Source organism: Erigeron canadensis, chromosome 4 (genome assembly GCF_010389155.1).
Source record: "Erigeron canadensis isolate Cc75 chromosome 4, C_canadensis_v1, whole genome shotgun sequence".
NCBI classification, from domain to species: domain Eukaryota; kingdom Viridiplantae; phylum Streptophyta; class Magnoliopsida; order Asterales; family Asteraceae; genus Erigeron; species Erigeron canadensis.
Window position 1 is genome coordinate 3,718,988 of NC_057764.1, and position 51,891 is coordinate 3,770,878.

The 51,891-nt window shown below is 32.7% G+C and overlaps 4 protein-coding genes and 1 long non-coding RNA gene across 5 annotated transcripts; 1 reads left to right on the forward strand and 4 right to left on the reverse strand.

The window, feature by feature from the left end:
• Nucleotides 1-9,955: 9,955 nt before the first annotated feature.
• Nucleotides 9,956-15,387, reverse strand: LOC122596016 (probable protein disulfide-isomerase A6). The gene is made up of 11 exons (XM_043768512.1): nucleotides 15,185-15,387; nucleotides 14,528-14,612; nucleotides 14,003-14,100; nucleotides 13,758-13,813; nucleotides 12,744-12,861; nucleotides 12,533-12,560; nucleotides 12,011-12,102; nucleotides 11,706-11,862; nucleotides 11,504-11,628; nucleotides 10,721-10,820; nucleotides 9,956-10,277 (listed from the first exon to the last, which is right to left on the reverse strand). Exons 1-11 carry the CDS (start codon nucleotides 15,334-15,336, stop codon nucleotides 10,212-10,214), a joined length of 1,077 nt encoding a protein of 358 aa, XP_043624447.1. The 5' UTR covers nucleotides 15,337-15,387; the 3' UTR covers nucleotides 9,956-10,211.
• A 9,232-nt stretch (nucleotides 15,388-24,619) lies between these two features.
• On the forward strand, nucleotides 24,620-31,043 carry LOC122596603 (zinc finger matrin-type protein 2). Its single transcript, XM_043769215.1, has 10 exons — nucleotides 24,620-24,829; nucleotides 24,942-25,028; nucleotides 25,142-25,169; nucleotides 25,301-25,383; nucleotides 26,427-26,459; nucleotides 28,027-28,105; nucleotides 28,194-28,246; nucleotides 29,995-30,055; nucleotides 30,565-30,647; nucleotides 30,808-31,043. The coding sequence occupies exons 1-10, from the start codon at nucleotides 24,812-24,814 to the stop codon at nucleotides 30,895-30,897; spliced, it is 615 nt and encodes a 204-aa protein (XP_043625150.1). The 5' UTR covers nucleotides 24,620-24,811; the 3' UTR covers nucleotides 30,898-31,043.
• Nucleotides 31,044-31,652: 609 nt separating this feature from the next.
• On the reverse strand, nucleotides 31,653-32,108 carry LOC122594847. Its single transcript, XM_043767153.1, has one exon. The coding sequence runs from the start codon at nucleotides 32,003-32,005 to the stop codon at nucleotides 31,739-31,741; it is 267 nt and encodes an 88-aa protein (XP_043623088.1). The 5' UTR covers nucleotides 32,006-32,108; the 3' UTR covers nucleotides 31,653-31,738.
• Nucleotides 32,109-36,879: 4,771 nt separating this feature from the next.
• On the reverse strand, nucleotides 36,880-38,978 carry LOC122596153 (peptide deformylase 1A, chloroplastic-like). Its single transcript, XM_043768683.1, has 4 exons — nucleotides 38,610-38,978; nucleotides 38,356-38,445; nucleotides 38,207-38,274; nucleotides 36,880-37,445 (listed from the first exon to the last, which is right to left on the reverse strand). Exons 1-4 carry the CDS (start codon nucleotides 38,961-38,963, stop codon nucleotides 37,205-37,207), a joined length of 753 nt encoding a protein of 250 aa, XP_043624618.1. The 5' UTR covers nucleotides 38,964-38,978; the 3' UTR covers nucleotides 36,880-37,204.
• A 9,969-nt stretch (nucleotides 38,979-48,947) lies between these two features.
• Nucleotides 48,948-49,720, reverse strand: LOC122598690. The gene is made up of 2 exons (XR_006323694.1): nucleotides 49,662-49,720; nucleotides 48,948-49,149 (listed from the first exon to the last, which is right to left on the reverse strand). It is a non-coding gene; the product is annotated as an uncharacterized LOC122598690 (long non-coding RNA).
• Nucleotides 49,721-51,891: the final 2,171 nt, after the last annotated feature.

Consider the following 51,891-nt stretch of genomic DNA (forward strand, 5'->3'; position numbering starts at 1 on the left):
CTTTAAGGGGTAATACATAAGGGGTTGTGAGTTCATGATCAGGTACTAGTATACATGCATACGTAGTGGTGTCACGTGTGCAATCGTAGACGTGTTTGACTTTAAACCCTAACAATAATAATTATCATTATTATTTGATTATTAGAAGCTAAGTTAAAAGGTACACATTCACTTTACTTTGTTAATTACGAGATGGGTCCCCGCGCAATGCGGCGGCGATGGCGGCAACGAGTGGTATTAATGGCCGTGGTGGTAACGATGTGGTTATTAATCTAAAAGTAATTGATGTAAATGATAGTGTAGTTATTTTATGGTTAAGAGATGTATATATATTTTGTATATAACTTTATTAAGAATATTATAGAAATATTAAGTGAAAATATTTAAATTTAAATTAATTAATAAAGAAGATAGATAGTGATAAATATGAGTGTAAAATTATATTGGGTATATTTAGTGAGTGGGTTAGAAATGTGATGAAAATTTAGGGTATTTTGGATATTTTAAAGGTAGAGAGTTAAAAGGGGAAAAGTAGTTTATTTATTAATATAGTACTAGCATTGTACCCGCGCGATGCGGCGGCGGTTTGGTGGTGACGACGATTGGCCGTGGTGGTGTTGTTTATGGTGGGTGCAACTGTGTAAGTAATTTGTGTAAATGTAATTGATGTAAAGTGATAGTAGATATAATTTAAAAGATAAATGATTAATGATGTAAATTAATTTATAAAAAATAAAATGGTACTTTTCCATTTAACACTTTTATGAGAAAAAAAATGATAATTATTTATAAGATAATATAAATAGATATAAATTATATTACTTATAATTTATTCCACTAGGTACTCGTATAAATTGTTTATGATAATAGTTATAAATCTTAATAAAAGGGTGTGTCACAACTAGTGTCATATCAATACCACACTTAGGTGTTGATGTGTCACTAATGTAATACATCACGACGCCACATAACTTTCGTAGTTAACTTCAAACAAATATACCTCACAATTAGTATTCAATCAAAAAAATCAAAATACAAAAATAAAATCGAACGATCACAACCTCAAGCCGGTATCGTGCAAAAGGGTTGGCCCAAAATGGCTTGGCCCTTTGTAGTGAAAAGACACACGACACCGATGTCGAAAGCCAACCAAGCCGTCATCACTGCTATCATGACCATAGCTCTAAGTTATACATTGGAAGTTAACCAATATTTGTGGAAGATATACAACTTCGTTGAAAAAAGGAACAAGGAAAACTTGAGAAAAAAAAACATAGTCACATGGAAAATTCAGAGTGGCAGCCTTAGTGAAAAATGATAAACTGAAAATTATTTTAAGGTGGTGTGATCCATGTGAAAGAATCCTGACAATCCCACGTTCCGTTTTCACTTCTCATTGTCTTTTTCACTTTTTCATTAGCGTATAACTAGTAAGGGAAATGATTAATCTCCAAACTAAATAGCCTAAATATCCTTTTAATTATGAGATGGTGATATGTGAAAAAATTAAAGAGCAGGATTAAAAAAGAGAATTTGTGGATAATACATGTCACATACTTATGGTTTTAGTAGGATTTTTAAGCTATTCTTTAGAAAGATTTATCATTTTCCAACTAGTAATGTACTCAGTTGCCGCGAAATACATTTTCTACACAACAAAATTTTGAATCTAAACTATATGGTAGTATTAGAATTATATAAATATATTTATTTCAAATCTTCGAACTTAATTTTAAAGAAGGTAGATATAAGTAAAATAACGTATAAAAACAATAAAAATAATAGAACATATGAAAACAAAAAACAAATCAATAACTATATTAATGCATATAATGACACTTTTAACAATGGTGATATAATATGATGTTTACTTTAAATGTTACATGAATGTAAGACGTAATGATGATTAAAATTATTATTTACTAATATATATATATATAACTGAACAAAAGAAAATAATCAAAACTAAATGTTTAAAGATAAAACCGTAAATCTGTGAAGCTTGTTTTAAAAAACCACGAGAAACCGAAAGTTTGGCGTAAAAAAACTAAAGTTATAAACTTTAATGGGAGACAAAAGTTAAAAGATAAAAATTTAAGAGGTTAAAAATGAAAAAAAGTCATGTTAAAAATTTAAAAGTTAAAAATTTAGGTAAACTAAAAATTAATAAAGATGAAAGAAAGTAATGTAATTCTTAAAAACTTGTATTGCTAATATTGCGTAAGAATATTTTTATGCATTAGGGAGTTGTAAATTTCATATTACTTTTCAATATATATATATATATATATATATATATATATATCTTAATCTTAATATATACTAATGACTTATTAATCAATCAAATCGTTCGATTTCATCAAATTGACTCTCGCTTATGTCATCATTTAGATTAACTATAAATTAAAAATCCTAATAATCATTATCCAAATATATTATTTTATTAATATTTATATTAATTTGTAAAAAAAGTCTCATTAATTTACACTTTTTTGTTTTCCATCAATAATTTACACTTTTTAACCCTAAATACTTAATTTATATTTATTTTTAGCCATCAATTTGAGAATTTTTTTTCTTAAATTTTTTAAAAACGTTACAAAAAGTATTTATATTTAATTTTGAAGTTACAATTGTCACTCAAATCAAAAGTCCAAATTGTTATCAAATAATATGAAAACAATCTTAATTGTTATCTAATTATCATAGGAGAGTGATTGAAAATAAACATATTCATGTTATGGGTCGTATCATGATCAAACACATATACTTAAATATCAAGTACAGGATCACAAGTATGTTTATATTTTAATTCTTAATAATCTTTCATGATAATATCACATTAGGAGTACAATTGGTTTTAAAAAATTATATAATAGAGAAATTATTGTAGCATGTGCCATGTGGATTGACAACGACAAACAATCCCATCAATATGTATCAGCTAATAATGATAGTGACGAACATGTGGTTATTGTACTACAACTTGTAAAGTATAACACTTAGACCGTATATTTTCAAAATTATAAGTTTTTATGAATTAAATGTATGAAGATCTAATATTGATAATATCGTAAACCTCGTGTCCAGTGTCGGACACGGGTCTAAAATCTAGTATCTATCTATATATCTATTAAAAAAGTAGGAATCCTAGCCTTTTCAAGCATTTTTCAAATCTAAGGTTATGCTAAAAAATTGTCAAGATTTATCCTATGTGTCATCTCCAAACTTTTTTATATATATTTATTTAAATTTAGATAGATTTGAATTAATTAGGTAAACATTATATCAAATCAAACATTATAATTATAATTATTTATTTGAGACATTAATTCCATCCGTTATTTTTTTTTATATTATATTCAATATATTTTTTTTAACAAATCTAAGTTTTGATAAGATATTCAAGCATATTTAACATTAATATTATGCTAACTAAACCAAATTTTAATTATCAATATCATATTAAAACCTTTGATAATTTAATTAAATAACCGCACATCGTGCGGGTAAAAAGCCTATATATATATATATATATATATAATATCACAAGGAAAATGATAAATTTAGTCAAAAGTCTTTTAAAACTATAAAATAATAAAAAGCGGACATATGTTATATATTAATTTTTTTTCTTAATTTTGTTTCCTAAGTTTTTTACATGTTATCATCTTAAACTATTAATTTAGAAGAATTAATCATTTCTCATGTCACGATATCACACCCTCACTTAATATCATACCAACTTAATATCATTACCAGTAAGGCAGTAACAAGTTAGTAAATTATTTATGAGTAACCTTATTTCAACGTAAAGTAAGTAAGCAACACATTAAACTTATTTCTCTTCAATCTAGCAAAACTTATGTTACTTCCAACCAAATAAATTAAAATCCAATTTACTCATGTCACTTCATTATACATAATAAACTTTTAAATAATATTATATTTATATATACATATAGATTTTAAGTAAAATAAAACAACTATTAAAGTAAAACAAATAAAACAATAAGTTTTTCTTCATAGAAAATCACCGTGCATCATGAAAATCACGGTGTATCAATTGTTTCGTGAATCTTCGTGCATCGGTTTAACAATGATCCAATGATCAAGATCATGTCATATTTATTTTACTTTAATAAATGTTTTATAGTACCCAACCCCCACATATACAATATACATATGTTCTTTAAAAAATTGGTTTCGTGAAAATCAATATGCTTCTCCAAACATTTTGATGGAATATAACGATAAACATTTCAAAGCGTACCACAATGAAATGCTTCGGCATATTTGATAGAACATATTGATAGACATACCGTTATAACGATCGTCTTAGTATCATCGCTAGTCACACCACATCTTGTTAACAAATGATGATCTATTTTCAGCTTTCATTCCTCGAATATATACATTTCTCAAATATACTTTTCAAAATAACATCAAGACACACACACACAAACCTTAATTACAAACAGCAAAAGGAAAAAAGAAAGCAATTCTTTAATATAAATATTTTCTACCAAAATATAAAGTTAATGTATGTATTTTGTTGTATCGTTGATTTATCAAAACGATGAGTTGTTTTTTTCTTTTATCTTGGTGTGAAGTGTGAGTTTCAAGTTTAAACTCCTTGTTTTTATTTATCTGTCGTGTGTATAAGAAAGTTGCGGGAATTAAGATGAGTGGAGTATGGATCGATAGAGTGTGTATAACAAGGCCCACGTTTCTCGAGTCATTTTCCTTTTTGCAGTAACTAACTTTTCCCGCAAAATCTTAAGTTTGTTTTACAATATTTGTATTGAAAAGAAGAAGTAAATAAATAGATATCTTCAACACATTTCTATAAACAACACAAGATTTTATTTACTTTTTACATTTAGAGATACAAAAGAAAATATTGAGTCGTCTAGCCAATTACTAATAATATCAAATGGTCTAAATTGTCGATGTTTTTTCAACATTGCCATTAAAACTTTATTAAAATTGTTAGCAGGAAACTAGCCGAGACAAGAAGCATACAATCTAATCCTAAACAAAATACAAGAACAGGACTCTAAGGAAACTATTACTAAGAAGAACACATAAATTAACCACAACTACTAAAAATTAGGAATGAAATTAATCCCAATGACACGGGAAAAGAACGACCTCTCATGATAGCAGTTACTCAGGTTCAAAATTATATTGTGGTAACGTCTTGGAATATTTAGAATAGAGATTCGAAATGGCAACAAAAATATAAATCCATCTTCGTTACCAATTTTAAATTGACAATTTGTTGAGTCAAGCATTCAACACTAACACAGTTTAAATTAACAACACTCCTAAAAGATTTGTTGAGTCAATGGATTATTTCGGTTTGGTGGTGGAGTATTTGAAAATCGGGACTAAAAATAATCATTTCAATGGAATGTGATAGCAGCACGACCATTTTTCAATCCAAAGGTCATAATTTTATGGTTATGTCACTGTAATAACCAAAAGGAAACTATTACTAAGAAGAACACATAAATTAACCACAACTACTAAAAATTAGGAATGAAATTAATCCCAATGACACGGGAAAAGAACGACCTCTCATGATAGCAGTTACTCAGGTTCAAAATTATATTGTGGTAACGTCTTGGAATATTTAGAATAGAGATTCGAAATGGCAACAAAAATATAAATCCATCTTCGTTACCAATTTTAAATTGACAATTTGTTGAGTCAAGCATTCAACACTAACACAGTTTAAATTAACAACACTCCTAAAAGATTTGTTGAGTCAATGGATTATTTCGGTTTGGTGGTGGAGTATTTGAAAATCGGGACTAAAAATAATCATTTCAATGGAATGTGATAGCAGCACGACCATTTTTCAATCCAAAGGTCATAATTTTATGGTTATGTCACTGTAATAAACTTAGTTTTTGTTGGTCGTTGTGACATGTCAACCCCTATGATTTGATCTTACGCTTCTTTCTTCGGTATCTTGTAAAAGACATATATTTAACAAATTTTATGCAGTTCAACATAAAGAAAATTTTACAAGATATTCAAGGTTTTATTTTTTTTTTAAAAAAAATTCAAGACACAAAATATCTAATATACTCTTCATAGTTTAATCATTAATTAATTTATTTCTTTATTTTATATTAATAAAATTATTTTACTTTTCTTATAAAACATCTAGTTATACTGTCAATCAACTTAATTTTAAGTTAAGTTCATATAGAATTTTTGTTAGCTAGATTATAACTTTTGTAATTTAAAAAAGAAGAAGATGGTTTTCCGAGTATTACATTGTAAAAGAAGACTACTTTAAGCTTTAGCTCGTGTGATCGATAAGCTTGATGACTGATTAACTTATTGGTTGTGAGTTCAAGTTCTATGATGAACACTTTGTAAATCCGTGTGAAATTTGTGTGAATCTATTTATTAGTTCTTGAAAATATTATAAATGATGCCATATTACACATTACGATATCTTCGACTCTCTTATATCAAACTTGAAATCCGCTTTAAAAGTATAAAAATATCATAGAAATAAATGAAGTCACGAAGATATATAAAGTATATTTGTATTTGTATTGTCATATTGTTACCCGCGTTATAGAGCGGTGGTTGTGGCGACGACGATGTAGTGGTGGAGGCGACTGTTGGTGGTAGATGAGGTGTTGAGTGGTGTTGATAATTGATATAAACGTAATTAATATAAATGGTTAATGGAGATATTAAAAAAGATAAATGATTAAAGTGTAATTTTAGCATTAATGTTAAGGGTAGTGTAAGTGAAAATATTTTAAGGGGTGCTATGTGAAAATATTACATATTTTTCAACACAAAATAAAGTGTTATTTTCTTATAAATATAAATATAAATATATTTATATTTATATTTATATTAATTACGGATATTATGCTACTATATAGAGTGCTACTATAGATACACCGTCAACGGTTCATAAAAACACATATGAAACGCCCCGTTTTATGTAAAATGAAGCGTTTATCATCCCGTTTTATATAAAACGCCGCGTTTAGCTAGTCTATAGATAGTAAAAGCTATAAGGAGAATTACACGTGGTCTGACGCACATGTCAGTCATTCCCCCGTTTTATGTACCGTTTTACATAAAACGCTACGTATTAGGTTAAACGATACCTAAAACGGGGGAATGACTGACATGTGTGTGAGACCACGTGTAATTTTTCTTATAGCTTTTATTATCTACACACCGGTCAAACGCAACGTTTTATATAAAACGGGGCGATAAACGCGCCGTTTTGCATAAAACGGGGCATTTCGGATGTGTTTCTGAAACAGGTGATGTGTATAGATAGCCGTTTCCACTATATAACTATTTTCGTTTATTAAGTTAAAATTAAATGCACGTCGTTTTTTTCGTATGTAAACAACAAATGTAGGACAAACTTCCAAAGGGTGAAAAGGAACAAAAAGATGCCTCTAAATTATTATAGTTATAATAATTGATGATTCAGGTAAGTGACCAAATAGCATAAGGTTAAAGGAAAATCTGAACATGAAACTGGCAAACAAAATGGGTTGGTGAATAGGGTATGGGAAAAATAGAAACAATTCTGAATCATGTAAAAACTTTCGCAATAAAGTATTTCAGCTCAGTATATATGTCACCTTCTTAAGAGTTACACAAAATCTTTAAATGGAATAAGTCAAAAGTGATCACTTTAATATAGGCAATTAAATTTAGAATAAAAACAGAGAGTATATGCATAAAACATTACACATATCTTTGAGACAAGAATCATGTTATATAATACATGAAAGGTCATACTTTTTATAATATGAAATTTAACACTTTTTGGCAAATAGGTGCAAATAGATGGATGCATACTTGCATCCCCATACTTGCATCCCCTCTGCAAATGGAACCGATAATCATACCACATAAGTTTATTAATTTACCTAAGTATTATAACATATTATACAAACAGTTAATGTAAAGTTGTGGTAGCTTAATCAACTTATGTGGTACGATTATCATTTTCCTTTGAAATAGGTGTGTCTCTGTGAAAGGTTGGTAAATCTAGATAGTTTATACGAGTATTGACCTCTCACTCTCGTAACTCATATTTAAGTTTAGGAAAATGCTAAATGCAGCCTTTAAGGCTTGCATAAAAAACTTGTACATTTTATATCAAAAATTCACCATTTAAATTTTATGCTAAGTGTACAATTATTTAACGCACCTTAATTGCAACCTTAATGGATGCGTGCAACAAAACTCTTAAGTTTAACCTGAAATCCGTTTGTCTCAAGTAAACCACAATTATACAAAACAGCTGATAACATTAAAATCACCAACAAACTATTTGACTAATAACATAATAAGAACAAGATGAATAGCTATTCGTTAATTTTTTATAAGTACAATCTAACATATTATTCTTAAATAATTTGTGATTTTGTGTAGTGTATCTTGATTTCATGTCAACTTTCATCACATATAGATGTCATGCATCTGACATTCGAAACCGGCTATATATAAAACAAGATTAGTAATTCTCAAACCACATTATCTTCTTCTTCTTTGAAACATAGAATTAATGTCGTTAGAAATATCACATCTTAAACTACTCCTGATTCTTTTATTTGTTGTGCTCACAAGAAGCAAGATAATCATGGTTCTCCTATATTGTCACTATCTTTTGAACGAGGAGCGTAAGCCCACCAAGCTAAAAAAATCAAACCCTGACCAGGAAGTATTAGCGGCGACGTCACCGCTAATACTGCGGGCCCCCATATCCGTAATGGTTAATCTGGCAGAGAAAATAGCGGCCCCCTGTCAGTGTCAGAGTATTAGCGGCGACGTTGCCGCAAATGCCTTGGTCGGGTTGACTTTTGTCTGATGGTGTTACCCTGTGCCCTTTTGAAATAGTTCAAGCTTTGATCATGTGATGTGACTGACTCTTTGGGAAACTATTGGTATAGCGTCATTATTATCTTGTGATTAAGGTAGATTAACCATGTCATTTTTTATGTTTGGAATTTGCTTAGCTCATATGTGGCTTTCGTACCTTATAAATTTGACTGAAATCCCTATTACGACTTTTAAAAGCATAGAAAACGACAACAAATTATACATATTTCTGCCTTTTAAAAACAATGATGTGTTAATTGTAAATGTTGGTTGATATTGTTGGTTTAAAGCAAGTGAAGAAAAGAAAAAAAAAACTAGGTTGTTGGACAACTGGATATGTCGTGCATAAAATCATATGGACTTATTGAAATATGGTATACCATTTAGCATTAACTTTCCAGTCCGTTGCTAAATATATAGTTAGGTAATTATTTATAACTTATATATAAATTAAAGACTTAATAGTTATCAGACATCACCCCGTTACATAATATCGTTATAGTGTAAAGTGAAATTAAATTAAATTTGAAATGATTTTCTCACTATCTTTTATGCCATATTGTAATATACTCGGACTCGGCGAAAATAATAGAAGGGCTTATAAGAGACGGAAATAATAGAGGCTTATTAGAGAAGAACTGACTCAAACTCGTATCATCTTGTTAGAACAATATGTACTAAGCATGGAAGGTAGGATTCTTGCCGATATTGGTGCATAATTATGGTCCCTTGATGAAGTTTAACGAGCATCATGGTATTCTGCCATCATGGTTTTAGCACATGCACACGTACTAACACCACAACCACTACCGCCTATATTACTCTCAACACGCATCTAACATTTTCACTAGAGTAGCATGTATCATTGTTGTCTTGATCATTCAAAAAGGTGATTACCATTGATGTGACCAACAGCAGAAACATGTTCGTGAATACACGTTACACACCCAGATATGATCATATCAGCATTACTGCACTGGTAGTAACCATTTCGATTACTTCACTGTGTATAAGTAAAAAATTGCGACAAATTTAAACGGCACAATACAATGAACACTCCTCAAAATAGCAACAAAAGTATGTTTTCTGTAAGATCCAAAAGTAATAGATGTAACTATGAAAGTTTAAATCTAATGTTACTGGCGCTACTACAGAATAGACATTCCCTCCCCAAAGTTAGCATGTTTCACATGTGAAAAAGAAAGTAAACTCAGCATGCAAAGATGGTGCATATCCAAGCTGTGTCGGAGCTTGGAAGACTACAACAAGAGGAAATCAAACATCACTGTAAACACGTAGTTACCCCTGGTTTCTATCAGTTATCAGGCAAAAGCAGACAAGATGTTTTTCTTGAGGGTGAACTCATCGGCCTTCAAAGGACTTATAGACTGCAAAGTAGACACAAAACACACAATCAGATTTTTATTCCCATTTGAAGTTAAGTTGGAGTTACGCTGTAAAGCTGATGTTGGAAGTCCTAGATTTAAAATAGGTATCAACACATTTGCTCTAAAAACAATGATGGTGGAAATACGATTTTTACAACTGTTACAGTTGCAGCTACTGATTGCTATGACAAGATGCATTACTTATGAATTCCACAGATTTTTCAACTTAGAATCGCAACATATTATGTCGTCAACGACAGGTCGACAGGGAGCGCTACTTTATAGATGACAACAAGGTAAATTCCAGTAAAAGCTAGAATTTTTTATAATGAAGTGTTTTTGGATTACCCTGAGCAAGTTTACCAATTTCCTAACCCACACTCCCTGAATAAAATGTATAAATAACAAAGTGAATAATTGACCAGTGATTAATTGACTTGTACCTTGGCAAGAATACGCTCTAGACGTTGAATCTCATTCTTCGCATAATCATTGCCTTTGCTCAGACTACTCTTGGCAATTTTCACATATATCTTGCCGTATCTGAGATGCATAATGAAACCCAAGTGTCAAATGTGATGGCATATTACCAAAAAATACGCATAATATTACACAATTATGTTTAAGAAACTACTTAAGGGGGTGCTTGGTTGGGGGTATTTAGGGGTAAGGAATGAGTAATATAATGAATAATTGTGCTTGGTTAGAAAAAAAGTGGTTAATGAATACTATAAGTGGGTAATGGATCATTATAGACTAACTTGGGGGTAATAACTATCATTACCCAGGAAACAATGTTACTCCCACTTTGCCGTGATTTTCATTCTCAAACTAGTAACTACACCTAATATGGTTTTAAAAAAACAATATTATCCATGTGCCATAATTTGTAATATATATACATTGTATATATCATTCCAGCACGTAAACAAATGCATAACAGTAAATAAATCTGTGTACTAGTTATATTAATTTATATATTATTATAATTATAAATATACTATGTATAATTGATAAATCGATATATAAATATAATTAGAACTTCTAATAAATAGTTATTTTTACACTTATTTAATAAAATTCTATATATTTTATATGTTTGTAAAATAAACTAATTTAACCAACGAACATTAATAGTAATGGAATACTCATTACATTTCTTAGCATTCCCTAATATATACATAATAATCAAAACAATGTATACGAGAAGCTGGATAAAAAGATACCTTGCAGCAGAACCCGTGAGCTTTCCAACTTCCTCCTCAATCTTAGCATATACTGCTTTCTTTTCATCACTACCAGCAGTAACAAACTCTTTCACTAAGCCCTCCAACTCTGCAATTAGACCAGCCTACATTGAAAGAAAAAGTTGTTAGATGGATAATGCATAAATCGCTACAAAACTCAACTACTAGATTAGGCACTGACATTGGAGGTAAGCTGCCCTTTTCCATCTCGGCTAGTACCACACTTTTCGTTAATGAAGGTCACAAAACTATCTAGATCACGTCCTCCATCGTAGTCTTCTCCATCTTTGTTGTTCTTGGGGAAGAACTTAATAGTTGGATAACCACTGACACCATACCTACAGAAGCCAATCTTATAAATAAATAAAAGATAATTTTATGGAAATACCGAAACCACAATTAATCATCATCCTTTCGCTTTTAGTTCTTGCTCATAGAGCATAAATTTTCTTTCTACCAAAAACCATGTTTATCTTTGTTCCTTACTTTTCGGCAAAATTCTTGTAATTGTCAGCATCAAGATTGGCAATAACTACATCTTCCTCATTTTTGAATGCTGATGCAAGAGTTTCATAAGTCTGCGATGAAAAAGAGAAAATTAGCATATTGCATTTGTACCATTAGGGTCCAGACAGCACTAAAGGTAGCAATTTCAACGCATATACTTAGGATTGACTTCAGTTATATTTTATTTCAAAGTAATTAATTACAATTGTTACAAAGAGAAAGTCAAATGGGGATCCAAATTCGTCTGAAAGTATTATTTTGTATATATTTATTGCAGGTTAACTTACTTAAAAACAAAAACTCTGATAGCTATTGCAGTATCTTATTTGGTGAATACAATTAGTACATTATAATATAATATAAGTTTATGAAAAAATTAAACAAGTACAAGAATTGTTTGTCAGTAAACCCAACCCGTTGTAACACCATATATTCAACCCACTATTTTGCCACCTCTTGTCGGCACAAATAAAGTAAGAGCTTAGATACTTAGATACATACAGGAGCAAGGCTCTTGCAATGACCACACCTGCAATAGGAGAAAAGATCATATAAGATGCAAAAAACATCGAACATTGAATTAATTGCCAGGATGACACTGAAGGCCTTTTACACCTTGGCTGATGGTCGAGCTTTTATCTCATTATTTTATTGAGGAATAAAAGAGAATTATGAGAATGTGAAAGCTATAACAAAATCAAACATGACTAACCATGGTGCATAAAACTCGACCAATACATCCTTTTTGCTATTCAATACAATTTCCTCGAAGTTGTCAGAATTTAGCACCACAACACTTGAGGGAACTGAAGCTATCTTTACATTGGTACCTGAAAATGAAACAAAATAGGAAATATTAAACACAACAAATAACCCTCATTTGTAGTATTAAGACAAAAAAAAAGGTATAAATGAGAATCTCACAGGTTTATTTTAACATACTAAAAAGGATAAGGTGTAGAGAGACGCATAAATGAGCAATTTTATTATATAGTTTAAGCTCTAAGCCATGTCCGTCTACTATAGTAGCTACTTTTTCTCTTACCATTCCCCTAAGGTCTATGCCAAGATTTTTCTGTATACTCTCCAAATTCACCTATTTATAACTTATGTTAGTGTATATCTGAGTTACAATCTCTTTTCCTTTTCTTTCTATAGTTCCTTTCTTTTTATTCCCTCATGAAATGCTATAAAATGATGTTTCTTCCACCAGAAAGAACTAAAGGGTTTTCCTTGAGACGTATCCTGCTGTAAAGAACTAAAGGGTTTTCCTTGAGACGTATCCTGCTGTCATGAAGAAACACTGACTAGCAAAGAGCATGCATGTCAAGAAACTCCAGCTCACGTTCTTTATCATGCTCAACTAAACACAGGATCGTCCTGAGTTGAGACTACTTGCTCCCATACATGCGAACGTTAAGATCACTATGTGGTCCCTTACACTCTTGGTATGACATTCTTGACCCACTGTTCATATCCTTTAGTATGATAATATTTTCAATAACATTTATAAGTCTGTATATGTGATTACATTCATTGCATGAAAATGACACTTATGGATCTCCTTGTGGAACAGTTATTAGTCTTTCTTGCATTAGAAAGAAAGATCATAAAGAAATGGCAACCTTAATTAATAATCTGAGAAGGTTCAGTAGTAAGGTGTACAATGTACATATAATAGAAACATGAAAATAATCAATAAAGAAATAGTGATGTTGACAATTACCTCCTTCTTGATTTACAAACTCGATAAGTGCTTCAGCAGTGCGAGCGCCTTCATACCTAAAGGAAGAGTTAACAAATGGATGCTTGCTTTAGCAACAACAAATGATAATAGAAGAATTGAAGGAGAAAAGACCTCAATATAATAACTAATGCATAAAGTAAATGAAGAATACAATGCTAAATGAGATATTTCTGAAGAATATAGACGGATATCGACAAGAAAATAGAAGATAGCATTACACCTACTTTTTAGGTTCCAAAGATCCCTTGGGAAACCATTGGATGGTGGGGTAACCAGAAACCCCGTATTTGCTACAAACACTCTTATGGTCATCACAGTCAACCTGCCAACAGCAAAGACAGTAAAGATACATAAATTTCTCAAAAACATAAGGAGGAAAGAGGATATTAATTAACAAACAACAAAAACCATCTCTTCCCAGTTGCCACTGAAATCGTAAATTTAACTAAGCGTACCATGTATCACATTACAAACACAAGTTTCATAACAATAATTACAACAGGCTAGCTCAGGAAGACGAACATCAAAATATTTTCATAATAAGGATCAACTTAGCAGACCCAGTTTGATCATTTTGGCATGTCACTATAACCCATACGCATAACACCCATCCAAGTTTGGAAATATAAATACAACAATGAGTGGTTCAAATATATTATACCGACATACCGTGACGACTAAATTAAAGATCCTACGAGTTCTCCATTCAAAACTGGATTAAAGAAAAAGGATCAAACAAATTGTCATACCTTTGCGATCACAACAGATTTGGACTTTTTAAAGCTTGCGCCAAGTTTTTCATATTCAGGAGCTAGCTTCTTACAGTGTCCACACCTGTGCCACAATAATAATTATACACATAGCTCCCCAAACACTTTACGGAAACATATTTATTCAACATCGTTCGTTCACACACTATTCGTAAAGGAATCTTCTTACGCCTAATTCCGATTACTTTTTGGCTGGTTTGTTCCTAACTACATGTTTAGCTTCACTTCAACATTCATCGATTATACAGCACATAATCCATATCTATCTACAATATATGTATATTTTAAGGGAAAAGTGAATACAAGGCTGTCCGGCACCCAAGCTTAGGTGTGGAGCCCCTCACATACAAATTGTTTTACATTTTTTCATTAACGAATAAATGTTTGGGCCCCATGAATTTTATGGACTAAAAAAACATTACGTGAGTGTTCCACAATCCACACTAAGCTTAGGTACCTAACCACCTCTATTTAGCATATATGTAGCTCAAACTTAAAACACTTAAAACCAACCGACCAACAATATCTCAACCTAACAACTCAGATCTACATCAAATCAGCTATAACAACAAAACAAATATATACATGATAATATAATCGATTAAATAAATGAAAAAAATAAAATCAGATCGTTACCAAGGAGCGTAGAACTCAACGAGAGCGCCGCGATCTTGACCGACTTCTTTCTCAAAATTATCTTCTGTTAATACAGTGACGTCAGCGACGGCGTAAGTTAAGAAAAACACTGCTAAGGTTGCTAACGTTAAACAGATCGTTAATCTCGACATTTTTTGTTATTGTGTTTTTTTTGGTTGGATGATTGTATGTAGAGAAAGAAAGAAAGAGGGGTTTTATAAAATGAGAGTGGGTTAAAGAACAAGTCTTGTACGTGAAGGTTTTGGGTCCGTTTGTTGACTTTTCTTTACTAGTCAATCAATACCTCAATATCCTTTTCTTTTCTTTCTTTCTAAATAATACTAAAATACAGGGATTGTGCATGGTCCAGATCGGATGGTTTTAACTAAGAATTTCGTCCAAACTAATAATAACGGTTTAATGTTTTTTCAAACCAAACCGTCCAAATTAGTGTCTTAAACCAAACCAACCAAAACTAATTAAACCAATTTGGTTTTGGTCGGTTTATTTTTTATAAATATATAAATAAAATCATGTGCTTATAGCTAACTAACAAACTAAGATATAGTAAAATTATTATTGATAGTTTTTGGCGATGGTTATCAAATTGATATAAAAGTTTTGAAAAGATAATTATGTATAACATGTTAAAAACTTTATATATATTCAGAGGAACAAACTAAAATGTTTTTTATAATACAATTATAAATGAATTAACAAAATCTAGTAAATAAAAGTTAAAGTTAATTTTTATCAATTAAAATTAGTAGTTAAATGCCTTACGATGAAATAAATAGATTTTTATTAAGAATAGGAAAATATATAAATATAAAATTATATATAAATTATAAAGTGTAAACTAATCATTTTGCATCTTGAATATCTAAGTAATTCAATAAGGACTTGAACTGTTTATTAGATGTTATAAATAAAGTTGTAACACTATTCATATGTTAATACAGAAAACATATAAAAATAAATAAACCAAGATAGTTTACATTGTCTAGAATAAGAATCGGTCAAATTGTTTAATTTTAAAATAATTGTTTACTTTGAGTTTTGTCAAAGTTATAGTTAGCATACATCTAGAATAAAGATCTGTCAAATTGTTTATTTGCAATGTAGTTGTTTACTTTGAGTTTTGTCAAAGTTACATGTATTATAACAAAACCAAAGAGCCCAAATTTTTGACCAATTGAAATGTAAACGTAAGTTTGAGGAGTTTTATCTTGTAAATCATATAACTTTTTAATGTACTCTTTCTAGAGAAAGTTCTTATTTTTGTAGATGATGACATGTATAGATTTTGTTATGCAAAATGACATTTTGTAAGTACTAACATTTAGGATTTGATCAAAAATTAAGTTTTTAACTGAAGTAAAAAAATGAAACTCAAGATATTGTATATATGTCGAATGGAATAAGCAAAAACGTTAATGATCAATAAATGAAATGAATCGAAGACTCAAACTGTGACTCGTATGTGACAACCGCGTCAAATTGTCATTCCTTTGTAGGTAAGTATATCAAGTATATATATATACATTATACCATTCGCCAATGCCAATAAGTGATTTCAGTGTACAATTTCCTATATAACTAATTCTTTTCAAAAGAAAATTTTCTCTACAAATCTTTATTGTTTCTTTAATTCTTTTGTATTAGTATTTGTGTATGTGTATATATATTTCAATTATTATTATGATCGAGGGCTTAAATCCAGTTCGTTAGACGGCGAGGTGAAGAGAAGTTGTTTTCATGATTGAATTCGTTGATTTTATTAAAGAGTTAAATTATAAATAGTAGATGATTACTTTGTCTACTAAATAGGAACATCAATGACACACATTAAAAGAGGATATAATTGACAACAAAAACGAGAATGACCCACGGGGAATAAAATAATTTTTTTTTATGGTTTAAGATTTCTACCAAATTTGTATCTACATAACAGATGACTAAAACTATGAGCAATGATTGTGTGGCGATACAATGTATATATTGACCTCGATTCGACACTTTAACAAACAAATTAGAAAACTAAATCACTACATACCCATTTTCATTTCTCAGTCTTCTCACTTTGATTCTCAGAAGTTGTAGCTCAATTTGTTCTTGCCTCTATAGTCATAGATGAAATCATCAATGGATAATGGAAATATATATTATAAAATTATTTGATAATAAAACTATAAGAGGGTTGGCATTAGATGCAATATGGATGTGTGGTGGGTGCAGCACCACCACTCCACACCGCCGCCAACAGTCCACCACGCGTGGTGGTGTGAAAATTCGTGTTCACACCACGTGGTCGACCACCCACTTGTGCGTTTGTCGAGGTGCCCATAACGGCTAGAAAACAATATTTTGACTACATTTTTTTTTTTCACAGCCCCCTTTTCCTTCTCCTATAAACCAAACCTCCTTTCATTATCTTTCATCTCCTACTTCAAACTCACATACATATATTTACATACAACTCAACAAATGGATCCAATAAATCCTAAAGTCAGTGTAAGATCAACCCGTGGTGGCCACGGTCGAGTCCAACATCAACCCCAACCAGTCAATCGTGGTCGAGTCCAACATGCATCCCAACCCGTTTATCGGCAACAAACACCACCTCAAACCTCCCGCCGACAATTGATCGAATCCTAACCCGTTCATCGTCCTCGAATGATTCCCGATTCTCCAAACATTTATCACTCACCCGGGCCCCCAAAATCGTACGAAATGGGCAATGTGAAAATCGACCCATTTTGGAATGCACGCGACCCACAGGCCGCCGCCGATGCTGAGGAAGGTGAAGAATTTGTAGGACTTGATGTCGTTCCTAAAACACAAGATGATTGGGAAGAGGAAAAGGAAGAAAGGGAAGTGGAAGAAGTGGCTAAGGTGCGCCCTACGGGAGGAAGAAGTAGGTTGGATAGGAAGCCTTGGACTCAAGAAAAAGAAGAGGCACTAGCGAAGTGTTGGATTAAAGTTTCGGTTGAAAAAGATGTTTGTGATCGTCAAACGAAGGGAGGATTTTGAAAGCGAATTCTTAAACACTTTCAACAACTTGTACCGGGTACTTTATGCATCAAGGATCAACTAAACTCGAAATGGAATGCTATGAATCCGTTAATTCAATCATTCAATGGATACCATCAAGGGGCGGTATGTTTCAACAACTTGTTTGATTCGGTTTTCTGTATATATGTTTGATTCGACATAGTCATATATATAGCTTGATTCGGTTTTGAAATAGTTATGTGTTTGATTCGGTTTTGAATTCGACTTAGGTATGTGTTTGTGTGTTGATTTCGACTTAGGTTTTGAAATAGGTTTGTGAACAAAACAAATGTGATTCGGTTTTGTTGTTGATATATATATGTTTGTTGATTTCGATTCGATGCACTGTCATATATATATGTTTGTTGGATTAAAATTCGAAACAGTGTGTGATATATGTATGTTTGTTTTTCTGTTTTAAAGCAATGTGTCGAATCATATATATATATATATGTGTTTGTATATATATGTAGTTACCATTTCAGTTCATATATGTTTACTGTATTTCATTTCGTTCCATCTATATGTTTGATTCATACATAGTTACCATTTTACAAATTTGCAGACACGTATGAAGCAAAGTGGATGTGGTGAGATTAATATCCGAAACAAAGCAAATGACGATTTTGAGAGACAACACAAGAAGACGTTTACGCATATTCTGGCTTGGAACATTGTGAAAGATAATCCGAAGTGGAAAGAGCAACCGTAAATTGGTGGCGGGCACGAGTCGTCGAGCTCGAAATTGAAAAGAAAGTCTTCCGAGTCAAACCTTACTCCAACACCACCATCTGGCACCGCCATATATGGACGAAGAAATGAAATCCAACGTTCCTTTGCCGTGTCTCAATGACGATTTTATGTTCTATTTATGTTTAAAATAAAATTAACAATGTAGTGATTGGTCGGATGCCAATGAAAGTTGGACGAGTGATGAGTGAGTGGTGGAGTTGAGATGACATGTTGTGATTGGTTAGAAGTGAGTGGTGGGATATAAAGTGGAAGTTCCATTGCTAGCCCCCTAAAGGTGCTTATATTGCTTTAAAGTGTGAGAATATAATAGTCTCTATGAACCATCTCAACTTGCAACTTTGATGTAGATGGCTCAATTCAACAAATACTCACAAACAAATTAAATTCTGCCACATTGAGATCGAAAACATTAATGTTGAACCATAAGAAAATCCCTGAAGACACCAAACATCAAACCCCAAAACCTCAAATAAATTGCACAAATTGACTCCATATAAAGTCAAAATCACATGCAAATAGTGTATCATAAAGAATATATACATGGAACTGGATAACACAAAAAAATGGTCGGTATTTGAGAAAACTAAAAGCCCAACTTCGGCATCACAAAGAACCAAAAGTGCTTGTGCTTTCTTTGATCAAACCATCACATTAGCATATGCACTCTAAATATAATATAAAACAATATAGCTGTAAAGATATATTAACACTTAACAATAGTGGGAGGGAGGTGATAGGTTGTTCCATAAGCGTACGTAATGAATGATGTGTGAATGTGGATCCATCATTTGGATGATGATTTTGATTGCATTGTGGGAAGTTTATTTGGTGGAGAAAGTGGAAGGGCGATGCCATAAATTGGAGGCGGACCTTTTGGCTAGCAACATACAATAAAACCTCATTTAAATAATGATTATTGGCAAGGATGAATGAACTAATAACATGATGGAATTAAAGACATATGTGAGTAATGATCATTAAGAAAGAATATAAAGTTTTAGCCATGATGCAAGAGATTAACTTTTATATTATATATAGATCATTCATAAATAGTTCATTAAAGTGTTCAACGAGAAGTGTGTTTATTTGGTATAACACCTCAAGAATTTTAAGGTGATAAATTAACTCTTTTTGTAGTTTTGGCATTAAAATAAGTTCCTAATATTTTATTTTTGGATATGGGGTTAATTTAGTTGGAACTTTAGCAGATAGCGGGTAAAATACCTACAAAAATTAGAAAAGGGGCGTGGCATTTCCTTGTGTTGCCAGCCAAGTTCTTCCCCCCCCCCCCCTTAGTCACACTTCCATTACCATTCTATGCTTCACTAAGTATTTTCAACCTTCTTCTTCTTGTTTCTATCAAATCAAATTGTAATTTCCTCTAATTCAAGGATAAAAATAATAATAATAGTCTTAAATAATCTTTAATAAGCAAAATTGAAAACTTAGAGTTTGTGTATGGTGGTGGTGGTGGTGGTGGTGGCCGAATTTTAGAAGAAGAAAAGAGGAAGAAATTGTGATTTAGAAACCCTAATCTTTATCTCCCATTCTTGAGGTATTGATTTCCTTAACCTAGTTCTAATCTTTATTTTTATGAATTAGGGTTCTTGAAAGGTTCAATTTGGGGTTTTTGCTAGAATTGAGTTATTATATATTTTCTCCTAAATTCTTGTATATGATAGTTTGTTATTGAGTTGCATGATTATTTAATTAAGAATTTGAGTGTTGATAATGAAACTTTGATTATGAAAGAATGGTGATTTTTCTAGTTGAATGGAATGATGGTGGAATTGATAAATTAAACAAGTCAAATGAAATTTTTGAATGAAATGCAACTCAATGACAAATATAAGAAGGTTTGGGTTAGGAATGCTAGTGTAATGTTGAAGGCTGGGTTGAGTAGCCAAAATGTGAATATCGCCTTATATGCGTATTATGATATTTTGATAGGTTGAAAGCTTGAATTTTTGCATTTGCGGTTATCTTGATTTAGATGTTGTGTCACGAAGGAAGTGAGTATACTTGCATATCTTTGTATATTCGTCGGGTCAATTACCATACGATGGTGGATTCCATGTATGGTAATTGATTTGGCGTTGTGCCTAATTGGGGGTCGTCTTTGATTACAGGCCTAATTGGTGGCCATAGCTCATGTGGGGCATTGTTATTGTATAATTTGATTGTGATTGTAATCATTTGCTTATATGGATCCATGTAATGCGTTGACACAATGGTGAGTATTATAGATATGACATGACGGTGTCATAGTCTATATGCAATAGACCTTTATGCATTGTCCTCCTTCGTTTATATGATTGTGTGCAAGCATATTCACTAAGCATTCGCTGACCGTTTAGTTGTTTACTATTTTATAGGTGGTTCCAGAAGAAGGAACTAGTTCTAGTTGATTTGAAGTGTTGATTTGGATTGCTAGTTGACTTGAATGTATTTTGGCCATTCATGGAAGAATGGTACTTTTTGGTTAGAGACTTAGATATCCCTCATCTTTATGGCTCTTGGATCATATTTGGAGTTATGGTAGTCATGTTTTGGTACATTCCTGTAAATTGATCATGTGTAGGTCTTTTGATCTTGCAAAACTTGCATTTTGGTTTAAAAAGTGTCAATTTGGGTAAACCCATATGGTTGTGTTCATGAACGTTAAATCAAATGGATGTTGTAACTATGTTTGAAAATGTGTCAATACTGGTTTGTATCTCAGAAATGATGATTATGAAGTTTGGTTTTGAGATTGGAAAGTTATAAGTTTGATCAAATGTTAAGATGAAGTTTGTGGTTCCTGAACTGGGTGCCCACTGCGGCGTAGTGGGGATGTGTCCTCTCGCTGTGGCGCAGTGAAAATCCTCGTATTTGATTTGTGTTTTGTTCCCACTGCGGCGCAGTGGGGTGATTAAAATTTTTTTTTCTTAATTCTTTTAAATCGGGTCGTGTCGTTTCATTTGGTGTATGAATGATTGTTAATATCTCTTGAAAGAAGGAAAGGAAAGGCTTAATTATTTTTGTGGTTATCAGCGAGACTAATTTTAGGTTTTTTTTTTTTTTTGATGATTTACAATTTTCGATTCATACTTCCTCTAACAAGTTCAGATTCAATTTATGTAGCATGAATCCTACAACCAACATAAAATTTCTTTAGTTTGTTTTCCATATGACATATGTAAAATAATTAATATCCAAATTTGTAAATTTGAAATCAAGCTATTTCACAGTTACAACCAACGTTGCTTTTCAATATTGGAAATTCTTAGCCAAACAATAACATATTATGTGACCACATGACTAGTTATCGATCTCCAATATTACTTAACTTACATCAAGTTTATGCAGTTAGACTATAGAGCAACAATCGACAGTAAACCAAATAATAGGACAAACAAGCAAAATATCTGAAAATTAATTGTTGGGTTTTAGTAACTTTTAAGTTTTTGTTATGTTTATAGTAAGCCTATCTATTCAAATTTATGGAACAATTATAAAATTTCATTATTAAAAAAATCTAATATAAAATATAATTTAATAGCATTATAATTTGGGGGACTTAGGCACTGGCCTAGCCCCACTATACTATTTACCCGGTGATTAAACGAATAAATGAACATTCACGGAAATAGTATATGTATTTACATACTTATTATATATCATAAAAATTATAACTTCTATGTTGAAAGTTTATAAAAATGGGACATGCGAATTGACCAAAATACCCTTACTGAATTAAATCACCATTAATCTATTATTTATTAAAATAACTCTACTAACCCCTTTAAATCGCCGGCTCGCCGCCGCATTGCGCGGGTACCATGCTCGTTATATGCAGTGGCGAAGCCAGGAATTATCGTTTGGATGGGCCAAAACTAAACAACAAGTAAACTTTAATTACACAACTATTTAGAAGGTTGTAGTTGGATTTTACGTTCCCTCAAGTCATTAAAATCATTTAAAATAGAATCTAAGCTAAAAGTCTCGGCTACTTCTTTTTCAATGTAAATAAGAAGATTATCCAAAAGAAATTCATCACCCATTTTATTACGAAGTCTATTCTTCAAAATCTTCATAGCTGAAAATGCACGTTCAACACTTGCTGCAGACACCGGTAGAGTCAAAACAAATCGAATTAACCAATCAACGAGATAATAATGATTTGCTACTCATGTGGTTGCTAAATAAATTTCGACAAAGCAAAAGTACAATAGTTGTTAAATAATGTAAACAGAGGTTGTAAAATTATTGGATAATGAGGCTGAGAAATTAAACTCAACCAATTAACAAGGATTTAGTTACTAAACCTCAACTAGTTTTCAATGTTAAACTACTAAGAATCATTCTAATTCCTAAATAAAACACATATACTTAAAAAATTCAAATATTTTTCCTCTTTTTCTTAATCTCAATATTTATTTATTGATTCAAAGATTCACATCTATGAAAATAAAAGTCAGATGCCGATGGTAAATATAAAAATTAGATAAGAATTGAAATTGAATGATAAATATATAACATACATTTGTTAGGTTACGATAGATACCGAGAAATGGGATGGATTTTTAATAATCGCAATTCATAAACTTCACAAAAAGAATTAAGGTGTCATGGTGGATTTGATCCTCTAAAGCAAAAAAGATTTTTTACTTGTTTCCTAAAATCTAAAAGTGACCTACGTTATTTAACTTTTTCCTTTATTTGGGATGGGCCATATAAGTTTTGGGCCAAAGATTTATAGAAATATACATGTAAGATTTAGTATTATTAGAAAGATTGGGATGGGCCTTGGCCCGTCCTAGTATATATGTCCCTCCGCCACTGGTTATATGTCATGGTAATTCAAATTGCCAGTTTTTGTGTTTACACAAATTTCAAACCATTTTTATGTTGAGAGAAATTACAATGATGACCATTGTGGTTGCCACTTACCTTGATGGAAAGTCTGAAATTGAAGAACCGTTAACTCATATCCATTAAGGGTCGATTTGACTGACATGTAATCAACATTTTTGTCACCTAGTTGTAATATCTATGGAATAACATAAATGAAAACACATATATTATGAATGATTCAAACATAGGACCTTTTGATTTTACTCTTGCATAATCTCGAATGTTTTCATTACGACTACATAGATCAAGATCAAATAAGACAATATAAATAGAAGTTTCTAGATTCATGGAGATATACAACAACATACACATTGTCATGTTTGTATATCCATCGTGTGAGTCTTCAACAATTATTCGAAAAATTACATATCCAATTTAATGTATAAACACTTTTACTATATTTGTTCTTTTGTCTTCTATTATTTTTTATAAAAATGAAACAACTAAAACAATAATTTAAATACAAGTATTCATTCGTTTAATTTTTGTTTATTTAGCTTAAACTTCTTGTGCAATTTTTATTTGCAAGAAATAAATTTGGTTAAACCTAAACAAATAAAACCAACACACAAAATTCCGTTACTTAAAATTGTTTTTTTCATTCGTTATTTGAATAAAACTCAAACGAACGAAAAAGCACCTAATCGTATTCGGTTTGTTCGTTTACGATTACGACCCAATTAGCAAAAAAAAGGTTTTACTGGATTACAAACATCGTAGAAGTAAAAATATACTCATATCCGTTGCAGGACTATCTATCTATCTTTCTATTTTTTAGGGTTTAACTTTACCCCCAAAATTTGATAAATCTTTTGCTCCTTAGTTCTTTTTTCTATTTAATTAATTTGACTTAATTCATAATAATTATTTATCATATCTGCGAAATAAAGAAAGGAATACTAGTAGCTGATAACCCCAGAAGCTATGGATCCCCCCAAAAACGTAAGTTCCATTTTTATAGTTATTGATTTTCATTAGTTTAATTTCCATTCTGCAAGTATTTATATGTTTTTTATAATATAATTTGTAATAAATATTGTTATGTTATATGTAGACTGCTGGAGTTGACAATACTTTCAGAAGGAAATTCGATAAAGAAGAGTATTTACAACGTGCCCGCGAACGCGAGGAGAAAGAAAAGGTTTTTCATTTGCTCTTTCTTTTTTTGTTGATATTTATGTGGGTGTGTTAAGATTTTGATTATTTTTAGTTAGTTTGATGATTTGTGTGTGTGTTTGTTAATTTGTGTTGTAGGAGTTGGAAAGCCGATCGAAATCTAAATGTAAGTTAAAGACTTGAAGTTTCCGTAACTATTATTAATGCATTGAAGTTTGATTATACGGATTTTCGGACGTTTACTGTTTTAGTTATACATAAATTTTGACAATGTTAAATAAAACTTTGAAATTGCAGCAAAAGGTCCGCCTGTGCAAAGGAAACCGTTGAAACATAGAGATTATGAAGTCGACCTTGATTCTCGCCTTGGAAAGACTCAGGTTTGTTACATGAATTTCTGCTTATGTAGTTGTATGTCGCCTTTTTTTTTGCTTGTGGTGTGTGAGGAAGAGTGTTTATGTATCACTGATTGTAAACTTCAAGGCCTTTTAAAAGCATAGAGGAGTAGGTGTTTTCGTAGTAGAAATATAGAATATTAGAATCTAGGGGTGTCGTGTCTCGAGTATTTTATTAGTGAGATGACATGATTGTATTTCGGAAGTTTACTTGTCAAGTGTAGCTCTGGAACCGGGCCATATAGTAAGCTTTATGTAAATGTTAACTTTTGGTTCTACACTAAAGACTACCTTATTAGGCACTCCACTGATTATTGTTTGACTCTTTGTTGAAAGTTATGTAATTTACGTAGTATTTGCAGTAGTCTTTGCTAACAGACGTAAAAAAAATGTTCATGTTAATTGTGATAACACCAATTTTAATTTACTCTCGCTGGGATATAGGAGTGTATTTTTGTTGAGTAGCATCTCTATTTGTATATTTTGTCACCCTATAAATGTGGGAGTACATAAGGTATTCGAATGCTTACTACTACAAGGATAAGTCTTTAAGGATGTCAGTTGTTAGTTTGAGATTTTTAGATATGGTTATCCCGATTAAGGATTTTTGATACTCCATAACTTAAATGCGTCTGCCGGGTAAGTGCTAAGTCAATCTTTTACACTGTTCCCAGTTGGTTTTTGTAGAGTAAGTGAAGTGGGGAGAGGAAAACCAATAAGAGTTTGTGCTGTCAAGGTTTTGCTAAAAGGGAAAGGAGAGGAAAGAAAGAGTGTGTGTGTGTTGGGGGGGTGGGGGTGGGGATTCCATTATGCTATAGAACTTGAAACAAATAATATCCATAATTCTAAATTGTTATGATTTAGTTGCATTCCTGACAAAACTAAGCTTTTCTTTTCTTCCTTCAGTTTTTGATTTTGCCACATATATGTATATATATGTTCACATACATCTATTACTAAACTGCTTGTATTCTAGTTGAAGTATACAACAAACTTTCTGACCCCTTTGTGCTTCTGCTCTTTAACAGGTTGTCACTCCAATTGCACCCCTTAGTCAACAGGTATGTCTTTAATCTTTCACTTATACATGTATTTGAAGTACTTTTGATCCGTTTTAGACTTTTAGTACAATGTGAAAACGCCCAAAACATCTAAATTTTGCAGACTGTACTTAAAATTAGTACTTTAAAGTTTCAGACGCACAATGCTCACTCTAAATGCTTACTCTATACTGTTCTTGCCATTCACAATACAAAACCAGCTCAATCTCGTATTGGACAAAATTAGTTTGTTGTAAAATGAAAAACTTAACTGAAATATAAGGAAACAAGCCATCATTGTTATGTGGTGGATATCAAGTTCTTTGTCTTTTTTTTTTGGATTTACCTGCATAAACTACAGTGTCTTTAACTACCCTCCCAGTTTCATTTTGCCAACAACTTTTATGCATTTGAACAAGTGTTGCGTTACCATATGATTCAAGCTGGAATAATTACCCTTGGGAAACTAATTTGAAGGAATGGCATATTTTATCTTGGATCCAAGTTGTAGCCATCAATAAATTACATTTCTTGGAGGCCTGTTGAACTTTTATGGTATTATTATTATTTTTGAACCTATTAGCCTTTTTGATGTTCATGATCTTCAACACTGATTTCACTCAAATTTTCTCAAAACTTCCAAATCTCAGCAATATACAATATTTTAAGAGAGACATTTGGTGCTCCAGTTAAATTTTGGGATTAGGTTTTTAACCTTCCATGCTTTTGGCCCAATTTTTCCTTCTAGGCAATGATTTAGAATGAGGGTCTCATTTTGCAAGGGGCAACAACATGTTACATAGCGAAATGATCAATTAAATTATTGGAATTCATCTTTTGGGTACGTGTAACATCGTTCTTATAATAGTCGTGTTCTGCCGTATCTGTTTTAAACTGGCATTTATGTCCAGTTTTTGTCTTGTTGAGAAGCTGGCATGTTATGAAAAGAAAACTACCTTTGATGATATGTATGCATCTTGTACCATCAATTTCAAAATATGATGACAAGATTAAACTTTTGCTGTTCCCCATTCAGTGAAGAGTATAAAAAAGATCACCAAACAAAGTTTCTCTAGGCACCATTGTTCGTAACTGATTGTCCTAATGCAAAGTACGTCCAAAATCTAAGAGATGTGCAATAAGTCAAAATGATCCTTCTAAACACCATCATATAATGGCTTAAATTTTTCTATCCAAAGGAGATAGCAAAATGTCCATTCTGTGTCCCTTTCACAATATCAACAAAGAAATGAAAATCAGCCCCCTCTAGGCTTTTGATTTCTGTATTTCCTTCTTGAGTCTCACACTCTCACTGACAAACTGTGACACAAAACCTTTGATGTTTTTCTTTGATTGCACCTAATATTATCATAAGTTCTATGAATACTAGCCGCTTACATGGTTGGACATTTACACACTAAATAGATGAATATTAACCATATACAAGACACATAAATTTCCAAAAAGTGACTCTTAATAAAATGAACATAATGCTTACTCTATTAACATAATATTTATATTGCGTACAAATTTGCCTTGTAATTCATCTTTAATAATCAGTTGACATGGATACAATTGTTATATGCAGGCTGGATACTTTTGCTCTGTTTGTGAATGCGTAGTGAAGGATTCTGCTAACTATTTGGACCATATCAATGGAAAGAAGCGTAAGTATTTACTCACTTGTAACATTCTCAGTTATCTTTTGCATTGCTAACTATGATTTTTTGTTTATTATATTGTTGTCTGCCACAGATCAAAGAGCCTTGGGAATGTCTATGAGGGTAGAGAGGGCATCTCTTGAACAGGTACGGATCCGTAAATTATTTTAGTTAAAGTTAGCTGGTTTTGTAAGTGGTTTTTAGGAACATATGGACAAATAGTTCATGAGAATATGTGTAGTTAAATGAAGCAGGAATAAACGTCTGTTATTTAAGTTGCATGTTTTCCTTGAGAAAAAAGATTTTCTCTGGTTAAGGGACACTTTTAATCTTCTTAAAGGAACTCAAATATACTTGCGCTTGTTGATTTTTGGTGCTTACTTCAAACCTTAAATTTTTTTTTACAGTGAGAGATGTTAACTGCATGAACAACTAGATTATCGGACATTTAAAAGTTCAAATCATGAACAATTTAAACTTGAGATAAATGCAGAAAATAGAAATGAACTTTGATCGAATTCAAATAATTAGCAGTGTCCTATAAATGTTTTACTTTTTAGAAACCAACTAGCAATAATTTACCTGGAAACCCAAAATATTATTCCCAAATCACCATATACATCCCAGATACAAACTTTTTAAAAATCAAAAGCAACTATGAAGTTAAAGGCTTCCCAATCCTATTACAAAACCCAACCAGGATACTAAGTTTTCATGCTTGAGGCTAGATGACTGGATTTATAGATATGGATATAGATGGCGGTAGCTAGATCCGGTTATATAGATATAGATCTGGATGTAGATATTGACCCAGATTTTAGCCGGAAAACCCACCGCCATTCACACTACCACCGCACAAAAAACAATCTCATGGATGATGTAACCGAATGACAGATATCATGGGTAATTTAACTTAACTCGAAGGAAAGCACATAGTGGTGATGTAAATCGAAGAATGAATGATGATGATGATCTAATCGAGAGGTGGGGGCCAGTGATGAGATGGTGCCTGTTGGTGAAGGATGGGTGAGTATATATATTGAGGGTATATATGAGAGTGTGTTTATAGATATTAAAAAATTCAGGTAGGGAGTTGGGACAATTTTTGTAATGTATACAACACAGGGATGTTAAGTTACGTTGTTCCCCAATTTCATTTCTGTATGTTGTGAAATCAATGGGTCATTCACATCAATAATTGTAGGTGTATCGTAGGATTTCTCAACGAAGTGACATTTATTATAGTAAAAGAGGTGATATATGTTTGTAAAAGTGGTTTTATAATTATATTATGTAACATATGTATGTATGTATAGATTTAGGAATGATAATATATTTAGCTAGGGCCTAGGGTTGGAGATGATGATGATGATAGATAGATAGATAGATAGATAAAAACTTAAGTTGAAAAAACAACAAACCATATGGTTCATTTTGCATTTAACTTATTGAAATGAAAACACTAATATGACCTGTAGAATTGGTTTCCAGGTAAAGAGGGTGTTTGAGATTGCGTTATAAAATGATTATTTGATTATTACGTTTATAAAACGCAAATAATATAAAAAAATGTTTGTATGAAAAAGTGATTATTGACTATGAAAGCGCAGTTTTCGAGAAGCATCTACCAGCATTCTTTTTCAAAACGCATAATCTATTTTGAAAAAGCAGATTTTGTTTTGTAAACGCAATACCAAACATACTCAAAGTGTTGCTAATTTTGACAATAATTGAAAGTTGATTTCTAAAATGTATAACGTTTATATGACATTGCTAATTACGTGAATTCGATCAAAGTTCATTTCTCTTTTCTGCAGTTATCCCTTTAAACTTTAGGAATCTCTTTCTTGGTGCACACCTCATGTTTTAAATCCTTGCTTCTTTATGTGGTACAGGTTCAACAGCGATTTGAAAACCTCAAGAAACGGAAAGACCCAGTAACATTTACTGAGCAAGGTACAAGCAGTTAGATTGTGATTTATATCCTAGCGTTCTTTTTGCTGCCAAGTTGAATCTCCCATTTTTTTTTTATCTAGTTGCAAACTTGCAATTCTGACCCATTTGCTTTTAAAAGGGTCATTCATTTGATTATTTTTTTTTTCTACCAGGTCAAATGGGTAAAACAAAAAAAGAAATAGTTTGAAAGGAAATTGTGTTAAAAGTCATCCAAGTGTATTTTTAATGCATGATATCTCCTAAAAATGATTTTACTAAAACATCCCACGCTTCAATAAATTAGGTCAATGTTTTCATTCATATTATTATACACACCAATAACATATGAAAAATTACATTCTTTTTGCAAAAAGTGTTCCTCATCAGCCCGACCTGTACAAAACTACCCATTTGGCCCAAACAGGTCTTGACGTGCCTGAACTCCAAATGTCCTGCCTCCAAATTTTCGTTACTTCCTTTCCTTTAGTTTGCTAAACTTAATACCCTCTGTGTTGCATATGTTATTATAGATCTTGATGACCGAATCTTAAAGCAACAGCAAGAGGAGGAGGAAAGGAAGCGTCAAAAGCGTGAAAGGAAAAAGGAAAAAAAGGTCAGTGTCACCACTATGGGAGATCTTGACGTTTATTTTTTGTAGGTCATGAAATATAATGCAGTATATGGCATAGCCAGTAGAGGGTTTTTTGTTTTCAAGTGCTCGTATGATATCATTATTAAGTCCGGTCGCTGATGTGAATGTTTTTGTCTAACAGAAAGAGAAGGTGTTAGAGGAGGAAATCGAGGTAGACCCTGATGTTGCAGCTATGATGGGATTTGGAGGTTTTGGTACATCCAAAAAGTAAAATATATCTAGAGAAGCATCACTTTTTTCCTTTCTTAATATCGAGATGTAGAGTACTGCTACAGGAAGTTGTTTTGTAAGTTTTACATTGTACGCATCGGAAGCTATTGATTTTTTTAGTATATCAGGAAAATTGGGGTTTCGCTAGTTTGAAAATGGGTCAGTTATATGCAGCAGCTTAGTCTTCTCTCTTTTTTTTTTTTTTTTTTTTTTTGTAGTTTTTAACTATAAATTATTCGCGACTGTTTGAAGTTTTAATCAAATCCGTATAAAACAAAATCCGTATTAGAGACTCTCTCGACAAGTAGATCCATTTTAAACAGGAAAACCCCCCAAGACAACTTACACCAATCCTAAATATCAGGTAAAACTTCTCCTTGACCCACCTCATCCCAAGTTAGATCAGTAACCAACCCCACCTTAGTTTGTTGCAACAGCTTAGTTAATTTCAAATGACAATTTTCTCTTTGGCGGGGGATACCTCATACCTGTGTCGAGCCTCGACACATGTAATCCAATCAGCAATATTACCAACATTTTGTGTAATGTTCCAAAAACTGTCGATGTATGTTGTTCATGATGAGTATTTTCAGGTAATTTTTCTAAATGGATGTGTTAACGGTTGGACACAGTTAGATTATTAATACTCAAGCTGCATCTATCCAGTTAGATTAACTATCAAGCATACTAAATAAATATATCCATATCTCCATATATATATATATATATATATATCGATATATAAAGCTTGTTACATACACATACACATAAAACTATTAACCTTCCAACACAACCTATGTATTACAAACTTTATTAACTCATACAACAGGCATACACACGAACTATCCAGTCCCAGTAACGCCGGGGTCCGGCTTATCACGACGACCTTGTTGTTGGGCTTCAATCGTTTCCGAAACCGCATCACCGAAAACTGGACCGCCACGGCCAGCACAATCTTCAACTTTATCTTGTATTTTGTCTATTTGAATCTTACCTTCATCTTCTTTCGAGTGAAGATCCATTCGACTTTGGTTTTCACCTCCTTGTACGGAATGGTATGTCGTTGCTGTTGTGCTTCCTGGTGGCAACGAACCTTGAGCTCCCGACATGTTTTAGATAACCTTTAATTTCTAATTTTGTTTTTGGTGTTTTTTGGTTATTATGTTGGTACATATGTTTATATAGAAATGGATTTTCATTAGATAAACTTTGGTTTTTATATTATATACGTGTTTGATTTGTAGTAGCTAGCCACGTGTTAAAAACCATGTACACGTGGATGACTCTGTGCTTAGACGTATCTTGCTATATAAGGGAGAAAATCGTGTCGGATTAATGGTGATGAACTTATGGTATTTGATGAGTACATATATTTTTTTCTAATGGTCACTAAAATAATATCGGGTATTTCGTACTTGGCGCATTATTGGCTTAAGGTACATACATACCACCACAACTCAAATACACGAAGTGATTATCCCATTTAACTTTACGTTTTGAAAAAAAATTCAGTTGCCCGGAGGCTCACTAGTGGTAAAACTCGGTCACCCTTGAGATCAAACCGGTGTCCGAAGCCCCATCAATCTTCTTTCGTTGAACATTATGTCAAAAAACAAATAATGTTAATTAATAACAAAACTTGAACTTTGGTCACTTACGAACACCTTAACCATTTCTACCAAATGCAAATGGCTTGCACTAATGAGGTCATATATATAACCACAAATCTAACCTATTTAATACGATTAATTATATTGATAACGTAACCTATTAATAAATAATTAAGTCATTTTCGACTCTAAAATAGAAAGTGTTTTTACTAGCCTTCGTATTTTAATAATAAAAGACCCCTTTTTTATCTATAATATATCTAAAATAAAATATATTTGACTCTCTATTTTAGAAAATTCAACAATCTTTTTTAATATTCTCCATATTACTCATAATTCACACATTATCTCTAATTTTATATACTTAAAAACAATAAGACACACCCTACCTAGATTATAAAAAATAAAGTTACAATTCATTTTAAAAAGCGAAAAGAAGCGTATAAATAATTACAAAAGTTAAAAGTATAGATAATTAATTCAACATATTATATAGATTATAGAAAATAAATTTACATTTCATTTTATGAGATAATATATCATAAATTATAAATTACCATAAAAAAGGGACTAATTATATTTATATTCAAATTACAACCTCATCTAATACTCCAAACAAGATTAAACCAAAAGAGTATACGTGTGTACTTTTGTTATATAGAGGATTCCAACGGACTATTCTATTCTAGGAGACCAACTACTCTATGAACAATGAGTGTTATGAGTGTTTGCTGGAGCGCTTGCCGTCTCTCCTCCAAACACTTTATGCGCTCTTTGGTAGCATGAATGCGCGCTTCTTTCCTTACGAGATCCATTGTTCTAACACTTCTAAAAAAAATTTAGCACTATATGGTGTGTTTAATTTCATTTTGGAGTTTTCGACGGCAATTCAAGAAAACCTGGTCACATGTGCTTAGCAAGCACATATGGAGCACAAGCATAGTGGTAAGGCGCCCCTCATAAAATAATCTTATCAACTACACATCTTCAGGGGTATCATTACAGTTAGAACGATAACCATATGTGATCATTTTATGCAAAACTCGGAATAGAGGAACCTGGATATCACCTACTTTACTGGAAATACTCCAAGTCCGTCTTCCCAGGGATTTCTAACCAAAAGTCTTTAGTCGACTTATCATCATCAAACCCTCCTATTAAACACATCATGACACAAAAAATCATATGTATCTATATCCTCAAAATCCTCAATATCCAACATACAAATCATCCTCCACAAATGAACTTTTAGGAGAAAGATAAGATTTTCATGTTTGTATTTAGAAAGTATTATGATCTCTTTCCGGAACTTAGCAAGTTAACATTTGCACTAACGAGCTAGATGTTTGATAAATAGTTCTTTGTACACCTTTCCAAATCTATATATTTCCATAGCAATGTTGCCATCAAACTTATTAATGGCAGAGTTGATCTCTTCCAATAGCATTTCAAGATGTTTAAACACCATCATGACTATCTCAATGATCACTGCAAAAGTTCAATAAAAACCGCAAAGAGTTACCAATATTCAAGTTAAAAGCAAAGGTCAAAAAGTATTCACCAAAATCATATGAATAACTATGTCCATCAAAAAGAGTAGATAAACACAAATAGATGTCAAGGCACGTAACCAGCCTATCAATGAATTTAATATATAAGAATACTGAAAGTTCAAAGTAGTGAGGGAAGAATCTCAAGTATTGACTTACTACAACAAATTATCAAACTATCAAAATTTACTTCTAGCATGTATGTACATATCATTTATTTTTCATTAACTATTGTCATCAAGAATATTGAGAAGTTATTATAGATATGCAAAAGAAATCGTACCATTTTTTAATCGAAGAGATTATATACGTTGCAAGAAAAAGACTAACAATGAACAGTCCTAATAATCCCATAGAGATGATAAATCTTTTATCAGTGGGGACAAATTTTGGCGAACCGGAATATATAGAATTTATTATTCAAACAGGTTTTTGTGTATTTGTGATTGGGTAAACGGTCAACCCCACCAGGGTATTAGCGGCGACGTCGCCGTTAATAGTGGGACCCCCGACAAACTGAAACACTGCCTGACAGACCATGTAAGTCGAATGCCACGTCATCACTATTAGCGGCGACGTCGCAGCAAATAGTGGTGACGTGGCATTCGGCTGACATCTCGGGAATGGTTATTGAATGGACACGGGATTTACGATAGTGATAGAGTAGTATGTCGTTTAAAAAAATTATTATTACAAAGTAATAAAAGTTAAATTCACCTCACATAAATTAAGTACATCAAACATTTTTGAAATATTTGTCTCTTTCGAAAGTCATGTTAATCTAATATATTATATAAAAATAACCTAAGTGAAAAAATACCGTAGTAAAAAAAATGTAATAAATGATTGGGATTTGGAGAATTTTGCCTAACTTAGTTTTTCAATACGTGGATTTATATATAAATTTGATTTATTAGTCTTTTATAATTATACAAAATGTGTAGGATAACTTGTGCATTATTTTTGTCATTGAAACTTGAAAGATTTACATATTATCATACATTTATGATATATTATAATAATTAAGAAGGGTATATTTGTAATTTACAAGTTACACTTTTTTGCTTTCCACTACTAATTTACACTTTTCAACATTAATATTTATTTAAAACGTATATATTTATTTTATTTATGGTATATTATATAATTAAGAAGGGTATATTTGATAAAGATGAAATAATTAAATTTAATCTAGTGGTTATACATATAAATCTACTAAAATGTTAATATAAGTAATAATATTGTCTAATATTTATTTTCCCGCATAATACGTGAGGAATACATATGAATCTCAAAAATGTTAATATGTGACAAATCAATATTTTGACAAACATAAATAAAAGATGTTATAATGACAAGGTATCAATCTTAACTAACTTCGGTTGAAACGGTTGAATTTGTTACTAAATATTCTGGCAAGACATCGGATTAAGAGAAAATTACGTCAAATAACTTAGGTGAATTTGCTACATAGTCTAAGTAAAAAATTGTTACAACGTGTGCTTATCCAAATAAACAAAACAAATATAATATAAAATAGGTCATCGTTTGTTGCATTATTTTCCTAAAACTATAAATTGTCACGATCACCACTATGTAAATATATATTTTTTAATCTTTATATATAATAAAATACAATTTTTCTAATTAATTATTAAGCAAATAAAATATTTGTTTGGAATATCTATTAATTATAAACAAAAGCATTCAGATTTTTTGGTTTCTAATTTATATTTATTTAGATTTAGTTTTATCAACTGAAAAAACATATGTTTAAAACCATTTATTCGGTGCATTACACCGACACATCAGACTTGATTTATAAACACGATATACAATAGATTTTTTTTGGAGTGAAATGAAAAAGATAAAACCTTATAAAACCAAATTGAAAAATTAGTCCAATGATTAAAATTGTATATAATGTTTATGACCATAACATAATGTTATTATACGAAATAATAACTTTTTCACCTTTTAAAACCTATTATTGTACATGAAACCTTGGATTACATTTTTTTACAATGTTAAAGCTAATAGGGTTGGTGGCCCATTGGTAAGATTTTTAACCTTTGGAGAATTCATCCGGGTCTAAATTTTTAAGCAATTTAGATATATATCCGAGAAAAGTGAATATGTAGCTATCATATAAGCAATTTAGATATATATCTCTTCACATATTAAATTTTTAATATTTGTTGTATAATGAATAAATTATTAGCTCCTTATGTATTTTTAGAAGGCGATTTCGGATCATATTTTTATAATTCTTGTTATAATATTTATTTTATCAACAAATGTATACAAACATAAAAAATACAAATGATCAGATCACGCAAATCAAGATTACAAAAGGAAATTAAACTTCAGTTAAACGATGAATACAAGAGCATCGGTTATAGGACTTTATATTATAGGAAGATACGATGTTGTTACTAGACCAAGATTAGGCTAGCTAACTACTGCGAGGTTATAACCTAGTCTTTTAATTCACCCTATGAATCGTGGATCAAGCTCTCTATACTACCGGCATGGATGTCACTGTAGATACTCTACTACTCTAGGGAACGTGAAGTGATTATTACTAATGCTCTTGTTATAGATTTGGATCTTAATATATACAAACGTGTAAGTAATTGTTTTGTGAAATATTATTTCTGGAATAAAAGTGTGTGAACCCGACCGATGTAAAGATCACTCCCTTTGATTGCTTGGAATCTTTCCAACACACCGCAGTTGACATATAAAAAAGATTACCAAGAAACAATTAAGATTAAAAATTGCTACAGATTGTTGAATAATAAGAACATCAGACCAAAAAGGTTTAGACAATCAGGTGGTTCATGTAGCCAAGATCGATTTTGGTATAAAACTGTTTAGGGATATTTTTTTTTTTTTTAAATTCTATATCAATCGGTTGCATGAACATTCAGTATGTGACTCGTAATGTCTCGTAATGTCTGACATCAAGGGATCATACCTATGAATTCTGATGATCCCATTTTGGAAGCTCTTTATTTTTCAACATCCAAGCTATGACACTATAATTTCCCGACTAAAAGATGATAAATCTTCTAAAGTATTCATGGCAAAGCGACCATAACTGGTAGCCTAGTACTCATACTGAATAGACCTTGAAACCATAATGCTAGCAAACACCCTGCTTAGGACAACTACTAGCAAGAGGCAAGTCCACGTTCTCAACGGTCCTGAATGTTCGTTTCACCATCTTGTCAACATACAGAGTTCCCTCTAGATGATCACATTCGTGTTGTAAAATACGAGCCTGCCACCCACTAGCATTCACCTTCATGGGCTTCCCATCTCGATCCAACCCCCTAACCTCTACCTCAAGAAACCTTTCAACCAATGCTCTGTATCCATCAACACTGCAAAAATATTACCATTAATCAACCCGCCACCCACAACTTGCAACATCTAGGGAGTGATGAGCCGTTTTGAAAGTGACTATAGCATGTTTAATAAAACAGGGGATCTCAATAATCAGTTTTCTTGCAAATTTAGTTATTTCAATCCTAGAAACAGTTGACTGAAAGTCAGTAACTATTAGTTTAAAGAACAGACAGTCAAATTCAAATTAATTCAAAATATTACTAAATGGGGTTGAATCCACTATAGCATTAGTGTCATGAATCCATACAATCTGACTTACATCATCCATAGTAGAGGTGCAAAATGAGTGGGTTTATAGTATAAGGTCGGGTTGACCCACAACATTTTTTATGCAATATTTTAATTATAATAATGTGTTATATATAATTACAAATACTATACATGTGAGAATAACAATACTAACTTGACATAATTTGAGAGGCTGTATGTACAAGTTACACTTTGGCTACTTCCGAGTTTTGACATGCTTTGCCCATCCCTTTTTGGACTTATGTTTTTAAGTTTAACGTTTGGCAAGTTAGAGGCAAAACAAAACCCAAATCAACTCACCCATCCGCAATTCTTTACGTTCTCAGGCCTAATTCTAAATTTCTTCTCTTACATGGAATCCATAGTCCATATACCACATTGTATACCAATTAATGTGAAAGCGTTGAATGCTAAATCAAATACGGGAATTTGAACACAAACTTTATTCATCCATTAAGGATTGATAAAACAGGGCAAGTAAACTCACCTTAAACAACCTTCAAAAAACAATGCTGACTTGTTGCTCTTTTTTCTAAGTTTTGGGTTCAAAATAACCTACATTTCAAGAAACCGTTTACAAAACTTTCACATTGTAAGAACCGGGACTACACACTTCTTAAAGTTTTATTCACATACCATAAGATCAAAAGGATGCCTGTCATGTGCCTTGGTCTCTTCTTCTGGTTCTTGTGCTATGTATTCTTTAGTATCCTCCACTACAATAATCTGCTCATTAAATAACTATTTGTGTCAGACAAAAATGCATATAGAGAAACAAGAAACAATAGAGAAAACACAAGGAGTTAACGTCATCATGTCCAATTTTACATGTTACCCGTTTAAAAATATTTATAGCAAAATAAATGAAAAAAAGAAAGAAAGAAACTGACTTTTAAAGGAATACCAATTTGGGGAGCAGCAAGGCCAACCCCGGGTCGTCTTCTCATAACTTGAATCATATCATCAATTATCTTCTGGATACGCTCCGACCCGATTTCTCCAACCATGACTTCTCGGGCGGGTTCATGAAGAACCGGGTCACCGGCTTGCACAATAGATGGTAAACTGATAATCTTTTTTTTCTTTCCCAACCCATTAAACCAGCCTACTTGAGTAGAATAAGAAGATGATGAAGAAGAGAAAATTCTTGGTTTTAGAATGGGCTTAATCTGAGATGTATTGATTAGGGTTTGCCTCAAGTATTCGCCAACGAGTGGTTTTGACAGCCGTCGTATCACCTCCATCACCACCGTGTTCGTTGACTGAAGTGACTAGTGCAATACTTACTTTGGGCCAAATATAGTTTTTATTCAATTGGACTTGGCATGTGCAATATACTTCATAATAAGTTCATATCGTTCAAATGTCCTATAATTACAAGATGATATTCATACATGAAAATATGAAAAGATAAAATTAGAAAAGAAATTTAGAAAAAGATAATATTGTGATTTTAAAATGACTTTTAGACTAATTTATATGTTGATTAATTATGTCACTTCAAATAGAGTATCAGTCATCTTTCCAACATATTAACAAGTAAAAGTAACTGCTCAGTGCCGCTTTTTTTGGGTTTTGAGCCCAATACCTTGACGGTATATGGGGGAGGTTAAGATGCAGACAGACCTTACGTCTACCTAAGTAGAGAGACTGCTTCCAGTTTTCACCTAAATGGTAGAAAAGACCCTCCAACCTTTGCATGGGATGAGGATCGAACCTATGACCTCTGTTTACCACTGATCCAACCATGCTGCTTCAACATATTAACAAGTGTTTTAACAAAATAAACCAACATTGAACTCATTTTATTTTAAACTGAACAAATTGAAACTTAATTTGTTTCACGTTACATTGTCATTGTCATTTATATTAATTTAAAATCACATTATGTTAATTAAAAAAATATTATACGAGTATTAAATTTATAAAACAATATGTTTAATATAAAGAGTGAGAAACAAACATTATTAGAAAAATCTGGACTCACATTAGACTATCCACATCAGTGAACCAACTCAACCCAATCTCTTATTAAAAATTAATTTCTCTCTATTCCACCTATACAACCCAACCATACTCCAATTTTCACTCACATTCCCAACCCACCCTAAACTAATAATTTCTATAACAAACAAATATTTGATAATATTATTATATATTAAAATAAAAACAACTATTTAAAAGGTAAATGAGTGTTACCTCGTCTGAAAACTGGTTCACCGGAAAAATGAGTAGAACAAAAATCGGACTGACTGGGTCGCCGAAAAACTGGATCCCCGGAGTTCGCCGGAATTCCCCAAAACTGGTTTGCCGTATATCACTGGAAAAAACGTTCCCCGCAAAACTGGTTGGCCGGAAAACTTATTCGCTGGAAAAAAGTCGCCGCTAAAACCGCGCCTGCAAATGGACTCTGGGACGCCGGAAAACGTGGGTGGTGTAAAAAGGATTGTTGATAACGAGGATGAGGGGATAGATGGCCGGATTTTGTAAATAAAAAAAGTTATTATATGGAGAAGAAAGGAAATTATGGAGGAAGAGAGGGAGTGTTCCGGAAGGAGAAGGAGAAGGAAGAATAATAGGGAGAAGACGAGAGTGCGTCGTTTAAAACGATGTAACGCAGTGGGGGGCCCACTATTTGCGAAGACGTTGCCGCTAATAGTGGGGCCCATTGCACGTGATTCTGTGGCTTTGAATGTTGTAGTCTTACCTATGGGACCCACTATTTGCGACGACGTCGCCGCTAATAGTGGGTGGTCGGGTTACGCGCTTTTGCCTGGTCGGGTTACGCGCTTCGTTAAAAATGAAATATAGAAAAAGAATAAAAGAATCTCACTCGATTGATCGTGAAAAAAAACTGGCTCTAGATCCCAAAAATTAGATCACAACAATGAAAGGTGATAGCACCTAAGAAAATCTCCACCAGAAATCCAGAGCAAAATGGGTCAAATATGGGGATGAAAACTCATCCTATTTCTACAACTGCATCAATAACAGAACCTCTAAAAACCGAATTGTTGGGTTGGAAATTGATGGGTTATGGCACAGTGACCCTCCTTCAATCCGTGAAGCAACCTACTGCTTTTTCAAATTTAAATTCAGTGAGCCCATCAATAACCGACCCAGTCTACACTGTCAGGGGCTTAAAACGCTTTCTGTGGGCTACGCTGAGTTCCTCACTAACCGCTTCACAATGGCTGAAGTACAAGCAGCAGTCTGGGACTGTGAAAGTGACAAAGCTCCCGGACCCGACGGTTTCAATTTAGGCTTCATTAAAAAGTTCTGGGATCTCTTGAAATTTGATTTTTTTGCCATAATGCTCGACTTCTATGACTCTGGCAACATCAGCCACGGATGTGGCTCCACCTATATCACCCTTATTCCAAAGAAAACGGCGGTCAAATCACTTAATGATTACTGCCCCATCACCCTGATTGGCTGCATCAAGAAGATAATTTCAAAAATCCTAGCCAACCGCCTCAAAAAGAAGATTGCAAGTATTATTTCCCCTGCCCAAACAACTTTCCTTAGCGAAAGGAACATCCTTGATGGACCTTTAATGTTGAATGAAATAATCGGCTGGCTTAAAAAGTCGAAGCAGGAGGCTTTCTGCTTCAAGATTGACATTGAAAAGGCTTTCGATTCGATCAATTGGAATTTTCTAATTTCCATCATGGACCAAATGGGTTTTCCATCTAGTTGGCTTCTCTGGATTAGAGGTATTCTCGCCTCCACTAGATCCTCTGTACTTGTTAACGGCTGTCCTACTGCTGAATTTAACAGTGAAAGGGGTGTCTCCCAAGACGACCCATTATCTCCCTTTCTTTTCATAATTGCAATGGAAGCCTTCTCCAATATCATGCACCGTGCTTCCACATTGGGCCTTTTCTCTCCGATCAGGTTGCCCAACAATGGCCCTGTACTCAACCATTTTCTATATGCTGACGATGCTATCATATTTGGCAAGTGGTCACCAACCCATCTCTTAAATATCTCTCGAATCCTTAGATGCTTCTACCTAGTCTCTGGCCTAAAGATTAATCATCATAAGTCAAGCTTTTTTGGGATTAACCTCTCTATAGACATATGCTCTACCTCATGCAACATCCTTCGATGTAATCTGGGACCCATTACTTATCTCGGCCTACCCGTAGGCTCAAATATGAACCTTGTGAAAAACTGGTCACCGATAATAAAAACCTTTAAAACCCGATTATCCTCCTGGAAAGCCGCCACCCTCTCACTTGGTGGACGTATCACTCTTATCCGCTCGGTGCTTGACAGTCTCCCTTCTCACTTCTTCTCTTTGTATAAGGCTCCGGTAAGTGTTCTTTCCAAACTTGAATGTATTCGTAGGAATTTCTTTTGGGGTAGGTCAATCACGAATAGGAAGATTCCGTGGGTAGCTTGGAATAGAGTAGTTTCACCGGTTGAATCGGGCGGGCTTGGGTTGGGTTGCTTGCAAATAAAAAACCTTTCTCTTTTGTCCAAATGGTGGTGGAGACTTCGGAAAGAACCGCATAGCTTGTGGGTGCAAGTCATCACCTCCATCCACTTTTCACCAAGGAATTGCTCACCCATTCCATTTAAGAATAACTTTGTGGGGGTTTGGAAGTCCATCGCGGGCTTGAACTCCCACTTAACCCAGTTTGACGTTTCTTTGGAGTATTTGATTACAGGCTCCCTTGGTAATGGCAAAACCTTTAGATTTTGGATTGACACTTGGTCTGGTCAAGAACCCCTCTGCACAACCTTCCCCGACCTCTTCAAGCTAGAAAGAAACAAGAGTTGCCTTGTCAAAGACCGATGCACTGGTCATGGCCACTTCTCTCAGTGGGAATGGGATTGGACCCGCCCCCCATCAACTATGACTGAACTTCATCAACTACAGTCCATGCTCACTTCGATTTCCCACCACTCCCTAACCAACTCTGAAGATATTTGGGAATGGAAATTGGACCCGTAACTTCGCTTTACAGTCAAGTCTATGCGTTCGAGGCTGCAAAATACCTTAATTGGACCCAAGTTCTGGTCCTTCCCATGGAACAAGCTCGTCACACTCAAAGCTAATGTTTTTGCTTGGAGACTCGAGATGCATCGCATCCCAACTGCTGACCAACTTCTTCTGAGAAACATTACCCTACCATCACCATTATGCTCACTTTGCAACTCCTATATCGAATCGGCGGAACACCTCTTTTTACATTGTCCATTTGCGGATTCACTTTGGAGTATCATTGTTTCCTGGTGCAAAATTACTCCCCAAAAACCAGAAAGTCTGAAGGATCTATTCGAAGCTCACAAACTCATCTTCACAGACATCAGAAGACAATCTCTCTTCCTCCTCGTGATAATTACCTACTGTTGGACACTTTGGAGAACCCGGAATGACTATATCTTCTCCAATAAAGCCCCGTCACTTTGCTTTGCAATTACGTATTTAAAAAGGACAAGTTTTCTATGGCTGTCGAATCGATCATCCACCCTCAAAGTAACCTGGCCCAGTGGAAATCTTTCAACTTATAAATTCATGTCCTTGTTTCACTTAGCTATTTGTAACTACATGGTCCCTGTTTTGTTTCCTTTTCTCGTTTGCTTGTAACTCTGATTTTGTATGTGTATTTACTAGCATCTTGCTAGTCCACATACTAATGATATTTGAATGTTAAAAAAAAAAGAAAGTGTTTAGATGTAATAGTCGTAGTAGTACTACTTTGACTATTTAATATTTAACACCCTTCAATTTTATCAATTAAAAACATAAAACATAGATAAATATCTATTTAAAAATTATTAAATAAATGGTTTAATAAAACAACTTTATATTCATTTTTGCTGTGTATTTTATATGTTACACAAGTTCGAGAAAATATGTGTATAAAATAAATCACTTATATTTGATATAATTAACTTATTAATTATTGCTATTGAAAATAAACATGAAACATTAAACAGTACATTGGATTGGGACAAGTTTGTAACGATACAGATTCATTATATTTATACTATATTATAAAGCAAAAAGTCTTTTTCTAAATTTAAATTTCAACATGTCCCTTTATATATTATATATTTACATAAATAACTATATTACCCTTTTTCTCCTCAAATCTCAACCAATCATTTTTTTTCTCTCTCCTTCATAATCATTTATTCCCCCAATTAATTCAAAATCTTTTATCTCAAAAACCGTACATCGATAAATCATAAAAATTATATAAGTGTTCTTAAAATTTCATGCTCTTTCATTAGAGATGTCATTCGATATACTTTCGACGAATTTTTAAATATAAGGATGGAGCCCGTACGGCTAAGGCATTTGGCTATTACACTCTATGACCTATCACCTTCTATGACCTATCACACTTTATGACCTATCACCTCACCATCTCACCGCCGCAACGCGCGAGTACTTGCTCTCGTATTTTATAAATCTGGAAAAATAAGAATAAAATTTGATGAAAGTATTTGAGAAGGATGAATAAACCTAAATCTATATATGGGCTTACGGGTTCAACAAAGGCCCAATTTACTCTTCAAAATTTTGGCCCACTTACATGTTACTAAAAAGCAGCACATAGTTTTTTTTTTCCTTTGAAAACTAAACTTTTATTCACATTATGCCAAAACGCTCAAATGAGTAATGGCAAAAACAATACACTTTACATGGTAAACAAACTACGTATATATGTTAAAGTTATTCCAATCGTTCTAACTAACAAGACAATTCTTTGTTCTATTCTTGTGCCATAAAAAACGCGTAGCTTTAATGTCTTGGAAAACCTTATTGCTACACGTCCTCTTATCATCGAACCTCCTTTCGTTCCTTTCCTTCCACAACAACCAACATGTCACAAAGATAATACCTTTGAATACCTTCCATCCAGCTTTACCCAACCCCACATGCCTGTGAATCTCGAACAGAAAGTACTCATCTCGCACCAAAGACTAATTTTATACCAAGTCGTCGTGGCCAGCTCGCACGAACATAGGATGTGTTCCAGCGACTCTTCCATCCCACAATCAATACTATCAAACACACATTTTCTGGTCTTCAGAGTACTTAGGGTGGCCAGTCAGTCCATGGAGGCTATCCACATAAAGATGTTACAGTTTTTCGTAACCCATTTTGACCGGTTGAACACTACTAGAAAATCTGGATATACCCACGGATTTTCCCACGGCGAAAAATCCGTGGGAAAATTTCCCACGGATTACCCCACGATTTGGGGTTAAAATTACAAAGTCAAGACATCTTAACTTTTTTTTACCACAGGTTTCCCACGGATTACCCACAAAATTATATCCGTGGAAAAACCGTGGGAAATCTAAAGAAAATCAATAACAATTTCCCACAAAACATGTACCCGCGGGAAATCTGTGGGAAATCCATAGGAAATATTGTGTATATTCTGTGGATAATACGTGGGAAATATTTCTCACGGATTATCCATAGACAAATCTAAGCCATAGGAGATCCGTGGGAAAACCTTCCCACATATTACACTCGGATGGATCCATTTCGTAGGTAATCCATGGTAAATCCCTTGGAAAATATCCATGGGTAAATCATGGGAAATATTTCTCACAGATTACCCACAAATGAATTGAAACCATGGGAAATCTGTGGTAAACATTTCCTACAAGCTACCCACAGATTCATAATCCGAAGGAAATCCGAAAGAAATCCATAAGAATTTTTTTGTAAAATATGTTTTCGTTTATTCGTGGGAAATCCATCCGAAGGTTTTATCTAGATGTCCCACGGATTGCTATATTTTAAGGCTAATTTATGGAAAATTTGTCGAAAATTCAAATAGTTTATCATTTTGTTTAGTATATATATTATATAAATAAATGGATGTACATTGTAGGTAAGTATATTTTCTACTATAAACTAAATATGTAGATTTTATTAAAGTTAGCTTATAAGACACTTATTTGGAAGGGTCATATTATACTGTTATATAATAGAACACTTGTTATATAAGTTGTAATATAATAAGTTTATTGAACACTTTATATCCAGGTAACGATATATTAAGCATTATATGATACTTTATATCGAATAGGCTGATTGGGCTTTCAACCTTGCTTATAATGGGAAACTTTTCCACGAATTATTTGCTCGTGGGAAAGCCGTGGGAATCATAAATTGGCCGTGGAAAAATTCGTGGGAAAATGTTTCCCACGCCCCTTTTAACGTTGGCCAATATCCGTGGGAAATCCGTCTTTCCCACGGATTTGGCCGTGGGAAATCGGCGATTATGTAGTAGTGGAATACATACCTATTACCGTCAATGAACCCGCTTCTAAGAATGTGTTTCACCCCTTTAACAGAAAATTCAGTTTGATTCCTAATGGTGTACCCGCTCAGCGATACTACCTCGCGACTCGAAGGACCATCCGTAACGAAGGCCTCAGACGGAATTAAATCACAAGATCAATCCTAAAAATAAGGGATTCGATTCTATCATTAATCTCGGATAAAAATGGGAAGTTGTTGAAATCCAAAGAGGGGGAAACCCTAGAATGAACTTGGACTACTTCCTAAACCGAACGCCCCTCTATAAAAGGGGAAAAGAAAAGACCTCCAAGGCATGATTTTTCAACACATTACATCGATATACCTACACGACAACACATCTACAATAAACGGTCTTCACCTTGTTCGATTGGCGTAAAGAGGCCAGAAACCTACCTTCGGGGAATCGCCAACGAACAACCCCAAAACACCCATCACCCATTTCCTTAACCAAGCCACGACTTAGTGTACAATCAATTCCCACCTGCCCAAAGCCACTTGTCTGGGCTATCCTTCAAAACAATACCGTCCATTAAACGTGAGAGATTCTATCATTCATTTAACTCTTCTGTCGTGGTCGGCTCATGATACTAACTCCAGCTTCCTCCAAATTGTCTTGTCATCTCGCAAAACCGACTTCTAACAACACCCTTTTTATCTTTGTCCAATTTAAAAACTAACGGAACCGCTCTTTTAAGGGAACGTATAAGATGCCTGTTTCTTGTTTTCCCTTAACAATATATCTTATAAATTTTTTTTTTGCAAGTCGTGTGATTGAAATTCTTGTGAGGATGGAAGCTTAGCAACACCATTTCTAATAACATACATGTTTTTCCCTTTTGTAGATACACATTGGACTGGTTGGCATAAAGCAAGCGGGACGAAGCATGGGAAGGTATCATGTATCTAGTATTACCCCTGATCATTTGTTCGGGAATAACAAATTTTGTGTTGGATAAAAGATATTGAATGACTTCTTCTATTTCTATTTGCCATCTTCATCTACTTGAAAAAAACAAAAGAACTGCTTAGTATCGTTTTTCGCGGGTTTTGAGCATCAATACCCCAACGGTGTTTGAGGAAAGTTAAGATGTAGATAGATCTTACATTTACCTAAGTAGAGAGACTGCTTATATTTTCTAAATCAGGATGTTTACTACTAATCTATGCTGCTTTACTCGTTCCTCTTTATTCTATATTGTTGATTATTATTTGTATTGTTGTTACTCCAAAATCTAAGATATAACACGTTATCCAACATTCTCTTATTTTAGTTTTATTAACGGCAAAAGTAAAAATATTATTAATAAAAGGCCTACTAGCAAGTATTAGGGATCAAGTAATACAATCTAGAATTACAACAATTAGAAAAAGACTAATTCCTCTTGAAACTTTAACTGTTAAGGTTGTAAAAAGGTTGAAAAAAACTTATGCCAAGTACTCCGAGACATAAGAAAAAACCTCATCAAGCGAAGACCGAGCGACCGATTTTCACTTCGTGATATTTTTGATGCCACCCCAAACAAGTTCCAAGAACACAACAAAGCTTACACCTTATTCACATATCTAGCGGGTTCACTTTCCAGACTTCCCAAGATTCTTTTATTTATTTTTGGATACAACCATTTTTTCCTATCCAAAATAATCTCTTACATCGATTTCTTTTCCTTAGCCTACCACACTAACTTAAATACATCCAGCATGCTACAGGTCACTTAACATCTAATTTGACCAAAAATGATCTTACATATATGGGTTCCAATTTATGATTTGTTTGGCTGTTGACTGTTGATTTAATGATTGGTCTGAGTATCAATTTGCATAAGCTGCTACCAAATTTATACATTTCTTTTTATTAAAAAAAAAACACTTTGATTGGGATTTGCTAAACGAAACTCTAAAGACTTTCGTTAAGCTGCATTAAATAGTTGTACATTTATCATAAAATTGAAGGGTGAACATTTTTCTATATAAATCAAGATTATTTATTTGTAGTATCATCAATGGAAGATCAAATCTACTTGCAACTTCTTCCCATTGGTCTCTTTTATGTCGCTCTTCATGTAAATAGTATATTGCTCAAAAGTGACAAACCATATGTTTGGTTAATTAATTGCCATATTAACTAAATTATGCTGATGCATTGTTCCTGGTTGAAGTATATTATGCAAGAATTCGGCCTTTTCGATTCTAGATCAAGAGAAATAAAAAAGTAAATGGTTTTTATCTCTAAGAGACCTGTCAACATAACTCTATAAATTGCAACGTACACTATAGTTTTTAGCTACGTTTAACATATATAGTAGTTCTACTAGCAATCATTTAAACTTCTAAACTGTGGTAGCATTTTCAGGTTTTACTAGTTAAAATAATCAAAAACACATTAAAATACTATTATATGTGAAATACAAAAAGATATGTAAGGTATTATATAAATTATTGTAAAAAAAAATAAAAGATAAATGAACCTTGATACCATATTAACTTTGTATAATAAAATGTAAAAAAACAACCGAAAGAACGATAGTTTTAGTTAAATTGGACGACCGATACACATACTAATTTGACACAAATACTACATACTCTAACGCCCATTAGAAAAGAAAAATAAATACGATTTGCATTAGCTTTTCTAACTTTTGTTAGACACTAAATAGCATGTAAAGATCATTAACCACCATTTGAGAAAATGACATAACTCCTTGTTAGAGAAAAGACCGTATTAAACAACCAAACCGAAGTTGAAAACCGCTAGTGTTCGTTAAAGTGTTTGAACACTTTTAATTAACGATGAGAATTATTGTTGCAAGAGATCTAACAACAGGGATTAATATTGCCAAAAGAAAATGCCACGCGCAAAATTACGCACTCAAATTATATATATAAAATAGATTTAAATTTCATTTAAAAATAAAAAAATAGTATCTATCATAAATTATAAATTAACATTAAAAATATGAATGGTATCACTCATTATTTTTATATTCAAATTACAATCTCATATAATACTTCAAAGATTAAACCAAAAGTGTATATGTCTGCATTTTTGTTATATAAAAGATTCCAACGGACTCTTTTATTCTAGTCTTCTATACGACCGAGTGCTACATGACTATCTCGTTGATCTACTGCAAAAGTTCAACAAAAATCACAAAGGGTTGCCAGTAAGCAAAGCTCAAAAGGTTTTCACCAAAATCATACTGTATGAATAACCATATCCACCATGAACTATAAAAATTTAAATTTAAAGAAGATAAGCACCCAACCAGCCTATGAATGAATTTAATATATAAAAATGTTGAAAGTTCAAACAAATTATCAAACTATCAAAATTTACTTCTACCATGTATGTAGACATCAATTAATTTTTCTAAAAAACATAACTGCTACCATGAGGAATCAATAATATATAAACGTGCAACGCACGGAGTATAAACTAGTATATATATATATATATTTATATCACAACAAAGTCGAGAAAAACATGTATGAATTAAATAAATCACTAATTTTTCACATAATGAACTATTACTATTGAAAATAACCATGAAACACAAAACAGCGGAGGTTGAAATGATACAAATTCATTATATATTTTACAAATCTAGAATAATAAGAATAAGATTTGATGAAAGTATACCTGCTTTGGAGCACCAACCTTCAGCTAAACAAAGATAGGGAAACTTTTGAAGTAATGCTAGTATTTAAGGACGGATAAACCTAAATCTGTATGTGGGCTTATGGCCTTATGAGTTCAACGATGGCCCAATTAACTCTTCAAAATTTTGGCCCACTTACATGTTACTAAACTAGCCGTGGGTATTTTCCGGTTTTGGGCCCGACCCGGTCCAAACCGGTTTGGAGGGGTGTTAGACCCAAATCGGTTTGAGGTAATCGGTTTGGAACCGATTTGGAGGCTTGAAAACCCGACCCATTTCGAACCGACAGGGTCGGTTTGCGACCGGTTCGGGTCCATACCGATTCGAAAAACCGAACCCGTTAGTTTTAACTATGTAAACCGTTTGGCCACGTGATTGCTAATGAATCGAGACTAGGACTCAATTTACCTTCCAATGAATAATATCTAGTGAATTAACACAAAAAACACTTGAAATTAAGTGAAAACGGTATCGGACCGAATAGGCGTGAAACTGGTTTCCCAAACCAGTTTGGTGAAAGCGGTATTGAAACCGATTTGACCCTAGAATCCCAGAACTGGTTTTGAACCACCGGTTTGGCTTAGATACTGAACCGATTTGGTCAAAATCGGTTTTGACCAAACTCGATTTAAGTATTGGTCGAACCGGGTCGGTCCAAACCGGTTTGGATGGGCACGGCTACTAAAAAGCAGCACATAGGAATATAAGTCGGCTGGTCTTGTTTTTCCCTAACAATCTTTAAAAAATAATTTACAAGTCGTGTGATTGAAATTAGTGTGAGGAAGGAAGCTTAACAATACCAGTGCTACACGCTTTTCCTTTTTTTAGACACACATTGAACTGGATGGCTTAAAACGAGCGGGATGGAGCATAAGGATTTAAAATATTGTGCAACTACAGCAGTATTAGACCATTGTCATCGGTTAACATTTATAATATTCGGTCAGCTATAAAGTAGAAAACAAATCTTAAATAATGGAGAAGCCGACCATTCGACCAACCAAGTGGTTTCATCCACTTTTGTTTACGGCAAGTTTAATTCGACGTGATTTATTTTGAACCTAACATCACATTGTATTTACTTTCTTCTATGTATCTATATTGCTTGAGTGTGAATTTTGATTTTAGACTTCAAAAGTTTCTATATATAAACGATGATATTTTTTCATTTTAACATAATACTTTTCACTATGTACTTCAAATTTATTTCAAGTTTTTATTATCAACCATGAATCCAAATTATGTTTTAAATTCGATTTTTTTTTCATTAAGTGTGAAACTTTTATTTAATATTGTATTTATTTTATTTCCATGTTAGGATTGTAAAATGAGTTATTTATTTTGTTAAATATGTGTTGATAGATGTGAAATATTATTTTAATTTAATTAATTTTTTATAATCCTTTTTAGGATTAATAGTTAACTTATATAAAAACTATTTTTTCTTAAAATGTATTGGAAATAAAGGAAATGTTAATTAATTTTCTTAAAATTAATTTATTAATAAATAGTGTTGGTGGGTTGGGTTGTGAATGAAAGTTGTCTTATACCTAATCTTTATAACAAAATTTGTTCTGGATAAACATGATTGGATATTGAATAACTTATTCTCTTTGCCATCTTCATCTACTTGTTCCGCTTTATTTTCTATATATATTTTTAATTTTAATAATGTTTAATATATACCATGGTTATAAACAAAACCTCCATTTCAAGTTTGACGAATTAATCTTTATCTCTTAAAAGATTTTTATTGTCTACCCTTTTTACAAGTTATATGTGTATTAGTTATATATTTTTCGTGTTGGAATGTTCGTATCTAATGGCAGAACCATCCGTAGACAAATGTTTAGCCGTTCATTCGGTTATTTTTTCAACCAGCCGTAGACAAATGTTTATGACCTAGCGTAATTTCACTGTAATATTTTCAACTTTAATTATGCTTGTATTTCCAAGCATTCCATGTTGTATCGCCTTCATGTTATTATTTCATGTTAAGAATGATTTTTGTTCATCTTCTAATTAATTTTAGACCCTTATTGTGCAGATCCTTAGATTGTTGTTTATCTATGTAGTTGCAGATCCTTAGTGTATGTCATTGAGAGCTTGCCGCAACCATGGCATAAGATAGGCTGTGCACGACAAGTCAACAAGGAAAAGAAATTGCCAGTCTTTTTAAATATTTATGTAATTGCAAGTCTGTTTTCCTCA

Excerpts from the sequence above, each read along its gene's own strand:
- LOC122596016 (XM_043768512.1), bottom strand. The coding sequence starts at position 15,336 with ATGTCGAGATTAACGATCTGTTTAACGTTAGCAACCTTAGCAGTGTTT. Across the intron at positions 12,862-13,757 it reads GTTTGTAAATCAAGAAGGAG|GTACCAATGTAAAGATAGCT; the intron begins GTAATTGTCAAC and ends TTTCATTTTCAG. Across the intron at positions 12,103-12,532 it reads ATTGCAAGAGCCTTGCTCCT|ACTTATGAAACTCTTGCATC; the intron begins GTATGTATCTAA and ends TTTTCATCGCAG.
- LOC122596603 (XM_043769215.1), top strand. Across the intron at positions 25,029-25,141 it reads AACGCGAGGAGAAAGAAAAG|GAGTTGGAAAGCCGATCGAA; the intron begins GTTTTTCATTTG and ends TTTGTGTTGTAG. Across the intron at positions 25,170-25,300 it reads AAGCCGATCGAAATCTAAAT|CAAAAGGTCCGCCTGTGCAA; the intron begins GTAAGTTAAAGA and ends TTGAAATTGCAG.
- LOC122594847 (XM_043767153.1), bottom strand. The coding sequence starts at position 32,005 with ATGTCGGGAGCTCAAGGTTCGTTGCCACCAGGAAGCACAACAGCAACG.
- LOC122596153 (XM_043768683.1), bottom strand. The coding sequence starts at position 38,963 with ATGGAGGTGATACGACGGCTGTCAAAACCACTCGTTGGCGAATACTTG. Across the intron at positions 38,275-38,355 it reads GGCATCCTTTTGATCTTATG|GTTATTTTGAACCCAAAACT; the intron begins GTATGTGAATAA and ends CTTGAAATGTAG. Across the intron at positions 37,446-38,206 it reads TTTTTTGAAGGTTGTTTAAG|TGTTGATGGATACAGAGCAT; the intron begins GTGAGTTTACTT and ends ATATTTTTGCAG.